The sequence below is a fragment of the Malania oleifera genome, chromosome 10 (genome assembly GCF_029873635.1).
Source record: "Malania oleifera isolate guangnan ecotype guangnan chromosome 10, ASM2987363v1, whole genome shotgun sequence".
Taxonomy (NCBI): Eukaryota; Viridiplantae; Streptophyta; class Magnoliopsida; order Santalales; family Ximeniaceae; genus Malania; species Malania oleifera.
This window is the reverse complement of record NC_080426.1, coordinates 44,115,933-44,187,567: the sequence shown is the minus strand read 5'-3', so window position 1 is coordinate 44,187,567 and position 71,635 is coordinate 44,115,933. Positions and strand designations below refer to the sequence as shown.

Here is a 71,635-nt window from a genome sequence, read left to right as displayed (position 1 = left end):
GGATTTTCAAAGAAGGTTTAGATTACGGTTTCTCATCGTCTAAATCTATTGATTTCAATAATCTATGCGTCGAAAGAAACTCATTACCAAGAAAAAATCCAACACCTAAATCAAACCCTTTGCATGCTAATAAAACTTGCCTATACTATGAAAGAAAGGGTCATGTACGCTTTACTTGTTCTTTTAGAGGAAAAAAAAAAAAAAAAAAAATGAAAGAAGTAGGTATGGGTGATCAAGAACATTAACCCCATAGGACCCAAGGAAAATTGGGTACCAAAACAAATCACCTAATTCTATTTGCAGGTTTTCTTGAAAACCTCTTTGATGAAGAATAAGTGGTTCCTTGACAGCAGGTGTTCAAGGCACATGATAGGAGACGCTAGTAAATTTACTTTTCTTTCCCACAAAAAGGAATGGCTTGTGACGTTCGGAGACAATGCCAAGGGAAGAATCATCGACAAAGGTAAAATAGGTAATTCATCTCTATCTATTGATAATGTTGCACTTGTAGATACACTTAAGCATAACTTGTTTAGTGTTAGTCAGCGATGCGACAAAGGACTAAATGTTTTATTTCAATCCACACAATGCTTATTAACTGACTTAAATGGAAATACTATCTTAGTAGGCAAACGAGAATCAAACATCTACACCATTGAATTTGATGATGTTGATTCTTGTGATGTTAGATGTTTGGCCGTAACAAGTGAAACTAGTTGGCTATGGCATAGGAGGTTAGGTCACGTTAGCATGGATCTCTTGCATAGATTATCCTCTAAAGAACTAGTGAATGGCTTACCTAAGGACAACTATATTAAAGACAAAGTTTGTGATGCTTGCCAATATGGAAAACAAAGTAAATCATCTTTCAAAACTAAGAAAATGATTTTCACATCAAGACCTTTAGAATTAATACACCTTGATCTATTTGGGTCAAATGATGTTGCAAGAAAAACCATAAAATTGTATGCATTTGTTATTGTTGATGATTTCTCAAGATTTTTATGGGTTATTTTACTTGCAAACAAAAGTGAGACTTGTAATGCTTTTATTCATTTTTGTGGAAAAGTTCAAAATGAAAAAGGAATGTCAATTATCCACATTAGGAGTGATATGGGAAGAGAATTTAGAAACAACGAACTTGAAGACTTTTGCAACAAAAATGGTTATTCACACAACTTCTCCACACCAAAAACCCCACAACAGAATGGAGTAGTTGAAAGAAAGAACCGAACGCTCTAGGAAATGGCTAGAACAATGCTAAATGAACACAAACTTCCAAAATATTTTTGGGCTGAAACCGTTAGTACTGCTTGCTATGTTAGTAATCCTGTGATTATTAGATCCAAAATAGGCAAAACCCCATATGAAATATGGAAGGGTAGAAACCCAAACATCTCACACTTTAAGGTCTTTGGATGCAAATGCTTCATTTTAAATGATAGAGTCCGCTTAGCAAAATTTGACTCAAAATCCGATGAAGGAATCTTTCTAGGCTATGCAATGAACAGTAAAATTTATAGAGTGTTTAATAAAAGAACCCAAACTGTTCAAAAGTCAACACATGTTGTTTTTTATGAAACTAACCCATATGCACCCAAAATAGCAGTTGACTTGGATGATCAAGTGGCTACCATGAGAGTTAAAATGGAACTTGAGCAACTTAAGATAAATAATGAACAAAATGAAAATTCCCAAGAAATAAAAAATGATCATCAAGAGTCATCACCTTAGGAAGAGTCTATGAACCTGAAGAAGAAAATCAGGAACTCCCTAGAGCTTGGAAATTTGCTAGAAACCACCCAGATGATCTCATCATAGGTAATCCATCCCAAGGAGTTAGTACGAGGTCTCACTTAAGAAGTGAGTGTAATCATATAGCCTTCATGTCTCAAATAGAGCCTAAAAACTTTGAGGAGGCTAAAAATAATGAGAATTGGATCATCGCCATGCAAGAAGAACTTGACCAATTTGAAAGAAACAGAGTATGGGATTTGGTTCCTAAACCCAAGATCACAACGATAATAGGCACTAAATGGGTGTTTAGGAATAAGAAAGATGAAGATGGTAGCATTGTGAGAAATAAAGTAAGGCTAGTTGCACAAGGGTATAATCAACAAGAAGGAATCGATTGCGATGAAACTTATGTCCCTGTGGCAAGAATTGAGGCTATTAGGATGTTGCTTGCTTTTGCATGCTTCAAAATTTTCAAATTATTTCAAATGGATGTCAAAAGTGCATTTTTGAATGGTTATATTAATAAAGAAGTATATGTTAGACAAGCCTCAGGTTTTGAGAGTCATACTCACCCCGAACATGTATCTAAACTTTCAAAAGCCCTATATGGACTTAAGCAAGCACCAAGAGTTTGGTATGAACGCTTAAGCAAGTTTCACTTGGAAGATGGCTTCACAAGAGGACAATTTGATACTACCTTGTTCTTGAAACATAAGGAAAATGATATGCTAGTCATACAGATTTACCTAGATGATATCATTTTTGGTGCTATGAATGAAATTATGTGTAAAGAATTTGCCTAAACTATGCATGAAACATTTGAGATGAGTATGATGGGGAAATTAATCTTCTTCCTTGGTTTGCAAATTAAAAAATTAAAAAATGGAATATTCATTAATCAAGCTAATTACGTAAAAGACATGCTCAGGAAATTTAAACTTGAAATAGGAAAAACCAAAACAACCCCTATGAGCATAACAACAAAGCTTGATAGTGATGAAAAAGGGAAGAATGTTGACCAAAAATTATATAGAGAAATGATTGGTAGTTTATTATACCTCACCTCTAGCAGGACAGACATTATGTTTAGTGTTTTCTTGTGTGCTAGATTCCAATCATATCCCAAAGAGTCATATCTCAATGTCGTTAAGAGAATATTTAGGTACCTAACAGGAACACATGACTTAGGACTCTTTTACCCTAAGAATGCTCCATTTGATCTCGTCTGCTATTCAGATGCTGACTATGGGGGTGCAAAACCGATAGAAAAAGTACTAGTGGAACGTGTCACTTTCTTGGACACTCTCGCTTCATGGTTTTGCAAGAAACAGGCCTTAGTTGCCCTTTCAACCACTGAGGCTGAATATATAGTAGCCGATAGTTGTTGTACTCAAGCGTTATATATGAAGCAACAACTTGAGAATTTCAATTTGGTAAAGGGAACACCAATTCATTGTGACAATACCAATACCATCAACATATCGGAAAACCCATGCCTACACTCTAGGACTAAGCATATTGAAATTCGGCACCATTTTATTTGAGACCATGTGCAAAGAGGGGACATTGAGCTAAAACCAAGAATCAACTAGCAGATATCTTAACGAAACCCCTAATAAGGAGAGGTTTTGCAAAACTAGGCATTAACTAGGCATGTGTGCTTCTCAAGACATCTCTTAAACTTGTGAGGATTTTTTAAGCTTATTGCAAGAAAGAAAATGGTTTGGTACATAACCAAACCATCAACGATTTTAGGGAACCTAGAAAAATCGTCGACGGTTTTAGGAAACCCAGAAAAACCATCGACGATTTATGTAACGCCCCGAACCCGAAACTAGGGTCCAGAGTGTTATTTAAAAATAATAAATTTCTAATACCAAATAATTATACAACGGAAGACCTCAATATTTATATACTAAAGTACTAAAAACCTTTTATTACAAGAATATCTCCAATAACAAATTTAAATACATTCTTAGAAATTCTAAGATAAACCATAAATAATAAATTTAATTATTAATCTAAACTACTATTTCTAACCCCACCCACGCTTCCGCTGCACTACTCTGATTCCTGTCTCTCTCCAAAGGGCATCTGAAAAATATTTGATAATGACGAGGTAAGACACTTCTTAGTAAGGATGGAATAAATTATTATGAGTGTGTGGCAGATGAATTTTAGTATATACAAAATATAATCATTGTTAAATGACAACAATTGTTAAAACACATATAGACTGTATTCACATATGCAACATTATTTTAAAAGCGAGAGTTCTGGAGGATTGGGAAAATTACACGTCCATACATGTAACGCTCATTTGCTCTAATACCTTATGTAACCTTGCCCATTTAGTTTGAGTGTGGTTACAACTAATACCTATCAAGGTTGTAACGACATTCTTCTCTTATCATATAATAACACATATTTAATAACATAGTCAACTCGAACCCGTGGGTAACGGTGACATTCCTGACATACACAGTGGAAATCTAAGCAGCAGTAAATGTAAATCACATTCTCATAACCACAAATACATAATGCCAGAGTTAACTATAATCCAAAACACTGTATTTATATATAATCTCAAAAAATACAAAAATAACTCTACGATCCCACATCAAAATCTCCTAATCCTAGTTCAAACTTACCCTCCTAACGATGGCCTCAATCCGCCAGTCCTTCTGGGTTTCCTAAAAATTATTTTAGTTCGGGGGTGAGACACTTCTTAGTAAAGGAAAATAAACTAAATACAGTTGTGTGGCAACATGAATATTTAGTACTATAATACATATACAGTACATTTCATAAGCTGAAAAACATTCATCATAACATACTGAATAATTGTATACTTTCATAGTTTCTAATAATTCATACTGATCATGAAATATATAATATAACTGTAATACTGAAAATCTACCCAAGATGTACAACTAGCTGATGTCATGTATTACCCTCCATGACGGGTTGTGTAGCCCGAAAGCTGGACCCGACAATGGTTGGCCGACCACTGCCGAGTCAAAAATGTCTGTAAGTATGATGGGCCCGCCACACCCTGGTCCGGACTTACAGGTGGACGTCTACAACTCTACACTGAAAGCCACATCGACTATCCATCTCCCACCCCCTTGCGGGGTGGTTAGCACAAGTCTGAACATAGATATCTTATCTGTATAGCAACGGTACCGTGCTCTTGTAGCTGAACTGAGCTATTATCCGAGTTCTGATAATACATAATACATGATAATATACAGTTTAATGTAAATAGATTGATAGCATGTTCTGTAATAACATAAAAACTTACAGCCTTGCGCCATTTACTTTCATATATGTGGTCTTGTGCCAAAATCATACATGCGGCCTTGCGCCGAAATCATATATCATACATGGCCTTGCACCAGCTATCAATCACGGCCTTGTGGCGAACATTTCATAAATATCATTCTGAATACATAATTCATTTATCATGTATTTTGAAACCATAATATGTTGCATTATCTCATAATCTGTAAAGACATGCTTTATTCGTAAAATTTCCATAACATAATACTTTTTAGGTAAAATAATATTCATGCCACACAATACTGAATAAATTGTACATTCCATTCTAAAAATCATATTTCCTAGCATATCATATTAATATATATATACATTTCAACATAATAATAGTATTTTCTCAAACATGCATTATTACCAATCTCTTCATATATATTATACATGTTTCCTGAAAATAAATTTGCTAATAAATAATAATAATATAATTTGCATGGAAAATAACTGCTTTAATTTATTCCCTTACCTAACACTAAGAAGAAACCCCCTAAAAATCAATTCATCCTACACCCACAGGGTTCCCCATTCAACACCCTGAATTCGAAAACTCTCAAAACTAAACTTCAGTATTTTTTTCGTGAATAACATTTCCTATAACTACGGTAAGACCAAATTTTGTATAAAAAGTCTTACCTTAACTCAGGGATGAATTTTAACTCAATCCCACCAACGATCCGCTCTGGTTGATTTGGAAAGAATTTCCCCCAGGAGTATCGAGGTGGCCTTAGATTGTCGATCTGGCAAACGACGGAGCCGAAATCGAAGAGAGAGGAGAGAGAAACCGCAAGGGAGGAGGGAGAAAGAGAGAGAGAGAGATTTCCGTCGATTTTTCTGCATAAAATCTGAGCTTTACACTATTTATAACATGGGCTTTGTCAACAAGTCACGTCACCTCATCGACGAGGTTAAGAGGAAATTCATCAACGAACTCTCCCCTTCATCGACAAAATTCAGAGGCCCAATTATCCTCTTGATATCTTCTCGTCGACGAAACACACCTTCGTCGAAGAGCTCATAATGAAACGTCGTCGACGAACGCAAAGCGTTCGTCAACGAAGCCTGCTGCCTCCTTCTGTTACTATTTCCCCTTTTTCCCCTTTATTTATTATTTAAACACCATTATTCTTCAAGTCGTTACATTCTCCCTTCCTTATAAAATTTCGTCCTCAAAAGTTACTATTCATACAACTCTGCTTCCTTTTAAAAGTAAAACGGTCTACTTATTTTATTACTTACCCTCACTTATAGCGAAGGAATACCGTGGTTACATTTCAAGTTTTGGGAGATTACATATACCAAAATAAAATTTCTCCAAAAACTAAAATATTACTTACTAACTAAATTATTTCTTGTACTTGCAAAAGAAACATTATTCAATCATTTATATTCTCTAGTTACGTCTGAACTTCTTGGAACAATTGTGGGTATTTCTATCTGATCTGTTCTTCAAGTTCCCAAGAAGCCTCTTCTATTACATGATTCCTCCATAGAACCTTTACCAAAGGAATCTTCTTATTATGTAGTTTGTGTTCTCTTCTGTCCAGAATCTGCACGGGTACCTCCTCATAGTCTAGTGAATCACTAATCTCTAATTCACCATAACTGATAATATGAGAAGGGTATGGGACGTATTTTCTCAACATAGAAATGTGGAATACGTCGTGAATTCTAGATAACATGGGCGGTAAGGCTAACCTGTAGGCAATCGGTCCCACTTTCTCTAGGATCTCAAATGGACTGATAAACCTAGGGTTAAGTTTACCCTTTCTTCCAAACCTCATAACTCCTTTTAACGAAGCTATTTTCAGAAATACATGATCCCCAATATTAAATTCTAATTTCCTACGGTGATTATCGACATAACTCTTCTATCGGCTTTGAGCTGCACTGATTCTATCTCTGATGAGCTGAACCTTATCGTACGCCGACTGCACAAGCTCTGGTCCCACAACTCGCCGCTTACCTATCTCATCCCAATACAAAGGAGATCGACATCTCCTACCGTATAAAGCCTTAAATAGTGTCATGCCAATGCTGGCCTAATAACTGTTATTATACGCAAATTCTACTAGTGGCATGAATTGAGTTCAACTACCCCCAAAATCTAATACACATGCTCGGAGCATATCTTCTAGTATTTGTATCGTCCTCTTAGTCTTCTTATCTGACTGAGGATGGAATGTCGTGCTAAACGATAGCTGAGACCCTAAAGCTTCCTGCAAGCTTCTCCAGAAACATGACGTGAAACGCGGGTCTCGGTCTAACACTATGGACACAGGCACTACGTAAGAATGAACTATCTCCTGAATATAAATCTCTGCCAAACGGTTAAGGGAATAGCTGATCTTGATAGGGAGGAAATAGGTAGTCTTGGTCAATCGATCTACTATCACCCAAATCGCATTTTGGACATGCGATGTCAACAGTAGCCCTGAGACAAAATCCATAGATATATGATCCCACTTCCACTATGGGATAAATAGCGGCTGCAACTGAGCCGTCGGTCTTTAGTGCTCAGCTTTTACATGCTGGCACATCAGACACTGTGCTACATACTTGGCAATTTCCTTCTTCATACTACTCCATCAATAGAACTCTCACAGATCCTTGTACATTTTCGTACTGCCGGGATGAACTGTATACAAAGACCTGTGAGTCTCCTCTAAAATAGTCTTCCTGATGTCAGCATCAACAAGAACACACAATTTGGAATGGAACCGTAAAGCTCCATCATCTGAAATGTAGAATTCCTCTCCCTGACTAGTCTGTATCCTAATCATCATCTCTGCTAATTCTGGGTCTTCCTTCTGAGCGGCTTTAATTTTTTCCTGCAGAGTAGGTTGTACCACTAAACTGGCGATACACACTGGAGAATCACTCTCTACCAATTCTATGCCAAGTCTCTCTAGATCCATCATGATCGGATACTAGATCTCTATAGCTGCTAACACTGGTTCCCCAGACTTTCTGTTTAGTGCATCAGCAACCATATTTGTTTTCTTTGGGTGGTAACTAATAGTACAATAAAAATATTTAATTAACTCTAATCACCTTCTCTGTCTCATATTCAGTTCCTTTTGAGTGAAGAAATACTTTAAACTCTTGTGGTCGGAGAATATCTTACACCGCTCGTCATACAAGTAATGCCTCCAAATCTTTAATGTGTGTGCCACTGCAGCCAGTTCAAGATCATGGGTAGGGTAGTTCTTCTCATACTCTTTCAACTGTCTGGACGCATATGCCACCACCTTGTCATGCTGTATCAATACACAGCCAAGTCCCTTCAAGGACGCATCACTGTAGATAGTATAACCCTCACCCCCTGACGGGATGATCAGTACTGGTGTTGTAACTAGCCTCTACTTCAATTCCTAGAAACTCTGCTCACAGCTGTCATCCTATTCAAATCTAGCATTCTTCCTCGTCAGTCGTGTCAGAGGCCCTAATAAAGCTGAGAACCCCTCGACAAAACGACGGTAGTAACTAGCTAATCCCAAGAAACTCCTAATTTCTTGGACATTCCTCGGTCTAGCCCAATTCACTACCGCCTTAATCTTACTAGGATCCACAGAAATTTAGTTTCCTAAGATAACATGCCCCAAAAACACAACTTTCTCGAGTCAGAAGTTGCATTTACTAAACTTAGCATACAGTTTCTTTTCCCTGAGCATCTGCAAGATCTGCCTCAAATGTATCTCGTGCTCCTCATGGCTCCTTGAATAGACCAGTACATCATCAATAAAAATCACAAAAAACTGATCTAAATATGGATGAAAAATCCTATTCATCAAATCCATAAATATTGCAGGAGCATTCGTCAGACCAAATGGCATAAAGGAACTCGTAATGCCCATACCTGGTCCTGAAAGCCATCTTCGATACATCTTCTGCTCTTACTTTTACTTGATGGTAATCTGATCTGAGGTCGATCTTAGAATACGCTTGTGTACCGTGGAGCTAGTCAAACAGATCATCTATACAGGGTAGAGGATACTTGTTCTTGATTGTCACTTTATTAATCTCCCTATAATCTATACACATCCTCATAGACCCGTCCTTTTTCTTCACAAATAGTATTGGAGTTCCCCACAGAGATACACTAGGTCGTATGAAGCCCTTATCAAGTAAATCCTACAACTGATTTTTAATTCTACCAACTCAGCTGGTGCCATTCGATGCGATGCTTTAGAGATCAGTGCTGTACCAGGAAGTAAATCAATAGGAAAATCTACCTCATTATCAGGTGGTAGACCTGGTAATTCATCTGAGAACACATCAGTAAACTCCTTTACTATTGGCGTACCGGTGAGCTTCACTTCGTTCCCTGTTGTTTCCTTCACGAAGGCCATAAATCCCTGACAACCACTTAGGAGGAGTCTCCTCGCCTGAATAGCTGAGATCATCTGAGGTAGAGATTGCACTCGTGATCCTGTAAATCTGAATTATGGTCTTCCTGGAGATCTAAATATCACTTCTCTCATACGACAATCTATACTGGCAAAGTTAGATGCTAGCCAATCCATGCCAAAAATGATATCAAACCCATGCATGTCCAGCACTACCAAATTGGCAAATAAAATCCTCCACTAAATATCAACTAGACAACCCCAGAGCATCCTACTACACCTCACCGCTGACCCCGATCGGCGTAGTCACTAATAATTCAATTTCTAGTAATTGTGTGGTTGTCCCACATAATTTAACACACTCCAAAGATGCAAACGAGTGCATAGCCCCTGAGTCAAAAAGTGCAATAACCTTAAATGAAAACATATTAACCGTACCTATCACCACGTCGTCGGCCGCCTCAGCATCACCTGGCGTCAAAGCGAAACCCTGGCTGGAACCATATTCCTCTGCTGGCCTCCACATGGCACCTAATAGCCTCCTCGAGCAGGTCTAAGAGCAAGAGCAGCACCAATTTGAGCCTGACAATCCCTCATCATATGCCCTCGCTCCCTACACCAGTAGCAGATACCTCACCCGGCACGACACTCCCCCAGGTGTCTCTTCCCACAAGTCAGGAAAGTTGGAAGTGGCTGCATACCCTGGAAACCGTGAGTCCCTGTCTCCTGCCACCGGTCTCTGTAGTAGCCACCTCTCTTCCACAAACCACGGCCGACTCCCTGCTGGGAACCCAGAAGGTGTGGATCTCTTCTTCTGCCTCTGCTCCTCAGCCTCTAACCGCTCCCCAACCTTTTCTATAGTAGTCCTATCTACCACCTCAGCAAAATCCTACAACTTCAATATTGATACCTACTTGTATATTTCCCTCCTCAGGACTCTTTCAAACTGTCGTACCTTTTTTGCCTCATCTAGAATAATGTACGGGGCAAAGCGAGATAGTTCAATGAACCTCGCCGCGTATTACTATACGGTCTGCTATCACTACTTCAGATTCAAGAACTCCTCTATCTTAGCTTCCCTATACAAGGTTGGAAAATACCTGTCGAAGAATGACTCCTTAACCCGCCCCCCATGTCATCTCCACCGGTACTGTCCTTTGCTGCTCTAAGAGTTTCACCGCCGTCCACCATCTCTCGGCCTCTCCAATCAATTTATATGTAGCAAATAGTATCCTCTGCTCCTCTAAACACTACAGCACTGCAAATACTTTTTCGATCTCATGTACCCAGTTTTCAGTGACTACAGGATCAGTTCCTCCTGAAAATGCCGAAGGATTCATCTTAATGAATTTCTCGATCGAACTACCGTAGCCTGCCGATGGACCACCCTGTTCCTTAGAATTCCTAGCTATTTCAATCATAACCTGTCATGCCATGCTGCGTAAGACTGCATCTGAATCACCGCCTGCATTGCCTGAGGGTCCAACGCCCTCATTTCCACTGGCATGGGCACTACTGCCACCAGGGTCCATCCTGAAAAAAAAAATAACTTAACTTAGAACCCCTATCACTATATCATATCATCCAACTAGTACAATACTTCCTTAATTAATTCATCACTCCTGATTTTAATTCAAGGTTCAATCCTGCAACCTAGATACTTAACCCGACGATAGTTTACCATGATTTACCTGAAATTGTCACCTCAGGGAAATCACACAAACCACCACGGAAGTCGTGCATCTAGACTACAAAATCAAACCTCAAATCCATTTATCTGATACTCTGATATTATTACTGTTGCATTCTAGAGTCTAAGGAACCTAGCATCCTAGGCTCTGATACCAAATTGTAACGATATGCTTCTCTTATCATATAATAACACATATTTAATAACATAGTCAACTCGAACCCGTGGGTAACGGTGACATTCCTGACATACACAGCGGAAATCTAAGCAGCAGTAAATGTAAATTAGATTCCCATAACCACAAATACATAATACCAGAGTTAACTATAATCCAAAACACTGTATTTATATATAATCTCGAAAAATACAAAAATAACTCTACGATCCCACTTCAAAATCTCCTAATCCTAGTTCAAACTTACCCTCCTAACGGGGTAGCACAACAGACTCAACGGCGGCCTCAATCCGCCAGTCCTTCTAGGTTTCCTGAAAATTGTTTAAGTTCAGGGGTGAGACACTTCTTAGTAAAGGAAAATAAACTAAATACAGTTGTGTGGCAACATGAATATTTAGTACTATAATACATATACAGTACATTTCATAAGCTGAAAAACATTCATCATAACATACTAAATAATTGTATACTTTCATAGTTTCTAATAATTCATACTGATCATGAAATATCTAATATAACTGTAATATTGAAAATCTACTCAAGATGTACAACTAGCTGATGTCATGTATTACCCCCCATGACGGGTTGTGTAGCCCGAAGGCGGGACCCGACAATGGTTGGCCGACCACTGCCGAGTCAAAAATGTCTGTAAGTACGATGGGCCCGCCACACCCTGGTCCGGACTTCCAGGTGGACGTCTACAATTCTACACTGAAAGCCACATCGACTATCCATCTCCCACCCCCTTGTGGGGTGGTTAGCACAAGTCTGAACATAGATATCTGATCTGTATAGCAACGGTACCGTGCTCTTGTAGCTGAACTGAGCTATCATCCGAGTTCTGATAATATATAATACATGATAATATACAGTTTAATGTAAATATATTGATAGCATGTTCTGTAATAACGTAAAAACTTACAGTCTTGCGCCATTTACTTTCATATATGTGGTCTTGTGTCAAAATCATACATGCGGCCTTGCGCCGAAATCATATATCATACATGGCCTTGCACCAACTATCAATCACGGCCTTGTGCCGAACATTTCATAAATATCATTCTGAATAAATAATTCATTTATCATGTATTTTGAAACCATAATATGTTGCATTATCTCATAATCTGTAAAGACATGCTTCATTCGTAAAATTTCTATAACATAATACTTTTCAGGTAAAATAATACTCATGCTACACAATGCTGAATAAACTGTACATTCCATTCTAAAAATCATATTTCCTAGCATATCATACTAATATATATACATTTCAATATAATAGCAGTATTTTCCCAAACATGCATTATTACCAATCTCTTCATATATATTATACATGCTTCTTGAAAATAAATTTGCTGATAAATAATAATAATATAATTCTCATGAAAAATAACTGTTTTAGTTTATTTCCTTACCTAACACTGAGAAAAAACCCCCTAAAAATCCACTCATCTTGCACCCACAGGGTTCCCCGTTCAACACCCTGAATTCGATAACTCCCAAAACTAAACTTCAGTATTTTTCCGTGAATAACATTTCCTATAACTACAGTAAGACCAAATTTTGTATAAAAAATCTTACCTCAACTCAGGGATGAATTTCAACTTAGTCCCACCAACGATTCGCTCCGGTAGATTTGGAGAGAACTTCCCCAGGAGCATCGTGGTGGCCTCAGATCATCAATCTCGCGAACGATGGAGCCTAAATCGAAGAGAGAGGAGAGAGAAACTGTAGGGAGGAGAGAGAGAGAGAGAGAGAGAGAGAGAGAGAGAGAGAGAGAGAGAGAGAGAGAGAGATTTTTGCCAATTTTTCTGCGTAAAATATGAGATTTACACTATTTATAACATGGGCTTCATCGACGAGCCATGTCACCTCGTCGATGAACTCTCCCCTTCGTCGACGAAATTCAAAGCCCCAATTATCCTCTCGGTATCTTCTCTTCGAAGAACACTTCACGTTCGTCGATAATGCCTGCTGCCTCCTTCTGTTACTGTTTCACATTTTCCCCCTTTCTTTATTATTTAAACACCATTATTTTTCGGGTTGTTACAAAGGCACTCGCCTTACTCAGCAAGCCCTCGGGCGATGCGTCTTAACTTGCCATAAACATTCATGCATTTAAATTCACATACATGTATTCACACACATTCAACATCAATCATACCGCAAAATCTGCATACACACACACCACAGCATAACCACATTTGCAATACATTTCATTCACATCCACACAAGATACTACATAAGTACTTCGTTTGTCATGGTTCTTAGGGCATCCCTCCTCATCGTTCTCAGCACGTACTTCACAACAAACATCCACAATTACAACACACAAGACCTTGTTCATAGTAAATTGATAAAACAAACTCATCATCCCACTGCCAACGTTTTACCTCATCTATATAAATGACCATATAACGACCTCCTCATATCACTACCAACATTATATCGAAATTTGCATTAACAACAACATAACACATCAATTAAATACATCACAACAATCACATTCAGTTTAATATATATAAAAAAAATTAATCTCATGTCACACGATTTGAGTATTACTCATACTTGAATAAACTACCTGTAGAAAATATAACATAATACCCAAAACCATTATTTTCATCTATTTAATCCATTCAAAAAATCCTTTACAACATACACATTTATATATATAATAACTCAAAACTATCACTTTTCATATGCCTGAATAATTCGGAAAAATCATATATTAAATCCCTACAATTTATTTAAATTCCAAAATATTCCTAAAAAAATCGATTTAATTAAATACTACAATTTAATAATCAAATATTACAATTTAATCAGTTAATTTTGAAAATAACAATTATTATAAAATCTCAAGGCTCACAAACTCCAATTTAATTAACTCAAAATAATAATAATAATAATAATAATAATAATAATAATAATAATAATAATAATAATAATAATAATCCAAAATCCAATTTCCATGTGCCAGAATTGTAATGACCCGAATAATAATGAGATTTAAATAATAAAAATGAAGGGAAATGGAAACCAGAAACAAAAAGAGATAGTTGACGACATTGCATTTTGGGGGATAACCATAATTTCAAGGAAATTGCCAGGACTCGTCGACGAATACAGGGCCTCATCGACGAGTGCATAAGAAAATTCATCGACAAAGCCCTGTGTTTGTCGATGAGAAAATACCGAGAGAAGTTCTGGGGCAGCCTGAATTTCGTCGACAAATACAGGATCTCGTCGACGAATTTAATGAAGGACTCGTCGACGAGGTGACGTGTTTCGTCAACAAAATCCCCTATTCTATAAATATGAAAATCCGAATTTTGACTTCCTAAAGAAGCTAAGTTTTCCCTCTCTCTTTCCTCTTCGGTTTTCTCTCTCTCTCTCTCTCTCTCTCTTCGATTTTGGGCTCATTTCTCACCGGATCGAAGATTTGAAGCTACCACGACGCTCTTGGCGAAGTTCTCTACGAGCTTGCCAGAGCGGATCGTTGGGAAAACGAAGTTGGAAATCATCCCTAAGTTGAGATAAGGCTTTTTAAGCCAAATTTGACTTTGTGGTAGTTATAGAAAATGTTGTACGTACAGAAATACTGAACTTTAATACTAGGAGTTTTCATTTTTAGGGTATTGGTCAGGAAATCCTACGGGAGTTAGATTAGATTGTTTTGGGGGCTTTCTCTGTAGTTAGGTAAGGGGATAAACTAAGCTAGTCTTTTTGAGAAAATGTATGTATATATGTATAACATCTGATTTCTGAAAAATAAATATGTTTATATGAATCTATGATATATGTTTTTGGGAAAATACTGTTGAAATAACGATATGTTGAATATGCGGAAAATCAGTTCAGTGTGGCATGAGTATAAATGTTGTGAAATATTATTTTCTGGGATGAGATTATGATATGGCTTTCATAATGGAAAAACCAGCGTATGGGCCGAGATTTTATATATGTGGTTGCCGGCGTACGGGCAGTGCTATGATGTGATTTTTCGGCGTACGAGCCGTGCTATGTTGTGATTTTCCAGCGTACGAGCCGTGCTATGTTGTGATTTGCCGGCATATGGGCCGTGCTATGTTGTGATTTGCCAGCGTACAGGCTGTTCTATGATGTGATTGTCAGCGTACGGGCTGTACTATGATAAAATGTGTAATACCGGCGTACGGGCCGATGATTTTCATGATATATGTATATATGCAAAATGATATGATTGATGTGGAAATAAGTGATATGAGATACCTATGTATCACGGTTTTAGTATATGTTATATGATATCAGAACCTGGTTGGCTTGGATTAGGCTAGCACTTGCACGGTACCATTGCTATGTGTCCATGGTCTTCGTGATCATGATATTTGTGTTAACGCCGCTGTACGGAGAGGTGTGAGATTGGATGGTCGATGTGGTTATTAAAAAGTGTGCTGTTATCGCCCCTGGTGTATGGACCAGGTCTGGCAGACCCATCGGACCTACAGACTACAGTTTGACTTGACAGTGGTCGGCCAACCATTGTCAGGTCCCGCCTTCGGGCCACATAACCCAGTCATGTGGGGGTAATACATGACAACAGCCAGCTAACCTACCAGGATGGTTTTTTATGTTATTATTATGATATGAGATGAGATATGCTTATGAAATACAGCATGTTCTGGCATGTTTTGATATACATATGTTTTCCCGGATTTGATAAACAGTATTGAATATGTTATATATGATATATGTAGAACACAGAATACTCATGTTGTCACACACTGGTATTAGTTTATTTCCCTTACTGAGAGGTGTCTTACCCTAAATCTTATAAACTTTTCAGGAGCCCCATATAGGAGAGCGGAAAAAGCCCCGCTGAGCTAGTGTTGTTTATTTGCCCTCTGCGAAGGGTAAGTTTTTGTAGGGACAGTTAGATTTTGTGAGAAATGTCCCTAAATATGATTTTTGCGATGTATATATATAAAGAAATACAGTGGTATAGTGACTCTGCAACGTCCCTCAATTTCTTAACATAAAATATCACATAATAAATAAAATGGGCAACCCGAACTCATGGGTAGCGGGGACACCTGTCAAACACAACGGAAAACCTAGCAGCAGTAAACATAAAATCTCAAACATCCAATCATAAAACATAATATCAGAGCATTCTATACATCCTCACATACATCAAAATACCTCTAGGGTCAAACACAAAATAACTCTGACCCTATTAAAAAATCTTACCCTTCTCACAAGGTAATCTCACTAGCTCAACGGCAACCCTGACCCACCGGTCTCTCAGGGGCTCCTGAAAAATTAATTAAGTTTGGGGGTGAGACACTTCTTAGTAAGGGAAAATAAACTAAATACAGCTGTGTGGCAACATGAATATTTATTGCATTTATACGTATACAGTACATTTCATAATTCTATAAACATCATCATATCGTACCGAGTAAACATATATTTTCACAACTGTTAATAAATCATAACATACATAAAATTATCTGTTATAACTGTAGTACTGAAAATAAACCCAGAATGACTAGTTAGCTGGTGTCATGTATTACCCCACATGATGGGTTGTGCAGCCCGAAGACGGGACCCGACAATGGTTGGCCGACCACTACAGAATCAAATATGTCTGTAAGTACGATGAGCCCGCCACACCCTGGTCCGGACTGCCAGGTGGACGTCTACACTCTACTGAAAGCCACATCGACTATCCATCTCCCATCCCCTCGTGAGACGGTAGCACTAATAAGGTCTCGTGCCAAAATTAACCCATAGCTACGGTACCGAGCTCCTGGTCTGAACTAAACTAACATCCTAGTTGTGAAAACATATAGTACATGATCATACGTAACGTCATTACGGCCTCGTGCCGAAAACATAGATACGGCCTCGCGCCAAAATCATACATATGGCCTCGCGCTAAAATCATAGTAAATATGGTCTCGCGCCAATAATATAAATACAGCCTCGTGCCGATAGCATAAATATGGCCTCGTGCCGATAACATAAATACATGACCTCGCGCTAATAACATAAATACGGCCTCGTGCTGATAACATAAATATATGGCCTCGCGCCAAAAACATAAATACGGCCTCGTGCCGATAACATAAATATATGGCCTCGCGCCAAAATTGTTTCAGGTATATATATACTGAAAATACATCATTTATCACATAATCGTCAAAACCATCACAACATAACTCATATTTTCATAATACCTGAAATCATGCTTTGTTCGTAAAATCTTTCACATCATAATACATTTCACGTAAAATAATATTCATGTCACACATATGCTGTTAAAAGTCATACTTCATATTCTAAAATCGTGAATTCCTTACATCTCATACATACATATATATATTTTAATCATCATAGCAGTATTTTCCCAATCATACATTTCATTCGTAATATACAATATAACATTTGCTTTTCTGAAAATAAATTTACTCATAATCAATAATAATGTGTATGGAAAATTACTGCTTTAGTTTATTCTCTTACCTGCCTACTGAGAAATTCCTTAGGACCTAAAATTTCACGCCCTTGGCGCCCAAAATTTAATTCCTGCAATTTACATTTTTCCCAAATTAATTAATCTATTTCTTCAAAATAATACTCATCTAACCTTCCCTAAGCTCTATATACCTCAAATTAATATTTAAACTATTATTTAATATCCCCACTTAATTTTCTGAATTTTGCCTACGAGTCCCAAAATTACACCCGCGGCGCTCACCCGGATCCTAAATTTCAGAAATCCTACTTCAGTCCTAGATGCTTAATATTTTAGCATTTCTAAATTAATGCTAATTAATTAAAAATAAGCCCCTTAATAATCGCCGCACCCCAAATTTGGGATTTTGGCCCGACACTTTCACGAGAATTCCGTCTCACTAGACTTATAAAGAATCATCTCTAGATTCTCGTGATGATGTCCGTTCGTCAATTGAACTTATATTTTGCAAGAAATTAAAAAAAAAAAAAAGGAGAAAATGGCTTACCCCAAGGAATACACCTACGCCGCTCCTACCACCGATCCGCTCTAGTAGAAATGACAGCAGCGACGAATGGAGTCCAGTGGTATCTTCGGATTTTCGATCTAGCGAAAATCTGTCACGAAATCGAGGAGAGAGGAAGAGAGAACGTAAGGAGAGAGAGAGCTGCATTGCAGCAAAAAGAAAAGTAAAGAAGAAGAAGAAGAAGAATAATAATAATAATAATAATAATAATAATAATAATAATAATAATAAATATACTTTGAATCTTTGAATCTCCTGAAGCTTGTTGAAGCTTTAGGAGAAGGATAATAATAATAATAATAATATTTAATTAATATTAATAATAATATTTTTTTAATAAAAAAATTAATTTTAATTAATTAATTTTTTTCTTTTTCTTTCTAAATTCGTTTAATTAATTAATTAATTAATATATTTATTTTTTTAATTAATTTTTTTAATTTTTATTTTTATTTTTATTTTTTTTTGAAATCATTCTATTAATCTTTTATATCTCTTTTTGGGATTTTTACAAATTCTGGTATATTGTAATGCATATTATGGTGAGATGTATATGATTATATGTTTTCTGCTACTTAGGCTTCTGCTATATATTCTGTTAAATTCTTGGTACCCATGGGTACAGGTGGATGGTGACCTGCTAAGTTGGGATGTATGACGTTGATATTATTATTAAAAAAAAATGTGAAAAATGAGCAGCTTGTGACAAGAATATTCATAAAAACGTATATATATTTCCTGCAGTCTCATATTACAATTTAATCGGTTAAATTATAAAATTTTTGACATAATTTATTCCCCTTACCTCACCCCAGGAGTGGTGTTTACGACGCTCCTACGACAAATTCACTTTGGTTAAAATGTTGATGGTTGAATTTGGAACCCAAAGGTATTTTTCGTTTTTCGATCGGCGCACATTTAGTCAAGAAAAACGAGAAGAGATGGAGAGGGGTTGAGGAGAGAGAAAGTAGAGAGAGTTGAGAGCATGAGAGGGGGGGCTTTGGATTGAATTTCAATCTTGAAGGATTTTTCGAATCCTCCAGGTTAACTTTATTTATATATATAAATATATATATATATATAATAATATTATTATATTATTATATTATATTATTTAATTAATAATTTTTAATTAATTAATTAATTTTTTATTTTAATTTTAACTTTTAATTTTAATTTTTATTTATTTATTAGGATCACACTTAGTCACATATTATTTTTTGGGTCGTTACATTCTCCCCTCCTTAAAAGAACTTCATCCTCGAAATTCGCTAACCGATCATTTTACATAACTCGAGAATTAACTAATCATCCTCATACTTCAAGTTTCAATATACTCCAATTTAAATATCAAACGTCCAACTCGACCACAAAATAACAATAACATATAACAAAAGCGAAAGAAAACCCACATATGTTAAACATTAAAATAGATACGACATGCTATACAATAAGTATAATAAAAAAAAACAATATAAATGTTAAATAATAATACCATATGATAATAATAACCCTATATACATTAACATAACAAAACATAAAATAATAGTGACGACATAAAATGGTAAACCGAAATATTGCATAACGAAATAGAATAATAACCCATAATATGTATATGATAGTGGAAACAATATAGAATGACAATAAATATATATACATAATAATAATAATACAAGTACCCCCTAATAATCACATAAAAATTCCACCTTTGAGAACACAGTGACTACGGCCGTGAGGAGCAGATGGCCGGAGATCCTGGAGACTTGTCACACGTGCTACTATCGCTGCTGTTGCTGATAGGTGAGGGTGGTGACACAGGAGGTGGAGGGCGGAAGACGTCGCGGCGGCAGGTGGTACAGTAGTAGGTGGGCGATGGTTCAGCAAATGGAACCCAGCAGTAGAGAGATCGCGCGGGGGGTAGGCGCAGGTGGGCGATGGCGACGTCGAGGGGCGAGGACAGCGGCGATGATGGTGGCGGGTTGGGCGGTTTGTGGCCGTGCGTGGCCAGAAAGGCAAGAGCAGTGGCGGCTGGCCGTGAACAGTGCTCGCCGTTATGGAGCAGGGAGCGGCGGCTGCGGCTGCCGTGGGTGGCTAAGACGTCGAGGGGCGAGGACGACGGCGATGATGGCGACGGGCTGGGTTGTTCTGCTGCTGTTGGCGTGGCCGTTCTGCTGTGCTGGTGAGGCAGGATCTGCAGAGTTGCGAATGGAGAGCGACGGTGCAGCTGCTGTATGATGGCAGCAGCGGCGTGGGCCGCGGCTCGCCTGCGTGGCGGTGTGGGTGACTGCGACTGGACTGCTGCTGCGTGGTGTCGTGGCCGTGAGCAGCAACGGCGAGTGAGAAAACGAGAGGCGAGGATGGGGATTCCAGGGGGCTGCTGCTATGGCTGGGAAAGAAAGAAAACGAGAGGGAGATTGCTGGTGAAGTGAGATGGGGAGGAGAATGAGAGAATATGGTCTCCGCCCCCCCGCGCCCGCGCCCACCCCCCCCCCCCCCCCCCCCCGCCCCCCCCCCCCAAGGGATATGGGGAATGGGTGCCTCCTTTTTATAAACTTTTCTTCCCAAACCCTAATAATAATAATAATAATAATATTTAAAAATAATAATAATAATAATAATAGTAGTAGAAAAAAATAATAGTAAAATAATAACAATAAAGTAATAATAATATTCAATAATAATAATAATAAATAGTAATAATCTTATAGCAAAAATAGGGTGTCTACACTAATAAATAGAATCATACTACGATTTGCTTGTGGTTGGACATTCTGAACTACTTGTGTTGGATTAAATGATTGGCATTGGGAAATTGCTGAAAAGTTGTGTATACTGAACTGCTTTAATCAATCAGGTTTTTATGGAAAATACTCTATTTATAAACGGTATGCTACTGAAATTTCGTTTGAATTTTCCAATATAAAATATGATATAATGATCATATAATGCATACATTAAAGGGGAGGAACTGTTATATTTCAAGCATGTATGCATATTTTGAGGAAGAGCATTTTTTTTTAGAAAAAATCTTCCAAAAGAACACCAATAGTTTGTCATCATCAAAAAGTGAGAGAATATTAGTCCTAGTTGCTAACGTTCTTCATTCCAGCTTGTTTTGATGATAACAACTCATTAGTGGTTCTTAGGTTAGCTAATATTTTTCCTCAAGTTCAATTTAGATAAACAGGTGGATACTAAAGCAAGCATAAGGATCAAGATGAACCTTGATGAAGCAATGAGCAAAAGCATACAGGAATACTCAAGGCACAACCAACCGAAGGCCATATAATGTTTTATATGTATAGTGAGTTGTGTGTGAGGTAGGATATTCCTGTAACTCTTCTGGCATGATGTTGGTAAGAATACTTAGCAAGAGTTGAGCAATTGCATCTGCATGATAGTTTTAGGATATCATTAACAAACTCAATAAGTTTTCAAACATGCTTTTACAAAATATCATATACCCTAACAAACTTTTATAAGGACGAGTTTTAAACAAGATTAGTATGTTAATAACTCACAAACTTGGTCCCTATTTTGTTTAAATAATGGATAAGCACCCGAACGAAATGGTTCAGATCAAGTGCTTAGATGGTTTTCTAAAAAGGGTCTGGCCTACAGAAAATTGTCGACGATTTGGGAAGAGCCCAGAAAAATCGTCAACGGTTTGAGCCAAAATGTGGTCATCCTACAGAAAACCGTCGATGGTGTTGCACGGAGGCAAATTGTAGTAAATGTGCTAAAACGGCTAGTTTTTTATTTGTTTTGCCTCATTAATTTTCCAACGGCTTGTTCATCTCCTTAGCCATAAATATAGTCCTTTAGCATTCATTGACAAAATTAATTGAGCATTGATTGTTTGTGAAGTTAGTTGAAGCATTCATAGTTGTTCATTCACTTGCTCAAGGCTCTCTTGCTACTTGTTCTTAGTTACACATCAGTTGCAACCGAGAGTAGTGTGAAGTTTATATTGTATCATCAGCTCAAGAAGGAACAACTTATTGTAATCCTTCCATTTATCATTGTTTGAATCTTGAAGGCATTTGGTGAGTTTTCGTTGAGTTAGTTCTTGGTGAACACCTAGGGTTGAAGCTCTTGGTGAGCAGTTGGGTTTTGTACTCGTGTTGTAAGGGCTTCTCCGCCTTGAAGGGGATTGCTTAGTGGATTTGGGAATCATTGAATTGGACTCAAGGCGTGGACGTAGGCTTGGTGTCAAACCACATTAACATCGTCGTGTTAATCTTCTCTTTCCGTTGTCTTTCTTACTTTACTTGCTTGTGTTTATTTCCTTTCAAATATATTGTGGTATATCACTCTTGCTTCTTACCAAGGAATTTCTGTGTTTGTAGAAAAATTGATTATTCACAAAGAACGTCTATTCACACCCCCCCCCCCTCTAAACACGCACCTGGACCAACATAATTGTATGTAATAATATTTCTAATCTTAATGAAGTTTAGATATAATATAATATACTGATATATTGTCATAATTTGGTTTTGAAATATTAAAATATAACTATTCACAATTTTTTTTATATTATATTATTTTTTAAATTATAAAATACAAACATAGATATGAGATGCTATCATGAGATTGAATAAAGTAATAAGGAAGATCTTTTAAAATATAGGATATGATATATTCGAAATGCTCTAATTAAAATTGTGTCAACCATTAAATTTTTAACATTCATATAACATTATATATACAAAGTTAATAAATACATATATATTTTTTATTTTTTATTTTTAAAAATCCCGATGTATGATTTCCATGAGTATATTTATTTGATTCAATATATAAAATCTAGTTAATAATATGTTTAATATATTGTTTTTATATCAATATCTATTACATTGAAATTTTGATCATGTACAATGAACATGCTTTAAAAAAAAAAAAATTGGGAAGCCTGTGTTAGGTTTGAACTAAATAATGAGAGATAACTCATTGTGGGATTTATGCTAATCAACGGCTCCAATTTTTTTAAAAAATAAATAATAGGGTTAATAAATTGTTTTTGGAATTATCAGATAAAAATATTGATTGAAAACAAAATTGCCATAAATGTTTGTGTAAAAGTAAAATATTGGGTTAATTTAACTTGGTTTTGTTTAAGTGTCATTTCTATAAATATGTGTTTTCAATGCATTTTAAATGCAACTTTGTCGATTATAAATATGCCTAATTAATATTTCAAATAAATTGAAATTAGATAGTATGAAAGGACTTAATTGCCCTTAAGTTGACAGATGAAAGTGCACTCGATAGTGAGTGAGTTACTGTTTTTGCTATTAAAAGAGGTAAGGATAGGCATAAAATAACGTAAAAGTAGATAGCAAGAAATGACTAAATAGCATTTAAAATAAGGAATGACAATGCATTTGGGTGAATTGACCAAAAAAAAAAATCATATAATCAACCCCACTTACTAGGCTAAGCTTAGTGTTATTGTTGTTGTTGTATGCATTGCAGCACCTCTTCTTGGTGCTAAGTAATGGTGGAAACTATAGACATTTGATTCACAAGTTATTTTAAATACATGTTATTTAACTAGTAGTTTGCCAACAACATTTATTGTTTATTTATTTTCAAGATTCTGGCTTTAAGAGGAAAAGTGTCAGGTTAAATGCCAACAATGGATCTCACAACTTGAAAATCTATAGTTGCTAGTTGTTTTGTTTATATTCAAATTTGAGTGTTAAATCCCAAGCATGATTATCATTTTATAGATCTAAGAAAAAATTTATTTTAAAAATGTTATAAAAGTATTAGATTTTCAAGCAACTTAAAAACCATGTTGAAATTCTAAATGTGGGCAAATATACAATAACACCTTTACAAACACTAGTTAAATGATCAAGATTCAATTCTCGAGGTTACGAGTTTCTATTTGAAATAATATTTTAATATTTAAGTGAAAAAAAATAGAGGAATAAGCCAATTATTTTGATGAACGAGCCAATTGTCACAGTAGTTATACTTCTTAAAATTTCAAAGTATTTCTTTTACAACAGTTTTGATAGAAAACTAAAGCTTGAGTTTTTAAATTTTAATAAAAGTATATTCAAATCAATTTGAAAGTTTTCTCTAAACCTAAAAGAGGTATTATGTCATGCGCTTATATATACAATTTTGTTTTTCGTAAGTCTTTACTATTTCCTAAGGGTCAATCTAAATGATAGGAAGCTTAATCAATGTTTCGGTGACTGTGTTGTTGTATATGGGGGGGAATTATCACCGGAGTAGAACGTGTTAGTTATAATATTAAGTCGGATCAACCAATTTGAATTGGCAATAGGACTAAATTAAACAAATTGTATGCGAAAATATACAAATATTTGCGTATTGATCCAAACCAATATGCATTGCGGGTGATCGCAAGATACCTATACGAGGGTTCAATGATACAATACTCTAAGAGGTTGTTCCCATAACAGATGACTACGGTCTGCGCATTGTGTTAGATGCACACTGCGCTGACACAACATATATAACTGTGCAGTTTTATGTGGAAACCATTCTTCAAATGGGTGTCACCGCGGATAAGCAGACAGAGATGTCTGCCGAACATGTGGTTGAAGTGGAGGAAGACACTCAACAAACATGTCATTATGAAATGACTGCGTTTGGTTGTATTGAACCATACACGAGTGTAGAGGTTGGTAGGATGCCTGCTATGGATTTCAATGAAAGTTTGGTATCGTCATTTGAGCCGCCGACGTATGAAAGACCTATTTTTCACACAAATAAATAGGGCAGTCGTGAAGAAGTTCCCGCTGAAGGTCTAGGATCGTTGTTCGCCATTGCAAACGTCACGTTAGATGAGGGGATGAATATTACGAACAATGTTAATTTAGAAGATGAAGAAACGTACGAGCAGGAAACCGTTGAAGGGTTAAATGAGCTCATTGATGATGTGAACCCACCCACCTCCCGTTGAAACGAATGATGCCATCTACAGCATTCAGTTTATGGACGAACTTCCAATGTACACTCAAATTGATGTAGATGTTGCAGATTTTTCACGTGAAGAGGAGCTTCCTATACAAGCAACTCATTGGGATGAATTGTCTGAGCTGGGTAAGGGGATGCTATTCGGGTCAAAGGATCAGTTGATAATGGCGGTGCAGATTTATCACGCTTGAACCCACCATGACTTCTACGTTGTGCAATCTAACCCAGTGTTATAGGTTGCTAAGTGTAAGAAGTTCGATTGCAGATAGAGAGTGCGTGTAATGTTTCGGAAGAAACACAGTTTATTTGAAATCACCCAATGCGGTGGTCCGCACATGTGTTTGAATGAACTTCTCTCATAGAACCATAACCAAATCACATCGTCCCTAATTGCTGGGGAGATAGTAAATATGATAAGGGGAGATGCGTCTACATCAATCACCATATTGAAAGAGTTCATAAATTGTCATTTCGGCTATTCGATCTGGTATAAAAAGGTCTATTGAGAAAATAGAAGGCAATTGCCCAAGTCTTCGGTGATTAGGAGACGTCATATCAAACTTTACCAAAGTGGATGGAAGCAATGTGCGCGTACAATCCTAATACTGTAGTGAAGAGGAGGTGGACTCCTATTCTAGGATGCGAAAACACCGCAACATTTGTATTTACATTTTGGTTGTTTGCAACATCCATTAAAGGTTTTCGTCATTTCCCTCTCGTTATATGTATAGATGGGACACACATGTACGATAAGTACAAAGGTAAACTCCTAATTGTGACGTGCTCAGATGCAAATAGGTAAATTTTTTCCTTTGCATTTACTATTGTCCAAGAGGAAAACATGGGCACATGAAATTGGTTTCTATGTTGCCTTCGTTCCATTACTGATAGGGACGACATTTGCCTGATATCAGATAGGCATCCAGGAATTCTTGCTGCAATGCAACGAAATCCTAATTGCCAAAGACCACGTGCCCACCCTCGATTCTGCCTTTGGCACGTGGTCAACAACTTTAATACTAAAGTACCAAGTGTCAATCTAAAGCGTATGGCAGAGCGAATGGGAAGGGAGGATCAAGTAAGAAAATTTGACAAATAGGTGGAGAAGATATTTGTTGAAGGTGGAGAACCAGCAAAGTCATTTTTCGACTAGATCCCTCCTCATATGTGGACTCAGTGCCACGACGGTGAACGAAGGTATGGGAACATAACCACTAACCTTGTGGAATGTTTTAATGTCGTCATGAAAGGAGCTCGTAGCCTCCCAATAATAGCCCTTGTGCAACTAACATTTTATCGTGTTGTACATTATTTCAATAGCCGAAGGGAGGCTGCTCATAAGGCAATAGCTAGAGGAAATGCATTTACTCTGCATATATTGCTAGCGATGGAAAGACGGAAGCTTAAGGCGACTAGAAATCGAGTCACGATGTTCAACCGGTCCACTGGAACCTTTAGCATCACAACCGCACAACAAGGGCCACATGTTCATGTGGAAAGTGGCAAGCTTTATACTTTCACTACTCCCACCTTCTCGCTACATGTGCTAAGACACGATTGAATGCTGTCAGGTATGTTGAGTCATGCTGCAGCACTGTCAAGCACTATGCGACATACACAACCTATTTTAATTCAATTAGGCATGAGGCGTATTGGTCAGCATCTTCATTGCCAACTTTGCATGCAAATCCTGCGTATGCTCAGCATAAAGGTCGGCTTAGGAGCTCACATCTATGTAATGAGATGGACACAAAGGAAGGTAGGAAGAAGAGCATGTGCAGTATATGTCATCAAAAAGGACATAATTGCACAAGATGTCCGAGAAAGACGCAACCTAGGGATGTAGCTAGCCCATCGCATTAACTTATTAGGCACGTATGGGAATGTTACTACGTTATATCATTTTATTTATATATTTACTGTATTTCACTTTGTGGAATTTGTAGGATCGATCCAGGGCCAACTGATCACTCTGTATTGATGCTAGGCAAAGAGCACCAGTTTAGCCAAGCGTGGGCTGAGGGTCACACCGATCCATTGTACTGTCGAGGAGGCACGCAGTACTTAGAGCGCATGTTCAAAGCAAACGACTACATCATTAGATGGATCCGCGAGGCGGGATTTTACGAGATTTACCATATTGGCCATATCCAGTTCGATTAAAGTTTGGTGACAACATTCGTAGAGCGATGGAGACTAGAGACACATACGTTCCACCTACCGCATGGTGAGGCGACTATTACACCTGAGGACATTGCGGTGTTGTTCGGATTGCCCATTGACAAAAGCCTCGTCACTAGAAATACCGTCAGACCAATAGATGGTCCTACAGACCCAGCCCTACTCGCATACCGATTAGTAACAACATCAGTTACAATGCAGTTGTACTCTAAGTACTACGAATACTAATTTGTAGTACTTACTGCTTGTTAGATTCGAATACGTACGTTTTCATTTTGTATAGATGGAGGGACAAGCTGAGGGCGCTGTCAATTGTGCAACATACATTGCCCTAGTACAAGTTCAAGTTGGACATGCACCGAGAGGATGAGGTACAGTTTGCTTAAAGTCTAGCAAATCATATTTTTTTACTATTAGATATGTATAGTTTGCTTAAATTTTACTTTTATTTAAGTGCAGTTCATATGGAGGCCCTACACTGATGACATTAGAGCTGACTTACCGACAAATTATGCAGTCGGGAGTGACTTGTGGGTAGCCCGAGTGCCGCTCATATGCTTTCATATTATCAAGTGGTATCTCCCAAACCGATTTTTGCAACAGTTTAGCTATTGCCAGGGCATTCCCGACCCTTCTCGGCATCATGGGTAGATGTACATTGGCACGATCTACATACCATTGATGGACGTCAAGGGGTGATGGACTGGACAACTTTTCACGAGATGTATGTGACTACATGGGAGCATTGGCGAGAGCATATCATCTCGGTCGAGTTGGAGGACGATCCTTTGCGTCCGGATGACCCATACTTTAACTAGTATAGGTCCATCACACGACGCTTCATGGACATGACCGCTTCTGTATATATAAGCCTCGTAAGAAACATTAACCCACATGTACTTTTTTTATATGAGCATTACGATGTGAATGTATTAAACAATTTTTTTCCTATACTGCAAGCTGACGTACTACATGAGGTAGATCTGATCTCTCCAGATCCTGCAGTACAGAGTTTACTTAGAGCTGGATTGGAGCTTGTCCATGAGGATGGACGACAGACCCATATACCTCGACTTGACCCGACTACACGAGAAGGTCGAGCAGCTCCAATACAAGGAGGACATGCTTCGTCTGCCTCCAGTCATCTATTGAGCCACTCTGGTGAGTCACTTGTTGTACAGAGTGAGTACATGTTTGGCTCATCATCACTTAAGCGTCTTCGCCAAGAGCTGATATTACGGGACCGTCTAGTAGACACCCCGTCCGACTCTACTGCCACCCCATCCATGTCATACATGTTGGACAACATTTTAGATGCAAAGTATGTGGATGCACCCATCATGCCACCTCATTCTCATCCAAATTCATTATATGAGTCATCTCCCCATCCGCTTCACATAGATGCTGATTATACAGTGCCTCTTGGCGGAGATGATAGACATACAGGACGACGATGGGACAGGACACCTGATGCAGATGACCAGGAAGGAGAGGGCAGATTAAGACGGTAGCCACCTCGACACTGGAGATGGCCTCCCTGCGACACTTGAGTAGCCTTATTCTTTTGATTTCATTTGTATAGCATCTATTATTTTTATATCATTTGTATAGTATCAATTATTTTTATTTCATTTGTATAGCATCATTGCATTATTTATGCATAATTGGAAATGTTTATTTATTTCCTCCAACATGTATATGTGAATGAAAGTTGTGTATGACAATTGTGAATGAAAGTTGTAAATAAACGTTGTGACCATATTGGTATTCCCGATTAAAATTGTTTTATTTGAACAAGTGCATGGATTTGAAGGGGTGCACTTAATGGATTTATTATGTTAATAAATGAATCTAACAAATATATTATGTTAATAACTTTTGAGGGCAAATAAGTTTGCAACCCTTGGCTCCAATTCTTGGAACTTAAAGTATAGGGTTAGGATTATATGTGTTAAATTGGAAATTTTGGGATAGAGAAAAGGGTAAAATACAAAGACCACAAAGGAGAGTAGAGTCTATTGATTTGAAAATTGACATCTTTATCACAACATCTATTTGGGCCTTTAAACGAGTCTATTAGCAAGCTTCTAAAAGCGTTTGATTAAAATCTATAAAGCTTAACGACCCAAATTAGAATTTATAAAGTAATGCTCAAAGGCCTAAATAAGCTTTGAAATACAAAGAAGCAAAGGGTACTAGTATACAAGTCGTTGCCAAAAGAGTTTATTTTACCTCAATGGTCTATTTTATTTGACATTTCAGAAACAAAAGGAGGTTTGAATGAAGTATTACCTTGTCAGCCACAATGCTTAGAGTAATTCAAAGTCACACCTATAGAATTTTATTTGACAAATTTCCTCAGTTTATGAACTCCTAGGTGGAAATTGCTTAGATGTACTTCTTTTTTGTGCTTTGAGTGTTTTGCCCCACGTTTAATTGTTTTGTGGCTTTTTAGAGTTGCTTTCTGTTTCGCTTGGTCGGTTGGCCCTGCGTATGCCCAATTTTGTCTTTGATTGATTGGTATTTGCTTGGAAGCTTTTGCTTCCTTTCTGAGGGTATCCCAACATATTGTACATATCCTTTTTGAGCTATGCAAATTACTTTAATTGCACAAAAAAAGAAAGAAAGAAAAAAAGGAGGAAAATGGATACTTTAATTTTGAAGGAGATAATTGTGGTTACTTGATTTTTTTAATCAATTAACTTTTTTATAAAAAAAAAAAAAAAAAATTATAGGCAGTATAAACCTCGCTAGATGGTCCAGCGAAATTAAAAGAAAACTCACTGGATCATCCAATGAGTTTTACTTGCCACACGTCAAGAGTAGGGAGGCATCCTCGTTTAAATCTCGCTGAATGGTCCAACGAGTTTTAGCTGCAACACGCCAACACATGAAAAGTCCTGACTGTTTAAAACTTGCTGAATAGTCTAGCGAGTTTTTTTTAAATCTTACTGGACTATCCATCGAGATTTGGGACGCTTTAAAATGAGAAAATTTATTCTAATCAAACTATTATTTAATATTTTATTTTTAAAAAAAAAAAAAAACCTCAAATAATTTGACCAAAATTTTTGGCTTGGGATTTGGCTTTCCATCAAATTGCAAAATCAACTAAATTAAGAATTTTCAGTGGCATGGTTAAATCGGCAGTTCAGTTATAGTTGGAATATTTTGTCGAAGTGATGGCTTGTATTAGGTTGCAAATTGGATTGAAAAATGTAAAAATTGATCCAAACATCCAAACCAGAATCAATAAACACAAACACGTGTGCGCGCGCGCACACACATATTTTATATATATATATATATATATATATATATATGTAAAAGCATGTATTGACAATAAATACGTTGTTAGTGAATATGTAAGAAACATAAGATTACTATGTAAAATTTTTTATAAGTATATCAAGACTCACTTCTGAAGTTCATGATTCTATGTTTTTTCTTAATCATTTTTTAAGGTAGTTCTTTCTACTATGATACTTCTATCTTAATTTTTACCTAACACCATTCCAAAACCAAGATTAATATTTTAAAATATTGTACTAGACTGTTAATGTAATGTGTTAATTATATATTTATTCTACAAAATTTCTTCTACGACAGTGCAAATTAATTAAAAACCACAAATTAATATCTAAACCTTTGATCAGTTAGCCGCGCGACTACAGTACATTATTCCTGCAAAACATTTCACAATAAAGTTGCTCACCCCCTACTCGAGACTAGATCACCCATTGTGGCTAATAGAAAAAATGCCTAAAAATATCATTTTGGGCCACGTCAATTCTAATCCCTCGAATAATTTATGACTTGCATTTTACCTTGCAATTTCAGGACAGACGAGATAAAAGAGGAAATCAGATAGAAGAATTGCAGGCAGAAAACAGGATAGAACGAATTCTGTCATTTTTTTCTCCATAAGATTCTCCACATATCAAACCCTAATTGTTCTGATTTGGACAATACAATTTACTAACACAAACTGACTGTTCTAATGAACTATTCTGAGTTCTAAACACCGAACCTCTAAAATATCCATTCAGTGGAATATGAAAAAGAATCGCCAAAAGAAAGGGAACAACATGAATGAAAGAATGACTATGTTTGACCTAATCACATCATTATCATGTGATCTATAACTTCTTTAGAACCATGTGGCCAGACTCATCCGTGTCAAAAAGCCGCTCTACTAATTCATCCCAACTTTCCCTGTTATTCTTGGAGGACAAGAATGAAACCTCCTGGCTTAATCTGTGGGAATGCTCCCCTACCTCCATTTCATGGAATGTCCCATACCGCGAAGGTGAGTAAGCAAGAGGAACAGCCAATGCAACAGCCCTCTGAAGAGCTGCAATGTACTCCTCATTATGGTCTCTGGCAAGAGACTTCTGTCGTTCCATCCTCTGCTTTGCGGGAATCTCCATAATCCGATCTCTCTCCAGCATTAACTGAACTCAGGATAAAAAGTAAATGCCTTTGATTCAGCAATAAGAATAGAGTTAAGCTCTCAGAACTTTCAGTCGTTAAAATTAAATGGGAATGATATTGCACTATTTTTTCTACCATATATGCTATTACATTAACAATGGGGCGGGGGGGGTGGGGGGGGTGGGGAAAATAAGATGATTGTGTTGAAATCTAGAGATCAAGCTTTGTTTCATTTAAGCGAGTGATAAAGGAAATCAACTCATATCATTCATCTATGGTCCCTCGAATTGTTACCTCAGTTTTGGGGACCACCTAAACAGAGTATTGCCATCCATAATTACTTACAACATATGCTTTAAGACAACAAGTCGAGAACCAAAAGCCAAAATTTGCAATGCACAAATCCAAGTCCTTCATTTCACTGCTGCAGGAAACGAGCAACTCTAAAGAATATGTTGTTTAAGTCCCACTTGCATGTGTTTAGGATTTGTAGGCTTAATATATGCATTTTTGTACTCCTTTTTTTTTTTTTTTTGTGTGTTTTCATTTGCAAGTCTTGGAATATAACAATTTTTTTTTTTGCAAAAAGTACTATTGCGTGATTTTTAGTCTAGCTTGGATTCACACCCAAAATTGTATTTCTTTAATGTATTATATTTGTGTGTGTGGTTTTTACTAGTTGTAGGGTGTGACTTAGAAATTTGTACATAAGAAATAAGTTTGGGAAAAAAAAAACACAAATTTATGGTCCCTCGAATTGTTACCTCAGTTTTGGGGACCACCTAAACAGAGTATTGCCATCCATAATTACTTACAACATATGCTCTAAGACAACAAGTCAAGAACCAAAAGCCAAAATTTGCAATGCACAAATCCAAGCCCTTCATTTCACTGCTGCAGGAAACGAGCAACTTTAAAGAATATGTTGTTTAAGTCCCACTTGCATGTGTTTAGGATTTGTAGGCTTAATATATGCATTTTTGTACTCTTTTTTTTTTTTGTGTGTTTTCATTTGCAAGTCTTGGAATATAACAATTTTTTTTTGCAAAAAGTACTATTGCGTGGTTTTTTGTCTAGCTTGGATTCACACCCAAAATTGTATTTCTTTAATGTATTATATTTGTGTGTGTGGTTTTTACTAGTTGTAGGGTGTGACTTAGAAATTTGTGCATAAGAAATAAGTTTGGGAAAAAAAAAACGCAAACGTGTACTTCGCCTGTGTAACACAAATTCTTTGTACACACGGCCAATCCCAAGCCCGGATAAAGGAGCAGGTTAGTATAAAAGGGAGAGGGTTATAATAAGTTAGAACAAGAAACTAAGATAAGATTAGCAAGTTGGAATATAGGGATTCTTATGGAAAAAGTTAAGGAAATAGTGGAAATAATATTTAGAAGGAAAATCAACTTAATCTGCCTTCAAGAGATGAAATGGAGGAGAGAAAGCTAGAGAAATTGAAAAATCGGGATTTAAGCTTTGGAACACCGGTAGAGAGAAACATAAAAAAGGAGTGGGTATTATTGTAAATAGAGACCTAAAAGATAATGTAGTAAATGTTCAAAAAATAGGGGATAGGATAATTAAAATCAGGACAGTTTTAGGTCTGGAAATAGTGAACGTCATTAGTGCGTATGCTCACCAAGTAAGCTTAGCAGAAAATTTGAAAAGACAATTTTGGGAAAATATGGATAGTATTTTACAAGGGATACCAATGTGTGAAAAGACAATCATAAGAGCTGATTTGAACGATTACACTAGGAAGGATAATATAGGATATGAGAGGATGCATAGAGGTCATGGAAATGGAGATAAAAATGAGATCGGTGATACAATCTTAGATTTTTCCATGACTAACGATTTGGTTATATTGAATACTTGTTTTATAAAAAAAGGAAAACACTTAATAACTTTCAAGAGTGGGTACAATAAAAGCCAAATAGATTTCTTCTTAACTAAGAATGGGGACCGTCTATCTTGTAAGGATTATAAAGTTATTTGAGGTGAAAGTTTGGCTACACAACATAGAGTCTTAGTATTAGATATGCATGTTAAAAAATGGAAGAGGATGAGTACTAGATGGCAGAACTTGAAGTGAGAATATAGTAAAATTCAAAGATAAAATGAACAAAGAGTGTGACTAGACAATAGGGGATAAGGTTGATGCAAATACTACTTGAAATAAAATGACAAATTTTATCATAAGGATAGCAAAAGAGGTTTTAGATGAGTCCAAAAGAAGATACTTGGGCAGTAAAGAAAGTTGGTGGTGGGATGACGAAGTCCAAAAAACCATTAAAACAAGAATAAATTGGTATAAAATATGGAAAAATTGTAGAAATACAGAAAATCTTAAAAAATATGAAGAAGTGAGAAAAAAAATGCAAAAAATACTATCAATGAAGCTAAACAAAGAGAGCTTATGACACTCAAAATAAGGAGAAAAATATATTTATACACTGGCTAGAACTAGAGAAAGAAAATATAGATATTTAGGTTATGTAAAATGTATAAAGGGCAAGAATGATAATGTCTTAATTAGAGATGAAGACATTAAATAGAGGTGGCAAAGAAAATTTGATAAGTTGTTTAATGAAAACCAAAATGAAAGATTGAACTTAGAAATGACAAATGAAGAGAAGATTAAAAATAGGAGATTTATTTGCAAAATTAGAATCCTTGAAGTTAAGATGGCATTAAAAAATATGATAAGTGGGAAATCTATAAGACCAGATAAAATACCAATTAAAGTTTGGAAATGTTTAGGAGATAAAGGAATTATTTGATTAACTAATCTATTTAATAATATTATAAAAACCAAAAAAATGGCAGAAGAACGGAGGAAAAGTATGTTAGTATATTTATATAAAAACAAAAGCAATATTCAAAACTAGAATAACTATCATAGAATTAACATTATGAGTCATACAATGAAATTATGGGAAAGGGTTATAGAAGGATTCATGTAGCCAACCCCACCTAGTGGGGCTTAAGGCTTGTTGTTGTAGTGTAAGTCCTACTTGGGTTTTTCACAACCACCACCCCCCCCCCCCCAAACACTGTTTTATCTCATTGCCCATTGGACGCAAAAAATTGCATCTCAGAAAAAAAAAACAAAAAAAAAAAACAATAACCTAGCATGGCAATGATGAGACAAGCAACTTCTCAAAAAGCAAGTCAAAGCACTTTCTCTTCTCAGTTTTACTAAAAATGGTCACTAGATGCTTACTCCGCTTGGCAAATGAGGAGTAAGCAACTCTTATTAATGAGAGTTAAAGAGCACCTCGTTGACCACCTTGTGACAAAACATCTATTCTCAATTACCATATTTGAATGCTATGCTGGATGGTCAAAATCTGTATTTGTCAAAAAATATTTAAAACAAACCTAATGTAAGGAAGATGAAAACTGTAATTCAAAAATTGATCCCCAACTACTGAACCTCATGGTCTCATACAAAAGACTACCAAGAAGAAGTTGAGAACTTACATCTAAAGCTCTTTGTGATTCTCTCTCTATCCAAATGATGGCATGGTCCGATGTTACATTGCAAGAAAGGACTACGTGGTCAAACCTCCCATCCACAGGTACCGCTGTCCTCACAACTGGAGGAAATCTACCTATCCTGCACTAGAAAACATGAGTCTGTTAAGCACCAGGCCAATTTAATGACAGCATTAGTGCATTAACATTAACTATAGAGAAATAAAATTTCAGGAAACTTAACAATCACTGAACAGATCAATGAATAGCATCCTTAAAACAAGAAGATGATTATAAAAGCCAGTCATGATATAATCACCACAATGATCTATCAAACACAGCACAGATGCCTCCCAAAGCCATCCCCTAGCTTTTTCAACTCTGGTTCCAATTTTATAGTTTCTTGCACCAGACGGAAAAAGCAGTCACATAGTGACTAAGGAGGACAGAAGCATAATAGTCCCAACTCCTGATAGTGTCAGTACTACGAAGTAGCCTGAAGTTTTTTCAGCCCAGCAATCAGTATCAGAAGAGGGTATTGAAGCAACTGTGAGCCCTCAAGAACAAATATCTTGTTTAATCATCAAAAGGATATTTTTTGTTTCCAAGGACAATACAAGTTGTTTTTGACACCTGCAGCCCCATAACGGCTCCATACAGATTGCGGTAAGGTCCAACTGCACTTGCAATCTACTACACATGCTAATTTGGCTATACTTTGCATAATTGAAGGGGCTCTTTCATGGGAGGATGGTATAAATGTCAAGCAGTTAAAGTACAAGTGTGAAGATTCATTCTTGAGAATGGCCACTTCAGGCAAAAATATTAGAGGTCAGAGGATCGCTTGGAGGGACTATAAAGGGCCATGGCATTTTTTTTCATCATTAATTGGCAACAGAATGCCTAAGGAACCTCTCCAATAGCAGAAACCTATTCCCCCAAGGCCCTCCACAATTAGGATTTGCAATTGCCTTACTCCTCAGGTCTAGGCTTACCAATATGAACATAATCTGGTAGGGTTTTCCTTCTTGCAACATAAACAATCAGGAAGAAAATTAATCATGGCAAAACCATACTCATTATGCATCTGACATACCTGAATGGCTTTCGCTCAACAATGTGATACAGGCGACCAGGTGCATATAGCCGTCTTGGATCTTTAAGCATCTTCTCCTCCAGTGTGCATGTATCCTTCAAGCACATCAGGCATAGTAAGCACGGCAAACTGTCCAAAGGAAGGAAAACCAGCTCAGAATCTTACCCCAGTAATTTTGGTGTAACCATAGAGTAGAATATAGAATTAGCAGAGACATCAACTGAAAATACAATGTAGAATGGTTCTTTTCTCTGAACTACTACCAGGACTTTCCTCAACTAGGCTATCCCCCTAAGTTGAGGAAATTTTCTAAATCCTAAAATAGGGCAAAGGTCACTAGTGAATCATAGTATGGAGCTGGGCAAAGGGATGCTGGTATGGCTCTCTATCACGAAGGAATCTGCCTATCGAACTGGCTAAGAGGATGCCTATGGGGCTGTGCCGCCACCTATGCCTTGGCTTCTGTGAACTATGTGCCTTACTCTGAAAAAGTGACTGCTTTTTACGCTCACATTCTCTTTTCTAGCTTTCGTACCTTTCCAACCCGTAGTTGGAAAAATTCCCTTTCTTTATATTAACCTTAAATTGAAAGCTTCTTACGGACAGGACACATTGGTGTGCTGAAGCTTCAGCTTCGAAAAGATAGACTCATTAAGACAGATGCATGAACTGACTCGAATTAACAAGGAAGAAAACCTTACGGTTGGGGTCATAGTGTTTATGAATAAAATCCACAGCATATCCAATATGAAGAAGATGCTAAGAGACTCAGTGACCTCAATTCATTTTCACAAAATACGCTGCCCAGGGATTGCTCAGCAGTGCTGAGATAGGGGTCAAATGGCCAGAGATTCAACCCCAAGCGCTTTATAAAAAAGAAAGGGGTGTCTTCGTCAACGCAGGTAGAATCTTTCCACCCAGCATCCATATGGTAAAATTTCTTCAGAAAACATTAGTAGATTTTCAAAGGATGAGAGGTAGACAGATGACGTGCAAAAATCCCATTGAATGTTATATTCCTGTGATGATTATACATACTTTATCAGTTGTATTTTTTAGCAGTGCAGGATCATGCTGATATACCTTACACAGTTCATGACCTAGCTCACATGAAGAAAAACTAATGGTAATTCATGAGTGGGTATTTTTCACCAAGTTAAAATATTGAAATTGCGACTAGAAAATCAGTTGCTTACAAATTTTCACTCATATAGTTCTTTTTCCCTCAATTTTCCTTCAAAAATAAGATGTTGAGTTTGGTTTAAAGAAAAATACATATTTTTGAAAAAGAAATTTGCAAAAAGGTATCTAAAGTCTTCAATTAAATTAATTTTCATGATGCCCAGTTGCCCACAGTTAAGTTAGACATCCCTGTGGATGCTCCTGCTTGTAGATATATCCAGGTTTTTCTTAACTTTCTAAGAACTACATCTTGAGACTTATTAAGGGCCAAAATTACCAACATACGCCTCATTATTTTGCTTTCTTTATTTCTTTCTCCTCCGGCATGCACTCATCTTCTTCTCCTCCACTTCTAGCTCTAAACCCCATGCACCCTCTCCTCCGCTCTCAACTGTGCAGCCGCATTATCCAACATCTAATTCCCCCTCACACTACTCTCTCCTTTTCTCATGAATTTCATCACTTTTCATCTCCCCATGAACTCAAGCAATGCACCACTATCATCCTCTTTCTCTCTCTCGCAATCTTCCAGGATTCCACCAAACCCACAAACCCACCTTCAAGCCTTGATCTTTCAACTGTAAACCCACTCCAAATCCCTCAAATCAACTCTCTGCCACACTCTCAAACAACAATGGCACCCAAAATGCAGTGAAAAGATTCAAAAGGAGAAACACGCACTAATAAATAGATTTGGTAATGCTCCAACCCTCAACAAATCAGCCAAAAGGGACAGACGAATAGAGGATTATTCTTCATCCTCTTTCATCCCCATGCAAGCAATTATGCAAAGAAAGCTAAGAGATCTGCCCATTCTTAGAAAATGCATGCCTCACCTTCCACAACACTTCTTCCACCCACTCAGCCTCATAAGTCTCGCATGCGTTAACAAACTCAATTTTTTTGGAAAAATATTTGTTCTTTAAAGTTTTATGGATCTATTTTCAAAATAAAAAATTGCTCTCTGAAATAAATATTGACCTTGGTTTCTTTGAAGGAGACCAATAATTTGGTCTTACCACCAGAGTTGGTGTTTAAGTGAAAAATATTATCCAAAAGGTCCAGAACTAATTAGAATATTCTACTATATGTTGTCACAAAACTCCCTGATTATTTCAGCTGTGAAGAGACTTGAAATTATACCGGCATCTGAGACAACAGGGAATTTTCCAAATATCCTTTTCACTAGTACTGCCTTTTGGGTAGCCTTTGATAGGACCGAGGACTTAAATTTCGATTTCGATGGAAATTTCAATGGTCTCAATTTACGGAAATTTCGATGGAAATTTCAATTTCGATGGAAATTTCGATTTAAAGAAATTACAGAAATTTATAGTAAATGATGGAAATTTCCAATAAAACTGTAGGAAATATTAGAATAGATGATTATGTTTAATATGGTATCAAACTACATTAAAAAAATGCATATATGACAAGCTTTTAGCGTGTAAGATATTAAACTGCATATCGCGAAACAAACTATGAAGTGAAGAACATTCAAATGATTATAAAGTTTTGAAGCTATTCTTTTAATGAACCAGATGACTATGGAGGAGTATGAACAACACATGTACACTTATACTCAATATGTTGAAAATTATAAGATATGGAGTGATTATTTTAAACAATATATGTCATCTCGAAATCCTAATGATAAAGATAGGAAAGATGACTTTGAGCCACCAAGAAAGTCCATGTGGTATTAGATCATTAAATGTATGATATTTATTGAAAATGTAGTTGTTTAAATGATAATTTGTTGCCTTAAATCATTAAAGGAATAGTTTCAAAACTTTATAATCATTTGAATGTTCTTCACTTCATAGTTTGTTTCGCGATATGCAGTTTAATATCCTACACACTAAAAACTCGTCATATATGCATTTCTTTTTTAATGTAATTTGATACCATATTAAGCATAATCATCTATTCTAATATTTCCTAAAATTTTATTGTAAATTTCCATCATTTACTATAAATTTCTGTAATTTCTTTAAATTGAAATTTCCATTGAAATTTCCGTAAATTGAGACCATCAAAATTTCCATCGAAATCGAAATTTAAGTCCTTGGTTGGAGGTGAGAGGGAAGGGAGGGGATATGAGAGACTTTCTTTGGTTGGCTATTGCGGGAGAGGAAGGACTGTGCAGTTTGCTAGGAAGTTGTTTGTAGATCTAAGAATGTGGGACAGCTTTGGTCTTTGGAAAATTGGATAACATTGCCTCAGTGGGTAAATGGCTATGGCAGCTTCCTTGGAGGTTAGGTCCCTTTGACATTTGAAAAAAAAAAAAGTTGATTAAAAGTGATTTTGTCTTGTAGAAAATGGATGGAATACTACTGCACAATCCTAGAAGGTAGACCATGGATTACTACCCAGAGAAACCCTGAGATAAGTCCTAGAAAACTAAAGAATAAAAAAAGATCATCATCAGGCGTTTAAAGAAAACAATAGTGTCTATGCACACTACATTTTAGCCACTGACCTATTCTCTTTTAAAAGGGCCTCATGGAATTGCAGCTATTTTAATCAATCCAATGGCCACAATAGTCATTTTTAATTAATATCTTCCCAGTTCCCAGACCCAGTGCATTCAAAAGCATTTAACCTCCTAAGGGCAGGTGTAGGCCTAGAGTTGGGGTTTGAAATTTCTCTATAAAAATATAATAATTACCAAAAAAAAAAAATCTGAAAGAAAGTTTAAAATATTATAAAAATAAAGTTATTAAAATAAGTATCTAAAGGTGGTAATTTCTCTTTCCCAACAATTTAACGATATGTTAAGCCTACAAAATATATAATAAAAAAAATTCTGAAAAAAAAAAAGGTTTAAAATATATCTATAACAAAAAATTAATAAAAGTATATAAAGGTAGTAATTTCTCTTTCAAACAATTTTTTTGACATTTTAAGCCTACTAGCCTTACAATGGTTATCACTTAAGTGCAGCTAACAAAAAATAAAAATGCTTTGACTAGGGAGTTTTTTGGCTCAGAGTTTGTTTTGCTCTCAGCACATGTTAGCAAGGTTGTGCTAAAGTGTGCATAATTCATTCGAATCGAGAAACGATTTTGTTCTGGCGTAATTTTTTATTTTGGTTTGCAATTGGTTGCTGGTTTTTCTTGATTTAAATGGTGATAACTAATCTTCTTGTTCAGCAATTGCGGTCAAATTCTCGTGAGGAATTTGCAGATGAATTCAAGAAATCGACTGGTTTGGATATGAATTCGCTGATAAACAAGAATTAAGAGGTGAAATCTAATGTTGCTGTAGCTTATTCAAGTTGGAGCAATTTGTTCAAAAAGGATTCAGTTCATGAACCAGAATTACAATTCTTGAACCTACTTTGGTAGATGGAAGATTGATTGAGGATCCTCTAGCGGAACTGTTCAATCTAGGTGCTGATAAGTGGAATGTCACCTTGATTGGTAATTCTATGGTAATCACCCCTATACTCTTGTTAACATGATTTGATTGAAAAAAAATTGGAGAAAAAAAAATTGAAGGAGTTGAGATTTTTTCACTTGCTTCTAGATGGTATATTGTTCGATTTGCTAAAAGGGATGATATGATGTGGATATTTGAAAACGGACCGTGGTTTATTGGTAATCACCCAAATTTTTTCTTTGAATAGATGCCTACTAATGAGTTATATGAACTGAAGCTGGATAAGCTTCCTATTTGTGTGAAATTCAGCCGAATCCCTTCTGTATACTGGAATCAATCTGGCTTAAGCCATATCATCAGCTCCATCGAAAAGCCTCCATGCTTAGATTCTATCACAAAACAAATGAGAAACCCGTCTTTTGCAAAGATTTGTATTGAAATTAACCTAATAAGGCTCTTGCATTTTATGTTGATGTTAAACTTCCTAATGATGAAATTTGAACTGTTGATATTGAGTATTCATGGAGGCCAACAAAATGTGCCAAGTATGCTAAATTTGGTCATAATGAGAAAAGCTGCAGCACAGAGAAAATTTGGATTCCTAAAGGGAATCAGGAGAATACTCAGAATGAGTTATGCTTAGAGAAGAACTCTGCTTCAAATGGAAATCAACAGTCTATGAGGATTGGTAAAAGGGGCACAGACTTTACTGCTGTGAAAAAGCCTGAGAGTTCCAAGATGAAGGAGATTGAAAGTAATCAGCCTGCTGTTAAATCCTCTGATCTCATTCAGGTTTCTAACAGTTTTCAAATCCTAGATCCTGGTATATCATCTGAGAAGGGTTATTCCTCTGCGGAAATTTCTGGTAAATCTAAAATAAAAAAGGATGGTTTTGATTTTCCTTCAGGGTCGATTATAAAAGAGGGAAAAGTTACTCAGAATAGTTTGCAAAGTCAAAAGATTTCTGAAACCTCTGTTGGTTCTGGTTCAAATAAACAGGTCATATTGGGAATAAAGGAAGGGGATAACAAAACTAAGAAGAAAGGAAGGCTCCTAAGAAGCAAATTCAGCTAAAAAATAACCTTATCTGTAAATGAGCTGTTCTATTGCCTGTTGGAATCTAAAGGGTTTGAATAGCCCTTTAAAAATTAAGGAAGTTAATGAGGTTTCTTTTAGAATATAAACTTCAGCTGTTTGGATTGCTTGAAACAAAAATCAAGTCCAAAAAGTTTAATTAAGTTACAAAGGCAATAAATCAAGACTGAGTCTTTATACACAATTATGATGTAAGTTCTCCTTCGGCTAGAGTTTGGATTAGCTTCAATCCTAATTTTTTTCAACTCACTGAAGTAAAGAAGCATGAACAGGTTATCAGTGTGTGCATGTAGTTTGAGAATGAAGCTAGTAGGTTTTCAGTTATCTATGGTTCTAATTTTCGGCATAAAAGGAAGGAATTATGGTGTCATCTGGAGAAGTTTTCTGCTGAAATCAGTAATTTCCTTGGATTGTAATGAGGGATTTTAATACAATTAACGATATGGCAGAAAGAAATTCTGAATTGTCTATTTGGAGTCTCAATGGTATGAAAGACCTTCAAATTTTTTGTTTAATTCTAATGTTGAGGATTTCCCTGTTGCAGGCCTATTTTTACTTGATCAAATAAAAGGGAGGATTGTTTTATTGCAAGGAAGCTACACGGGGTCTTATTTTCTTGAAAAAAAAAAAAATGAAATTTTTCATGCTGCAAGAGTTGAACTCTTATCCCCTGGCATTTCAGATCATGCTCCTGTTATTGTTAAGCTTAAACAGGTAGAGGAAGTCTTATACAAATCTACATTCAGATTTTTTGAATTGTTGGGTTAGTCATAAGAAGTTTCTTGAAACAGTGGCTATTCTTGGGATGTTATAGTTAATGGCACCCTAATGTTCTATCTCACAAAGAAATTAAAGTTGCTAAAAGTAAGACTAAGAATCTTTCTTAGAACTTATTTCAGCAAAATCAACAGCAGCATTAATGCTGGTAGAGATATCATCTTGCCTGCACAGGCTGATGTTTTAGCTGGTACTATAGATTCTGCTACTGCAAAAATGAAAATGGATGAGTCTTGGTTTTTTTATAAGGCTGAGGAGGATATTCTTCAACAAAAGTCTAGAGAGAATTGCCTTACTCTTGGAGATAAGCATAATAAATATTTCTCAGCTGTGGTTAATGATAGAAGAATAAAATCCCAGGTCAGGTACCTTGAGAATGCTAATGGTGAAAGATTATCAGAGGAAAGGATAGTTGCTGAATTGCTGCATTTTTCTGCAAAATTTTACTGGGAAGCCATGATAGTAATGTTAATCATTGCAATTGGGATTATCTCAGGGGAATTATTAATTTTTCTTGGAATTCAGACCACAAGGATCTTTTGGGGAACCTGTTACTAAGAGAGAAATCAGGGATGTTTTTTCTCATTTTCTGACGATAAAGCTCCGGATCCGGATGAATTTAATGGGAAAATTTTTAAAGCTTGTTGGCCCATCATTAGAAAGGATGTTACTACTGCTATCCTATCTTTCTTTGGAGACTGCAGATTGTTAAAGCAATTGAATGCTACATTCAAAGTGTTAGTTCCAAAAGTCAAGAATCCTTCTCAAGCAAAAGATTTTAGACCTATTGCTTGTTGCAATTTGTTTAATTAAAAGATAACTAAAATCTTGGCTAATATATTACAAAAGCGTATTGGTGACTTTGTGAATTTAATCAGGCAGCTTTTTATTAAGGACGGATCAATACATGATAACTACCTGGTGGCTCAATAACTTCTAAGCAGCCACCATCTCAATAAAAAGCCAGGTCGAATTGCTTTAAAGGTTGATCTTATGAAAGCCTTTGATTCTGTGCATTGGGTTTCTATTTTGAAGCTACTTGAGTGCATTGAGACTCCTAAAATATTTATTGAATGGATAAAGGCTTGCACTACTTCTCCCTGTTTTTCCATCTTGATTAATGGTAAACCTTAAGATTATCTTAAAGGAGCAATGGGTGTAGGCAAGGGGATCCTGTTTCTCTCTATTTGTTTGCCATGATTATGGAAATCTTATCCAGACTTTTGAAGCATGCTGAAAGTTGAGCAACTTTCTTATCATCCAAGATGCAGGAAAATTGGCTTGCTTAATCTATGCAATGCCGATGATTTACTAATCTTGACTATGGGTGATGTTAGCTCTGCCAAATGTATAAAGAATATTCTTCATGAACTTTATCAGATCACTGATCTTAAGTAAAGTGTCTCTAAATTTAAGTTTTTCTACTCTGGAATCAGTGAAAATGAGGCTAAAGCAATAGCTCATTTTTTGGCTTCTCTATGGATAAACTTCCAGTGAGATACCTTGGTTTACCCTTGGTTACTAAAAGGATTAGTAGAAATGATTGTGAAATTTTGATGGATAGAATTTCTAGTAAAATCTGCAAATGGACTTCTAAATTTCTTTCATATGCTGGGAGGTTACAGTCGATAAAACCTGTGCTTCTGAACACCCAAATTTATTGTTTGCTGCTTTTCATCTTCCAAATGAGGTGATTATTTTTGAAAAGAATGTTTAAAGCTTTCTAGTAAAGTCGAGTGGGAAGAAGTCTGTAAGCCAGTAGATGAGAGGGGCTTGCAGTTGAAGCTGGTGGCTGAATGTGGAAAAGTCTGTCTAATGAAGCATATTTGGAAAATTTGCATATCCAAGCAATTCTTTTGGGTTGTATGGGTACATGCTTATAATAAAGAGTTTTTGGGCAATTAAAGAGCTTCCTTATGACACTTGGATTGGGAAGAACCTTTTGAGACTCAGACACATGGTATACTCTTTGATAAAATATAAAATTAATTTTGGAGTTAATATCTGCATTTTATATGATAATTGGCACCTCATAGCCGTTTGTTTCAGAAATATGGGGCTCATCTTCAGCATGACCTGGATATACAAAAATTTGATAAGCTTGCTAAATTCTTGGTCAAGGAGATTTACAAGAACAGTTCAGGATATGGTCAGTGATATAAATTTCTGCCCTTCTATAAATGATGATGTTTAAATTGGAATTTAACTAAGAGGGAAGTTCACTGCTGCTTCAGTTTTTAAGCATATCAGGGGAAAGAAGCCCAAGGTTGATTGCACTCAGGTTATTTGGTTAAAGAAGGTAATTCCCAAACATGGGTTTATCTGTTGGCTTGCTTCTCTAAACAGATCGACAACTTTCGAAAAGCTTAGAAATTGGGGAAAAATAACTAACAGCAGCTGCAGGTTGTTTAATTCCGATCTGGAATCAAGGAATCATTCGTTTTTTGAGGGTTCTTACTCAAAAAGGATATTCTTTAAAGCATGTTCTGATCTTAATATTGGAGGTGCAGTAAACAGTTGGCAAGGAAATATTGAAAATATGAGAAATACGGGTAACTCTAAAGAAGATGAGATTAAGAAGATTACCTGGGCAGCTGCCATTTACTACATTTGGAGATTTCGAAATGAGATTTTATATCGTGATGCTGATCCTGATAGCAATGCTGTTGTGAAGTCTATTGTCAAAGATGTTAAACTGCGTGGCTCTAATTCTTCTAGTACCTGGGTGTATCTGAATTTCTCTTTCTGTTTTTGTATTGTTGTGGGAGTTCAGCTTCTGTTAGCTACTCCTTGCTCGTATTCCCCTTATTGGTAATATTTGATGCTTACTTCTTACCAAAAGAACAAAACAAGAAAATGCTTTTTTTTTAAACAGCGCAAAAAAGCTATAATGCGCATAATGTGTCCCCAAGGCATGCGCACAAATATTTTAGGCATATTCCTGCAGATACACTGCATTTTTTAAAATCTTTAGAGTGTATTGATGTGCTTTTGGATCACCTTGCGTCAATGTGTGCCCTAAGGCAAAGCATTTTACCTACTCAGCTCAGGAGTAAGCCTTGAGGCCTTGTGGAATTTGGGATTTGAGTTTCTTATATAGAATATTACTTAAAAAATTATGGAAAAAAAAAAGTTAAAAATATATCTATTACAATCAATTTATAAAAATAACTAAATAAGTATATGAAGGAAGTAATTTCTCTTTCACAAACCATTTTTGAGGCATTTTAAGCCTACTAACTGCCTTACCGTGGTTGTTTATCACTTAATTGCAGCTAACAAGAGAATGCATTTTTTAAACAGCGCAAAATGCGTATGTGATTTTTATAAAATGTGTAAAATGTGCATGATGCGTCCCCAAGGCATGTGCACAAAAATTTGAGGGATATGCCTGCAGATGCACTGCAATGTTCTTCTACACTCGATCTGCTTTTGGATCACCTTGCCTCAAGTGTGCCCTGCTTATGCCTTTTTTGATAACACAGGCCAGCCCCTTAACTTTGCAAGCAGAATTATCCACATAAGTAACTTCTTTTTTATGAACAATTGATATTTTGCTTCACATAACTTTATTCATACTAAAAAAGTTTTGTTTGAATGTTTGCAATTCAAATTCTGAAACTGCTATAATGTCATTGAATTTTTAAACAATCATAGTTTACTTTGAGGACAGTTTTTCTCCCCTTTTTTGTGAAACTGCTATTTGTTTAAACTCTTTGTTAATCAAATCATCTTGAAACTTTTGAATGCACAAAACTATTGAAAGCATTTCCTTTTTGATGGTGGAGTAATTGATTTGAGGACCTGACCAGGCTCCTGAGTGAAATCTAACCAGGGTTTCTTTTGAATTAATTCTTTGTTTAAGTATACCTCCAAATCCTTCATTAGAGGCGTCCGTTTCAACAATCATAAGGCTTCTGGGTCAGGAAGACTAAGGCATGGTAAGGTTTTGACAAGAGTTTTGACTTTAATAATAATTTGGGTACATTCTTCATTCCAATTTGGAGGATTTTTCTTAAGTCTTTTAAACAGTGGTTTGATTAAAATTCTAAGATTTGGGATAAAATCTGAAACGTAATTAAGGCATCCTAGAAATCTTTGTAATTGATTTTTATTGATAATCTCATTTGGGAACTTATCTGCAAATTCTAGGGATCTTTGGATTGGGGTAATTTTATTTTGATAAATTTGATGCTCAAGAAATCTAATATTAGTTTGAAATAATTTAATCTTGGGTTTAGAAACGACTAAACCGTTCTTTTTAACAATATTGTAGAAAGTATTAAGATGCTTAAAATGTTGACTAATTGACTCAGAGTATACGAGGACATCGTCGATGTATACAATAGTGAAGTTTGTGTAATTATTAAAAATTTCATTCATAATATTTTGGAATTCTGAAGGGGCATTCTTAAGTCCAAAAGGCATTACATTCCATTCGTAGTGTCCGAATGGTACTGTAAATGCTGTTTTGTACTTATCCTCTTCAGCAATTTGTATTTGCCAAAATCCTGACTTCATATCAAATTTTGAATATATTGAAGCAGTATTAAGTCTATTGAGTAAATCTCTTTTGTTAGGTATTGGATACCTAATCCATTGCAAGGCTTTATTTAAAGGTTTGTAATTAATAACAAGTCTTGGAGCTCCTCTTTCTATTTCAGCTTGATTCTGAACATAGAAAGCTGCACAACTCCAAGGAGATTTACTTTTCCTTATTAAATTTTTATTGAGTAATTCTTGAATTTCTTTCTTACAATACTCAAGTAATTCTTTATTCATTTGAATTGGTCTTGCTTTCGTGGGTATTTTTTCTTCATTAAATCCTTTAACGTAAGGTAGTTTGATTAAGTGTTTCTTTCTGTCCCAAAAAGCATTTGGGAGGTCAGAACAGACTTCTTTTTCAAGTCTTTCTTGAAATAAATTAATTTGTCTTTTGATTTCTGGGGATTGAATTTATTCTTCAATTTTTTTATGATAAATTTCTCTTGATAAAGACTTAATATGCTTTTGTTTATTTTGAATAAGATTTATTTTGCTTGTTCCTAAGTCTTTAAGTGTATTGATTTCTTTCTCATGCATTTTATCTATAAATTCAAACGTAATTTCTTGATTACAAATGGATGTGAAGATTCCTTTTTCATTTACTGAAAAAGGGTATATCATCGTAAAGAAAGGGGTTCCAAGAATAATTTCTTGTTGCATATTTTTGACAAGTACAAAAGTAGTTTTGAGGCAAATATTATCTTTACAAATGTGAGCATTAGAAATTTTGTATTGTATTTTGAGCGTAGAATTTGTTGCAATAAATAATTGAACTTTTGTTTTTTCATAATAACAAGTAGGAATAAGACCTTCTTGAATACAGTTAAGATCAGCTCCTGTATCAAGTAAGGCACAGCCTTTAAGAATAAAATCTTTGTTAATGACAATCTTAACATTAGAATACCATTTATGAATATTAACCTTTGATAAATAATTAAGAAATCCTTGATTAATCTGAAAATCATCTTCATCATCTGAGGTAATTTTTTCTTTTCCTTTATTATTAATTTTTTCAACTTTTGAGTTTAAAAGAAGCATTTCTTGCTTAAATTCTTCACCTTGTTCTTTTAACCTTTTTATTTCTTCTTTAGTTTGATTAACCTCTCTTTGTAAGTTTTGTATGGTTAAATTTTATTTTGGTAATTCTTTGGTTTTGAATCTGTCAAATATTTCTTCAAGGTTATATCCTTCATTTATTTTTGGAAGTTTATCCTTTTCTAGGTTTCTTTTTAATTTTTGTAGATACTTATTTTTAATTTTTGGTTCTTGAATATGCTCAATCATTTCTAGAATAATTTCATTGGTTTTTGAAATAACATTAACAGATTTTGAGCATTTATTGCAAGAACAAAATCCTAAGTCTTCTTGACAAGATTCTTCCGAAGAAGTATTAAGAGATTCAAAACTTGAAATAATTTCATTAATAAATTCCTTTTCAGAAGAACTGGAATAAGAGGTTTCTGATTCTTCTGAATCACTATTGATAATTAAATTTAACATTTGTCTTTTTAATCTTTTTCCTATGTTAAGTTCTTTTATTTCTTGTTTAACTCTACAATCTTTTGCATAATGTCCCTTTTTACCACACTTGAAACATGTTTTTTGATTCTTAAATTTTTGAGGTTTATCTTTCTTTTGAGGCTTTGAAGTTTCTTCAGCCCTTTTCTTTTTCTTCTTATAATATTTTTTATCGTAATTTTTATAATATTTCTTGGATGGTGGTGTAGGTTTGGTTATTGTATTAAACTTTCCTTGTTTTAGAAATCAAGCAAATATAAAGGGACCTGGTATTGAAAGAGTGCATCAAAGCTATTATATTTTTACCAGAAAAGCGACTTGAAAACATTTTCCAAAGCAGCAGTTGTCCGTGGTAAGAAATCATCCTGGTTCATCACAATAATTCATGTTAGAATGTGAGCACATTTATACATATGGCTATTGCAACAATGGAAGGAAAATATAGGATAGTAACCAATGGTTCATGGACGTTGTACGGATGATTAATTTGTATAAAATGGAAATAAAAATAAATAAATATTAATTATCAATGTCAATTTTAATGATAGGAAGGTATTCAATTTAACACAGTTACATACAGGAAAATCATCATTATGAAAAGATACATGTTTCATTACCAAGTAATAATTCTTTTCCAATTATTCACTTACTCATTCCAAATAACTGAAACAAAATATACCACATGATGGCAGCCTTGATTATTTATAATAGTGAAATCACCATGGTAAAAAACACACTGGAAGGACTGTAATAATCTTACCTGTAACACAACAGAATTGATTATATCCGCATATCTGACAGCCAAATTCAGTGATACGCATCTAGCTGGAGCCATCGCATAGCATCTAACCCTCTTCCTCTCAATGTTACCCAATTTATCCCGATTCTGAATTGCCGCCATTGCTAACAATGTTACCACCCCAGAGCCTAACGAATGCCCAGCAAATGTCAATGTATAGTTTGGATTTCTCTCAACCAGCTCCCGAAGAACCTTGCACTCTGCATCCAAAACCCATTCAGCTGCCTTCAATAGCCCATTGTGAACATACCCACCATCAAATGTTGTCTGCCCTAGTTTGTCATCAAGTAAAACTGCATAATCACTTTCCTTGGCAAGGTTAAGACCCCTAATAGCAAGGACTATATCTGCATTGTCATGATCAAGGTAGATCATATAAGGAGGAGCTTGTCCTTGGATTTCATCATAATTCTTGCGTAAGATCACCCAATCAAGGTTAATACCATATCCTTCAGGGGGAGCCCAAAGGGGATTTTGGAGGTCATCTTCATAGACAGATAGGATCAGGCGACATAGACGGGGTACAGGCTCAAATTCTTCAGCTGTGGCAAGACCCCAGTTCTCGCTCTCATGGCCTGCAGTATAGAGGCATTTCTTCCACACCCAGCGAGCACATGCCAAACAATATACACATTCAAGGATAGGTAGGCCACATACAACTGACATTGACACCTACAATCAAGCATGACACAGGAGACTGTAAACATGACTCAAAGAGCAAGAGAGAGCACAAAAGTAGTATAATTATAACACAAAAAGAAGTGTCAGCTGACAAAGATGGGAAGCATAGACATACGTTTTCAATATTATGCAAAACTCAAGTGTATGATATATGGACACCAGAACTTCATGTAAAATGCTTTAAATGAGTGGATCCATTGAAATTGAGATTGTTGTCAATGATAAAACAAAAACAGGTCACAGCAGTAGAAATATTTAACTGAAAAGTGAAAGCTTACCAATTGAAATAAAGGGGGGGCGAGAGGGGCGTGGGGGTGCAAAAAGACCCGCTATGGGAGTGAAAAAAGATAGAAATATCCATCTACAAACATATAGAGCCACATGATACCAGTTTCACTAAGTATAGACCAAACAGGAAATGGGGAATTTTTAATTTTGAAGGAGACCCAACTTCTGGAAATTTGAAACAAGAACTATACAGAGTTTCAACTGAAAGATAACAGCTTCAATCAACATTGATGAAACAAAGAGCCAAAAACTGCCAATTGAATGAGGCTCAAGCCCTGGAAATTTTAGACCAGAAACAGACTTGGGTTTACCCAATTAGAGTTTCTAAGAACAGAAATAGCAGAGATCATCATCTGCAGCTTGCATAAAAACAAGAACATCTACACATACCCAGAGAGAGAGAGAGAGAGGGCTTTAGTTTAATTTTAACTAATATTTGAAGAAAAAACAGTGGGCGATACCGGCTTCTGCTGAAGAAACTGATTTGCAGAAAACAAAAATAAATAAATAAATGAAATAAGGGAATGAATCAGTGTGTGAATGTAAACACAAAATAAAATTGGAAGTAAAAAGATGAGGAAGAAAGAACTCTCAGTCTCACCTGCTAGTCAAACCCATTCTTCCACAGAATCTCCTTCCGCCTACATTCCAGAAGCTTATGCAGTGTCCCTTCGCTTCCGCCCCTGCCGGCATGCCAGGAACGTACCGTCCTTTTCTTCCAGCCTTTGGGCCGACCCAGTTGGATCATACAGGCCCAACCTCCTCGCTTAGTGCATGGGTCTGCCGCCCAGAAGGAAAGGATTGGCCCAGAAGTTATGGGCCTCATAGAAGGCATCCTAAAAAGGGCGATGCCAATTGGTTTTTATGATTATATTGGATGAAATGAAAGTTAGTTTAAAGGGTCGCTAGTTAAAAATTAGGAAAATAAAAAGAATCAGAATTAAAATTAAAAATCAAAAACTAACAACGTGTTTAATTAATTTTTAAAATTAAATTAAATTAAAAAATTGATTGAAACAAATATTAGTTTTTGTTCTTGAATCAAATTACAATTAAAAATATTCTTTAAAACATAACAAAAATTATTACAATTATTTTTCATATTATTATATTTCAAACTCACATTTTAGTGTTATGAGATCAATACAATTGAAAATTAAAAAAAAAAACTAAACAACTTTTACTATTTTTTATAATTTTATGGATGTTTTTATTTCAATTGTATTTTAAATTTGTAAGGTAATTTATTTTAGTTTAACTAAAAATTATGTATAAAAATGAATAATTTAATTTCATAAAATTCAATTCCATATTTTCAATTATTTTAATAATAGGATGTTAAAACAATTGAAAACTATAAGATAAGGTGTTTAATATTTTAACAAAAAATAATTGAAAATTGTCAATAGATAGAAAACTAGCAAAATTAATGAAGGCTTTCTCATAATTTTTTTTTTTTTTTTTTTGTACAAACAAAAAAAAAATGGCACCAAACATGCCCTAACATTCCTTTTAATTTTCGTAAATGAAGCCCTATGGGGTAACCAATAACCTTGAAGAAGATACCAACAAAGTATCCCCAATCTTAAGTAATAATCATTGGAAAAATATTAGAATTAGGGAATCCTCATGCAAGCTTAACATACATGTGTGAGTACCAACTTGACTCAATAATTTAAATTATTAGTTTTTAAATCATATATATAAGTTACCCATTCTTTGCTTAATTTTGATGCGGGACTACTTTCACTCTCACAAGTGAATTTCCAACAAACTCCCCCTACAATTCAGTTTCTAGAACTTTTCCTTGAGTGAGATCCATCTATCCTTGGAAACTGGTTCAATTCTCTAACAATTGTTCAAGTAGATATCACCACGCCTTGCATACCTCAATTTGGCATTTCATGTCTTCAAACCAGTCTTACCTCTCACATTTTAAACACATTCAGATCTATCTACCTCACTAAAATGATCCTTATTGGCATCAACACACACTTGCTTGTCCAACTATTAGCACGTTAGGAGAATTTGGTCATACAACTTCTTCTTTTCTTTTTTTTTTGGTTCTTCTAAAGTTATAAATGATACCACTTGTTATAAATCAATAAGTTTCCATGTAAGTTTGATATACATGGGCGAGCACAAGCTTGACCCAATAGTTTAAACTATTTGGGTTTGAGCCTAACCAAGTACATAAGTAACTTATTCTTGGTTTAGATTATTAATTTGAGACAACTTTTGCTCTTACAAGTGAATTTCTAACAAAAAATAAAAAGGCCCTTCCTTACCATAAACACAATTGTTTTTATGTGGTTTGTAAGTTGGGATGAATTTCTATCACAAATTATGTGTCATTTTTGTACAAAATTTCTCATAATTAGACAAACAGTTGAATGATACATGGTGACTTACAAAGTCAACACAGAGTGAACAAAATTTATACTTCAAAAAAGAATTGTTCGGAAGAAAATGACATTACAAAAAAATCAAAGTCATGGTCTCTTAAGAAGCATCCCAACACTGTTTGGGAGTTTCATGTTAAAGTTGTCAACCTCGAATTTTGGGAGGGATGAAAAATGTAGAGACCCAAAGAATTATAGTAATTAATTAATAATAAATAAATAAGAGAAAAGGATTTTTCAAAAGGAATTTAGTAGGGTCTCATCAACGAACGCAGGGCACTCGTCGACAAGCAGCTTTCTTGGGCTCGTCAACGTGGACTCTTGTATCGTCAACGAGAACTTACCAAGGGGGGGTTTAGCAGCCTGAATTTTGTCGACGAGGGTTACGAGTTCGTCGACAAACTCTCTTCACATACTCATCAACAAGGTGAAGTGTCTCTTCGATGAATCTGCATTTTATAAATACACTAACCTCAGGATTTCAGCGTGAATTTTTCATGCAAAACTCTCTCTCTCTCTCTCTCTCTCTCTCTCTCTCTCTAAACCTTGTCTCTCTCTCATTCTCTCTAGATTTTCAGCTTCGTTATTCGCTGGTTCGACGATCGGAAGCCGCCACGCTACTCCTAGGAAGATTCTTTTCAAGTCTAGTGGAGTAGTTCGTTGGTTAGGCCAACTTAGGCACCATCCTAAAATCTGTGTAAGTTGATTATTTTAAATTTTATAAGGTGTTTGGTATTTCTGAACTGAGGAAAATGTTTTGGATAGAATAATACTGAAATTTTGTTAGGAAAAATGTAATTTCAGGATGTTGAACTAGGAACACCACAGGAGTAGGTTTGGTTATTTTTGTAGGCTTCTTAATAAGTCAGGTAAGGGGATAAATTAAATTAGCATTTTTTCATGAAATTATTTATTATTATACAGCATTTATTTTCATAAATATGTATGTTATAAAACTATATTTGGGAATACTGTTGTTGAATAGAAAAATTATTTTAACACATTTTATAAGAAAATATCATTTCAGAACAAATTATGAGTTTAAAAGGCTACTTACATTTGTGTGGCATGAGTATAATATTTCCATGAAAATTATATTATATTGAAATATTATGATTTTTTTAAGATAAGCATGTTATAGCAGTTTTCAAGAAAACCATAAAAACAATACATGAACTACAGTTTCACAAATATTATGTTGAGCAATGCAAGAATTTCATGTACAAGTATATTATGATAACCTGGCGCAAATGTTGTGATTTACATGTTATGATATGCTGGCGCAAATGCCGTGATTTTCACGTTATGATATGACGACGCAAATGTCGTAACTATGCATGTTATGTCAAGATTCAAGAAAATATTATCATGTCATGTTTTACTCTAAAGTATGAAATAGTTATGTTCAATATCATGAAATGTATTATATGTTATCAAAACCTGGATAGCTTAATTTAGTTTCACAAAGTACGGTACCGTAGTTATATGTTTACGATTATGAATATATTAGTGCTACCACACATATTATGTAAAGTGTGGGAGATGGTAGTCGATGTGACTTTATGGGAGTGTCGTAGTTCCCTTGGTAGTCTGGCACAGGTGGAACAAGCCCATCGTACTTACACAACTATGTTCGACTTAGCATGGTCGACCAGCCATTGCCAAGTCTCGCCTTTAGGCCGCACAATCCTGTCATGTGGGGGGCAAGACATAAAAACAACTAACTATCTATCCTGAGTAAAAATTCAAGTATGAGATGGTTATACAAGATGATTTTTTAGTATAGAAATTCAGTATGTTAAACAATGTTATGATAAATCATATTTTATTCAGATATGATACAACTGTTTATACCATTTATGAATTATGTACTGTTTACAAGTATATCACGAAAAATACTCATGTTGTCACACACTGATTTAGTTTATCTCCCTTACTGAGAGGTGGCTTACCCCAGCATTACAAACATTTCAGGAAATCCAGGTATGAGGGCGGATAAAGCCCCGCAGTAGTAGAAGTGGATCGAGCTACCCTATCAGTAGGGTGAGTGGTTAAGCTAGGGTCAAATGGGTTTTTGGATTGAGACCTAGGATTCTTTTTTGTCTTTTATGGATGATTGTATATGTATGACAGATTCAGTAGAATTTTGGTATGGTTTCTGGTGTTGTATGACATGTATGTAATTTTATGCTTTCCGCTGCTTAGGTGTCAGAGTTGTATGATAGGTATATCCCTGGTACCCATGGAACCAGGTTGATCATGACTTTGGTAGTTTAGCAGGTTATTAGAATTATTATAAATGTTATTATGTGGGAAAAAATAAATATATGGTAAAATAGGCAGATCATTACAGTTTGGTATCAGAGCCTAGGTTATTAGGTTCTGTAGACTTTAGAGTGCAGCGAAAATAATACCACAATATAGGAAAAAGGATTTGAGGTTTTGTTCTGCAGTTAGAGGCAAGACTTCCGTGGTGGTTTCTGTGTCTTTCTTAGGGTGACGATTTCAGGAAAGTCATAGTAAACTATTGTCGAGCTGTGTTTTTAAAGTGTATGACTAAATCTTAAATTAGGATAAGGATGTCAAGATAGAAGGGACACTAAGAGTCTTGGTTAGATACGTAAATTATAAGGGTAGGGTCCCTAAGTTATGTTTATTATCTTTTCAAGATGGATCCTGGGGGTGGCAGTGCTCATGCGAGCGATAGTGAGGGTGCAGGGCCCTCGAGGGGCTGATTCAAATGCGGTGTTGCACAATGTAGCTCAACAAGTCATAATTGAGATTGCACAGAGTACCAAAGAGCAGGGAGGCCCGTCTACAGGCCATGGGCGTACGATAGAGAAATTGACCAAGATAAATCCTCTGGCATTTTTAGCAGGAGCTGATCCTGCAGTCGCCAAAAACTAGATGCAGGAAATTAAGAAAGTTTTGGCGGTGCTGCACTACACGGAGGAGTAGAGAGTCTTATTTGCCACCTATAAGCTAACAGGAGAGGGCGAGAGATGGTGGACTGCGGTGAAACTATTGGAGGAATAAAGGGCAGTGCCTATATCTAGCCGTTTTAAAGATTTATTCTTCAATAGATACTTTCCAGCCACTATCAGGGAGGCCAAAGTGGAGGAGTTCCTGAATTTGAAGCAGGGACAGCAAACAATCCAGCAGTATGCGGCGAGGTTTATAAAGTTGTCCCGTTTTGCCCCGTACATCATACCAAATGAGGGAAAGAAGGTAAGACAATTTGAAAGGGGTCTAAGGTGAGAATTTATAAGCAGGTAGTAGTGTTGAAAGTGTAGGACTTTACTGAATTGGTAGACAGAGCAGTTGTGGCTAAGGCCGGTGGGCGGATGAGTGCAGAGGAGCAGGGATCTAGGCTTTCAGCAGAGATCTAGTCGAGGTCAGTGGAGGAGAGGAAATTATAGTAGAGAACAGAGGCAGGATACTGGGGGCTGTAAGGTTCATGGAGTGTAGACCTACCCTATATGTCAGACATATGGAAAGATACACTTTGGAGAGTGTTGAGTAGGGAGAGGTGTCTGCTATTGCTGCAATAGACCTAGACATTTGGTGCGAGATTGTCCTACACCACCTAGTGCCACTCTTGCTCCCAGACGTTAACGAGGAGGTTATCAAGCGCCCCGTGGAGGCCAGCAGAGGAATGTAGCTCTGACAAGGGTATATGCTTTGATGCCGGGAGATGTAGGGGCCGCAGACGACGTCGTGACAGGTACCCTTACTACTTTATCATATCAAGTTATTGTTTTATTTGATACAGGTACCACTCATTTGTGTTTGCGGGATATGTTAAATTATGTGGTGTTGAGACACAGTTATTAGATGTTGAATTATCAGTAGCAATGCCGACATGGTCAGTGGTGAGGTGTCGTACGGTGCTTAGGAGCTACCTAGTAGAAATTCAGGGGAGAGTATTACTAGATGACCTAGTTGTGCTAGATTTGCATAAATTCGATGTACTACTGGGTATGGACTGATTGGCTACTAACCATGCTAATATCGACTCTCATATGAAAGAGGTGATTTTCAAACCACCAGGAAAGCCAGAATTTAGATTTATGGGGTTGCGGGCACATTCCCCACCTTAGTTAATGTCAGCTATGCAGGCGAGAAGACTACTTCTAGACGGATGTCAGGGGTTCATGGCTTATATTAAGAAGGTGATAGAAAAAGAATTGAAGCTTGTTAGGACACCAGTGGTTAAGGAGTTTCCAGACATTTTTTCAAAAGAACTACCTGGATTGCCTCCCGATCGCGATGGGATGGTGCCCAAGTTGGCCTAACCAATGAACTACTCCAGCAAACTTGAAGAGAATCTTCCCAGGAGTAACATGGCGACTTCTGATCATTGACCGGCGAAGAATGAAGCCGAAAATCTAGAGAGAAGGAGAGAGAAAGAGTTTTGCATGAAAAATTCACGCTGAAATCCCAAGGTTAGTGTATTTATAAAATGCGGATTCGTCGACGAGACACGTCACCTCGTCGACGAGTCCGTGAAAGGAGTTCGTCGACGAACTAGTAACCCTCATCGATGAAATTTAGGTTGCTAAACCCCCCCTCGGTAAGTTTTCATCGACGAGACACGAATCCACGTCAACGAGCCCAATAAGGCTACTCGTCAATGAGCGCCCTGCATTCGTCAATGAGACCCTGCTGAATTCCTTTTGAAAAAACTTTTTCCCTCCTTTCTTTATTATTATTTAATTAATATAATTCTTCGGGTCTCTACATTCTCCCCTCCTTATAAAATTTCGTCCTCTAAATTGCTATCTAAACTATACACCATCCCTTGAGGAAAATGGGCTATTTATTTCATTACTTTTTTTTTAATTTTTATGAAAGGGTAAATGTATATTGATCAAAGGGATATGTACAGAAAAGACTAAAACATACACCGAGAGGGGTAGCCAAAGCTCCCAAACAAATACAAATAACATCAAAACTAGGAAAACAAAACCTAGCAACAAGTACAATTCAACCTGGGCATACCCAGGGCACAAGGCAATTACAATCAAAACTAGGCGTACCCAAAATACATAAGAAACTTAAGATCGGTAGGTCAAGATCTTAAGATCCAATCTTCCAAACCACAGGCAACATGCACGCCTGAAGCAACCACAATACCATGCAAGTGAGGGCAACACACGAACCCACCGCAACGGAAACCAAGACTGCTTCTGAAAACCAGAAGTGTGAATCTTTGACAAAAGTCAACCCACGGATGAAGAGAAATCCATCCAAAATAAAAAATGGGAGATGCAATTCCCGCAGATTCAACACGTGAAGCAGAAAATTGCAACCAGCACTTCCAACAATTCCTGCATGCTCACACGCCTACAACCCGACACATAGGCAATTCCACTTAAATGACAAACCGAATGGAGGGACATTTAAACCAACAGAAAGAACCCAAGGAACAAAAGAAAACACAATCACGCGGCCACTGATAGAAAAAGCAGACCCTAAGACTGGCAGGAATAAATGCTAGCTGACAAGAAAGTAAATGCACTCTGGCAGGAATAAATGCTAGCTGACTAAAAGCACAAAGAAGCGCCAAAGTGGCTGAAATTTCAAATTGAATTTCAAACCAATTTGAAATTCAGCAAGCAAGAGGGTCGTGGATAGGGTGACACGCGGATCAAAAACAGCATGAACAGTAGAATCACAAAGCACAAACTCCAATCGGGGACAGAAGGAGATGAACAGAACCTGCCCAACAAGAACAAGGCAATGAACAGATGGACAAAAGGAAAACAAACAAATTGAAACAAAGCACTGTAAACCAAATAAAACACAGTGAAACAAAGATCCCGACTAGAAGAAAACAGAACAAAACAACCAGAATGACAAAGCAAACTCATGAACTGGGAAAGGAACGACAAAAACTAGAACAAAGAAAAACAAAACAAAAATAACCTCCATTCAGACAAGTTGGGAAAGAAGACGCACGAAACACCTTTAAACCCATAAATTGTGACTTCTCTTCTGCAGGTCTAAATCAAAACTGATGTTAAACTTCCTAAATCAGACAACCCACCAGAATTCCAAATTCACAGGTCGATGGAAATCAGTTACAGACATCAGCATGGCAACAACGTTGAGTTGAAAGCCCTTCGGAGTAGTGAAACCTTCATCATCTCCAAGATGGACCTCCACGCCATCAGGGAACAATTCCCTATAGGGAAATAAGCGTCCAACACAAACAGCATCGCCCTATACATGCCTTGTTTCAACTGAGATCCACACAGCCTCCGCACAAGACTACGGTGGAAAAATCTTGACCCAAAGAGATATGAACTCATGGGCAGATCCAACTTGTGGTGGAGGAATACTGTGGTTACAATCAGGGTTCCGAGAGATTACAAATACATAAAAGAAAAATTCTCCCAAAATAAAATACTACATATTATCAGAAAGTTATTATATGTACTAACTAACCTGCACAAAAGAAACTTAACATACTTACCTGTTTTTTTTTCTCTGATTACCACTGGTCCTCACTAAATAAGTGCAAGTATTTCGGTCGTATTTCTTCCTCAAGCTCCCACGAAGCTTCTTCCATCGCATGATTCCTCCACAGGACTTTTACTAATGAGATTCTCTTATTACGCAATTCTTGTTCTTTCCTATCTAAGATCTATACTAATATCTCCTCATAAACCAGTAAATCTCTAAGTTATATCCCTGCATAACTGATCATGTGGGAGGGATCTAAGACGTATTCCTCAGCATAGAAACATAAAATACGTCGTATATTCTAAATAAAACTTGTGGTAAATCTAGCCGGTAGGCAATTGACCCTACTCTCTCAAGTATCTCAAATGGTCCAATAAACATAGGACTCAGCTTACCCTTCCTCCCAAACCTTATAGTTCCTTTCAGTGGCACTATTTTCAGAAATACATGGTCCCCAACTTCGAATTCCAACTTCCGGCGACAATTATCTACATAACTTTTCTGCTAACTCTAAGCTATACTGATTCTTTCTCAAATAAGCCAGACTTTATCGTACGTCTACTGCACTATTTCTGGTCCCAAAACTTGCCTCTCACCTACCTCATCCCAGTATAGAAGAGAACGACATCTCCTACCATATAGCGTCTCGAAAGGTGTCATGCCGATGTTGATCTGATAGCTGTTATTGTATGCAAACTCTACCAGCGGCATATACTGGGCCAACTACCCCCAAAATCCAGCACATATGCCCGCAGCATATCCTCTAATATCTAAATCATCCTCTTTGACTGCCCGTCCGTCTGAGGATGAAATGTCGTGCTGAATGGCAACTGAGACCCCAGACCCTCCTACAAGCTCCTCCAAAACCATGACGTGAAACATAGGTCTTGGTCTGATACTACAAATACTGACACACCATGTGATCGTACTATCTCTTGAATATATATTTCTGTCAGTCTATCCATGGAGTAGTTGACTTTGATAAGGATAAAGTGAGTGGTCTTCGTCAGTCGATCTATGACCACCCAAATAGCATTCTGTCCCTACCATACCAGCGATAAACCTATCACAAAATCTATAGAAATGTGATCCCATTTCTACTCCAGGATGTAAAGTGGTTGTAGTTGGCCCGCCGGCCTCTGGTGCTCAGCCTTTACCTACTGGCATGTCAAATACTGCTGCACAAATTCAAAAATTTCTCGCCGTTTCACCAAAAATACTCTCGCAGATCCCTATATGTTTTAGTGCTACCGGGATGTACCATGTACAGGGACCTATGAGCCTCCTCAAGGATCGACTTTCTAATATCCTCATTTGCAGGCACGCACAATCTGGTAAGGAACCTCAGAGCTCCGTCATCTGAAATACTGAACTCCTCTCCCTGTTCGTCCTACACTTTAACTATTAGCTCTGCTAATTCTACGTCATCCATTTGAGCAACTTTAATCCTTTCTTTTAGGGCAGGTTGCACCACTAGGTTGACAATAAATGTATGGTGATCACTTTCTACTAATTCCACGCCAAGCCTCTCCAAGTCCACCTGGATCGAACATTGAATTACTGCTGCTAACTGTGCTGTTTCCCCTAATTTTTGGCTTAGAGCATCAGCCGCCACATTACCTTTACTAGGATGGTAATTAATAGTACAATCATAATCCTTGATGAGCTCTAACCATCTTCTTTGCCGCATATTTCACTCCTTCTCCGTGAAAAAAGTACTTTAAACTTTTATGGTCTAAAAATATTTCACATCTCTATCCGTATAGATAATGCCTCTAAATTTTCAATGCATAAACCACTGCAGCCAATTCTAGATCATGAGTGGGATAATTCTTTTCATATTCTTTCAATTTTCTAGAGGCATATGCTACTACTCTGTCCTGCTACATTAATACACATTCAAGCCCCCTCAAAGATGCGTCACAGTAGATCACATAACCATCACCTCTTGATGGAATGGTCAATACTGGTGTTGTGAAGAGCCTCTGTTTCAATTCTTGGAAGCTCTGCTCACAACTGTCATCCCATTCAAACCTAACATTCTTTCTGGTTAGTCATCTTAGAGGCTCCGATAATGTTGAGAATCCTTTTATGATGGCGCAAATGTCGTAATTATGCATGTTATGTCAAGATTCAAGAAAATATTATCATGTCATGTTTTACTCTGAAATATGAAATTACTATGTTCAATATCATGAAATGTATTATATGTTATCAGAACTTGGATAGCTTAGTTTAGTTTCACAAAGCACAGTACCGTAACTATACATTCACGATTATGAATATGTTACTGCTACCATACATCTTATATAGAGTGTGGGAGATGACAGTCAATGTGGCTTTATGGGAGTGTCATAGTTCCCCTAGTAGTCCGGCACAAGTGGAACAGGCCCATCATACTTACACACCTATGTTTGACTTAGCATGGTCAGCCAGCCATTGCTAGGTCCCACCTTCGAACTGCACAACCCTGTCATGTGGGGGGCAAGACATGACAATAGTTAACTATCTATCTTGAGTAATAATTCAAGTATGATATGATTATACAAGATGATTTTTTAGTATAGAAATTTAGTATGTTAAACTATGTTATGATAATCATGTTTTATTCAGATATGATACAACTGTTTATACCAATTATGAATTATGTATTGTTTACAAGTATATCACGAAAAATACCCATGTTACCACATACTGATATTAGTTTATCTCCCTTACTGAGAGGTGTTTCACCCCAGCATTACAAACATTTCAAGAAATCCAGGTAGGATGGCGAATAGAGCCCGCTGCAGTAGAAGTGGATCGAGCTACCCTGTCAGTAGGGTAAGTGGTTGAGCTAGGTTCAGATGAGTTTTTGGATTGAGACCTAGGATTCTTTTTGGTCTTTTTTGGATGATTGTATGTGTATGATAGATTTAGTAGAAATCTGGTATGGTTTTTGATGTTGTATGACATGTATGTAATTTTATGTTTTCCGCTGCTTAGGTATTAGAATTGTATGACAGGTATATTCCTGGCACCCATAGGTCTAGGTTGATCATGACTTTTGGTAGTTTAGCAGGTTATTAAAATTATTATAAATGTTATTATGTGGGAAAAAATAAATATATGGTAAAATAGGCATGTCGTTACAAAAAAAGTATAAGATAGGAGATTAACTACCTCTGATTGTGTGGTCAAGATGAACCTACAATGAATTTTTTTTTTTTAAAAAAAAAAAAGTCAAAAGACATAAATGTGTAGACCGAATGACCATAATTGCAATTGCAATATAAGAACTTAAGAACAGATCTTCAAATAGCAGCCAAAAAATATGCGTAGCAAGCCTTGCTGTAAACATGGTCGGTTGTTCACAATATAGGGCCCTAGGTGAATGATTTAATTAGGGCCCTTAATATTTTGTTTTTCATATCCGGATTCATATTTTCTCGTTGACATAATTAAATTTCAAAATTAACACTAACTATAAATTAACATATTATGTAAACAAATAAAAATAAATTTAATAAATCTATAAAAGAAATAGATTGAAACAATATAACCTGATTATTATTATTATTACAAATCGGTCGGTGAGCGAGGCCTTAGAGATATTGTATTTTGCCGGATACAACGCAAAAATAGAAAAAAATTCAGAGTGAAAACAATAGAAAAATAATGCACAAACACTGAAATCAAAATTAGGGTTGATGAAAATTACAGAGAGTCAGAGGCTCGAAGACGATGAACACAAGAGTCGAAGCAAAAATCATAAAGAGACCGAGAGATGAGAGTGAGAGAAAGTGTGAGAGAGATAGAGAGATTTTTTGAGAGATGGAGAGACAGAGGGAAAGAGATGAGAGTAATAAAGAGTAACAGACATAATAGATGTAGTCAATTTCAACTTTTAAGAGTTATATCAAACAATCATAAGACATTAAGACTTGAAAAAGAAAGAATTAAATTGCATTTACTTTACATTTTAAAATACAATTTCATTTACTTGATAGTGGGAAAGTCAATGTATGGGAATAAAGCATCATAAATAATGTCAACATTATTACATTAAAAAAAATAAATTGGGAGCTCCAAAATTTTTGGGTTCCTAGGCAAACACCTCAACGGCCTTATGGTCAGGCCGACGCTGGCTATAAAGAAAGATATCGTTTGTATAAGTTAGGAATTTAAGTGATTTGCAGTTAGTTGTTTTCCACCTTTTAGCTTTTTGTACTTTATTGTAATTTGAATCAAACTTTTACTTTGTGACTTGAGTTGTCCAATTATAATTCAGATAATCATTCCATCCCACTATTGCTATCTTTCAATTGAAAGTACTAGCCTCAAACCAAAGCTTGTGTCATTTGACTTGAATAAGAAAGTCAAGAAAAGTAAATGCTAACAAAACTTAACAACTTGAAATTGACAATGTGTCTCACTTTGAGGAAGACCATGTGTATAAGTTTGAAATCTAAAAATTTTCATCAAATTTGTGTGTGTATGGTTGTAGACTGTAGGTCTTTTAAATTGAAACTTTTCAATAAATCATAAAGCATAGCAAATGCGTTAATTATGTTTTTTTATTGAAAATTTTCAATCAATGATAAAACATAGATAAATGTGTTAGTTTTCTCACTTAAAAATACAAAGAAGTTTATGGATTATTATTCCTTTTTTGGTTAGATCCCTAATATTGATTATTGGGTAATTAATCAACTCTCTAAACTTTGGTCATATTGCGCATTGCTAACTAAACTTTAGTTCATGGTATTTTATTTCTTGAACTTTCACAGAAAATTACAATGCCATTTTATAAGTGTTAATTAGACTCAATATCATTAGCTCGGGTGACTAGTTCATCTTCCTAAAACCATATTTTACCTTTGGAGGTTAAAGTTGTTATGCTACTAGAGAAAAGAACTTTGGTAACGCTAACCTGACACTACCAAAACTAGTGCAGATGTTATGAAAAGTTTCAGCAACAACATCCTCAACGTTGCAAATGCAGGTGTGACCATACGTTTTGGTAACGTTAGGAAACTCTTTAGTAACATTTACATGATGTTGCCATAGACCCACCATTTGGCAATGACAATGGAGCACACCAACACACTATTAACAACAATGAATATTAGTTATGGTAATGTCAACCTGAAGCTGCTAAAATTTATTTTTGATAATGTTTAGGTTTTGATGTTACCGAAAAAAATTCATTTTCAGTGACATTGGGTCATGATGTTGCCAAAAATAACTTTTAGCAATATCTTGTTGATGTTATCATAAATCTATTTAAATATTTATTTTAATTGTTAGGTATTGTAAAAAAAAAAAAATTGGCAATTGTCATAGGCTTGACATTGCCAAAAGTGTTGTTTCTATTTTAATTTTTTATTTCAAATTAATTTTACAAAATAGTAAATTAAATCTATTGCATTCCCAACAACTTCATTATTTGAAATCTATATTAAAATCCAAAATGTCAAATAAAATATTTTAATTACAAATTAACCATTCATACACTAAATGATATCATCCACAATCATTATTTATTTGCTTAGTTAAGACCACAAAACTAGTCAATGACTAACTAAAACATTGTCTCTAAAAAAACAAAATGCATTTAATTTCTTTCCTGCTTTAGTTGCAGTTCAAGGGAAGCATTCTCTTGTTCTTAAGAAAAAGGATATAGACAGACAGACACACACACACACACACACAAATAAACCATTATATTCAAGGTGAAAAAAAATAGTTTCAACCTTTTTATTTATAAGAAACATATACTTGCACTCTCATTGATGTTTGTCTTGCAGATTCATGCTCCTGCATAAATCAATATCTACTAACATTCAAAGTTTAAAATTGAAATAAATCCAATTCGTGTAACTAAGCTCTGAGTAGACACTTTCATTTAGTCCAGCAAAAACAAAAAACAAACAAGAACAATGGGTATGATCACAACCTTAACAACATGAAGTCCATGTTAGAAATTTTACACAAGAAAGAATTTTCAGCATATTTTGTGAACCGTAATCAAGCAAGAACATATATATATATATATAAGATGAAGTGAGAGATACTTTGTGTCATTTCTGCTGCAACGATTGAGCTTGAATTTTAGTATCTCTTCTACTCTTCTATTCATATTGATCAAGTTCTAATAATGTAGAAATTACTTGATCCTCTCTCCCCTTACTAATTCTTATGTTTGGATTAGTGATGTAAATTCTTCCAAAACTTGATTGAGTGGTGAGAAGGACCAAGAGTCCTTTATATAACAATCCATAAGTAACTTAATCCATTTCCTCCAAAGTGAATATGCATTGATTAAATATGATACATTAATTAAGGATATTCATGACTTTGACCAATATATCTCCATTATTTCAATGTATCTTATTTGGGACACTTTTCATTAACCATTATATAATACATGACTTTGGTCATTATATCTTATATCAATAAATTAGACTTTGGTCAATGTACCCTTATATATCCATTGATAAGTTAAGAAAAAATATAATACCTAGTAAACTATTTATATGTAGGCGCACACACCATGTTATCATGAAGATCACTAAATCACTCTCACACACACATACACGCGCGCGCACACACACACTTTTTTTTTTTTTTTTTCCAAAGAAGGGCGACACCTCCATTTATTTATTGATAAACCCTCGCTTTTGGCGGAAAAATACCGTGATTACAAGACAAGTAATGGGAGATTACAATAGAAAAATTAAAAAAAAAAACTTTAAAGGCATCCCAAAAAACAACCCCAACATCTAGCCAAAATTGGTCTACAAGTCCAAACAAAACAAAATAAGGACCTACAAACCAATGAAATACCCCACGCAACAAAACAAACAAAAGAACATATAAGCATAAACCAATACCAACAAGAAATCAGCTAAACATATCGAATATAAGTCGTGTCCATCTTCTCCAGATTATAAAAACCATTGATAACTCTAGGAAATTGACTACTATTTGTAAACAAATTATTCCTCCCCATAGCACCTTGTCGAGCCAAAGCATCTGTCACTTTGTTCCCTTCTCTATACCAATGATTTATCGAAAAGTCTACTCCCTCCAATAAACCAATAAGCTGCTCCCAAAAATCCCACAAATACCTTAAGGAGCACTTACTGGATCTTATCCAATTTATTACAATATTTGAATCACATTCAATATCAATACTGGTATGACCCAAATGTTTGTAAATCTTTATTCCCTCCAACACAACTCTCAACTCAGTTTCATTATTTGAACAAGAACCAAAATATTTTGAAAAACTAAAAACAAAAGAACTTGTATGGTCTTTAATGATGCCACCACCACCCGCCGGCCCTAGGTTCCCCAAGCTGCTCCCGTCCAAATTTAGTTTCAACCTCCCTTACCTCAATTTTAGTCATCTCACACATTACATAGTTTTAATTCTTTTATTCACAATTTGTACTTCCAGATTCTGCAATATCTGAACATCAGCATCCTGTAACTGAGTCATTCCTGTCATGTTCTTGCTCAAAACCTCCACCCAATACTTAATGGACAGCCACACATCTGCACTACTTTCCAATTTCCCCTCCATTCTAGCCGTACATCTCCTTCTCCACAGTCTCCAAACTACTAAATAAGGAATCAAACCCATCAATGATCCCAATTGAAAGTATCTGGAAGCTCTATTAAACTACATTTGGACTCTTTTTTTCCAACTTTGTTGCCTAAGGAAATGTACACCTACCTCCACCGAAACCTTCCTCCATATATCAGCAGCAAGGTCTCTCTTATTTAACACATGCTCCATATCTTCTAGTTGTCTCATCTCACAACAATTACATGCCGAAGCAAGTGATACCCCCACCCTTCTCACCTTTTCATCAACGCTTAAGCACTCAAATGCGGCCTTCCACATAGAGATAGCAATTTTCTTTGGTAACCATTTATTCCAAACTCACTTTACCCAATCAAATTTTGGAACTTTAACTCTAATAACATCCCATGCAGACTTTGTATTAAAGCAACCATCCTTATCCGGGAGCCATAACAATATGTCCAAAGATTTTCTAAGTTTTCCCACTTTTTCCATTACTTCTTCCATTTTATTAAACCCCATAATCCTCTGCAAATTTTCCACATTCCACACATTATTGATAACCAAATCTTTTAATCTGATATGTGAATGTGCACCATCTGAACAATTTGAAAACAAAGGTCTCGAATCTAGGAACTTATCATACCACAATTTTACATCTTCTTCTTTAACCTTCCACTTAGATTTACTTAATAGCTCAGACATACCCTGCAAAACTATTAATAATTGAATTAATAATTTAATAATAGCAGAGTAAATATTTTCTATGATCATTGTTGATAGATGAATTAATTTATGAGATAATAAATAAAATGATTAATTCTTTTTGAAACCTTTTCATAAAATTATAATCAATTTTTGTAACCATTTTTAATAATTGAATTAATATTTTATATTTAATTGACTTTCAAATAGTCACCAAATTTGTTGGCAATCAAATTGACCACTTGAGTCTAGGGTTGGCATTAATATTAATTATTAAATTAATAAATTTTGTAATAATACTAATCAAGATTCTTTTGGTTAAATGAACAGGGCTTGAGTCTTGGTGCTATTGTTTCCCATTTGAGATTATATCTTGACATTTAAGTGGAGAAGGGTAGAATTGCAGACCATTATTTCGATAGATTAGTTGAGCGTCTGAAGGGCCTTAAACACGATCATTTAAAAAATTTTTAATTTACATAATAATGAATCAAAATTATAACAATATTTTTTTTATTTATATAATCCAAATAAACAAATATTATGAGCTCTAGATGGTTAGCTTAAGTGGCCTTGGGTAAATAGGAGGTTTGGAATTTGATTTTACATTGGAGATAATTCTCTACTAACTTAGACACATTTGGACACAAACCTTGCATCTAGTTTGGTGTCCCCGGGGGAATTCGAAGGATTGATCTACAGTTTGGGTTCAGAGTTACTAGAAAAAAATATTATGAATGTCATACGATAATCATTTATGAAATATAAATTACTATTTTTAAAATATAAAACATTAAAATGCAACAAACCCCTTTATACTAAAAGTTAATTGCAACTAAAATAACTACCATATAACTAACTATCTTAAAACATTTACAATACTGATCAATAGTAAGCATTCACGGAATCAGCGGTAACTGTGGATGATGAAAATTTACTTTGTGAGCTAACGGGGATCGTGAATTGTGAGAGTTTTCTCTGTAAATTAGTGGAAACCGTGAATAGTGAGAGTTTTCTGTAAGCCAGCGGGGACCATGAATAGTTATGAAGATATGTCCCGGGGATTTGATTGGCTAAACGTCCAACTGATGCACAGAAATCGTGTCCGCATTTCGGACTTTGCCCTGATCAGCGAGACCAGGGGGCGGAGGGTGCTAATCCGTAAGTTTGGTACCGCACCAGAGGGTCTGAAGGGCTCGTTGGTGGCTGAAGTTCCAATATAATAAAAAATAAATAAAAAAATAGTAAGCATTCTATTAAAAAAATACCCATATGGATAAAGTTGTTCGTTAGAAGATCATAAAAAGAAACAAATTGGTGCTGAAAATATATATTCTCCAATTTTATCATTTCTTGTGTCTAGGCCTGGCAAAACGGGCGGGCGAGCCGGGTTTGGGCGGGTCACTAACGGGCCGAATCATAAATAAGTCAATGTTAAATGGATCACATACATGCCAACCCTAACCCGCCCATTTAATAAATGGGCGGGTAACATGTCACCCGTTTAAAAATATATATATTTTTTTTATTTTAAAATTTTTTTAATTTTTTATATAAAATGACATTTTTTTTAAAAAAAACTGCATTTTATTTATTAATTTCTAAATGAAAAGAACATAAAATGTAAAAAACAATACATCCCTTTAATGAATACAATTTTTTTTTAAATGTAAAATTAAAAAAAACACACACACCTTTAAAAATATTAAATATGCATAATACATGCATAAAATATTTATATATAAATCTAAATTTAAATGAGTCCCATAATATTTACATATAGAGCGAAATGTAAAATATTTAATAAGTTCATTCATCATTCATATTTTTTTAATTCATGCATTATGCATAACACATGAATCAAATATTCAAGTCCCACAATCAAAACATAATCTTAAAAAATATAACAGTTAAATATTTAGAAACAAAACCAAATTTAAATGAGTTCCATAAAAATTCACAAGATTACAATTTTCAAAAGATAATAAAAAAACTTAATTAGCCATGATTGTTTGTAGAAGCTTCTCCCAAATCATTAAAAAAGATTTTTAAATTTGACTTCTAATTGTTTAGCTTCTTCTCTTTCTTCACTTGGATCCACTGCAATAACAAAATAAATAGATAACAAATAAGAAATAATAACAATTGACAAAAGATATGAAAGTAAATAAAATGTAAGTATTGAAATTATTGAAATAATATCGGAAAAACTCAAAAAAAAAAAAATGCATACTTGCGTAACCAAACAACCAATTTCGAGTTGTTATCAATGCTCCTGCATTTTTCGGCAAAAGTGATCTTCGATATTTGTTAAGAACCTGGGCTCCAATGCTGAATGCAGATTCTGATGCAACGCTTGTGATAGGAATAGTAAGTATATCACGCGCCATAAGAGATAAATCAGGATATCGAAATCGATTATCTTTCCAATACCGCAATATATCCACTTCAGCATGTTCCACACAATTTAGCCTAGGCTTTTCCAAATATAAATCTAATTGAGATTTTTCTGTAGTAGCACAATATTGGCTTTCATAAAATTCAAATTCCTGTCATATATTAGAATAGAAAAACAAACAATATAAATATAACAGCTAAAAATAATATATAAAATAAGAAATGAAAAATTACAAAATATAAATGAAATTACTGAAAGCTCATCTCTAATGAGATTGTCACTACCACCAGTACCCCCAGTAGAAGGAGCAGTAGATTCCAAAGAAGATTTTGATTTGTTTGCATAATCTTGGAATAAAGAGTACAACTTTTGACGAAGGAGATTTAGCTTTTGCCGAGAAGTAGATGAATCAATCTTTGAGTAACAAAACTCGACAAATTGAAGCTTGTAACGAGGATCAAGAACAATTGCAAATGCCAAAACAACACTATAACACTTCCAATATTTATCGAACTTCTCTTTCATTTTTGCAGCCATACAATAACAATGCAGTCCGGATTTTCCATTGTTTCAAGTAAATGCAATTGAATTTTCCATATATTTGAAAAATACAAATTAGATGTAGGATAATCCGAACCCGAGAAGAGTTTTGTCATGTCGTAAAATGGCTTCAAGAAATTGCAAATGACCTCAGCTCTATTTTACTCTTCATTTGATGGACAATACTTATAATTTGCATCAAGTAAAGCATGATGAATTAAAGCCCGTCGATATATGAGTGCACTTTCTATCATCGTGAAAGTTGAATTCCACCTAGTTGGTACATCCAAGCGCAAACTGATTGAAGCAAGTATACCAACTTGTTTAATGCACTCATCAAACTTAAGTTTTCTGCCTTCTGAACCCTTAATGTACTTGACACTTTCTCTAATGTTATACACAACACGTTCAATCACTTTTAACCCTTCTTGAACAATGAGATTCCAAATATGAGTACAACACCTTACATGAAAATATTCACCGCCACTTACTAAAGGTGCTTGCAAAGACAATTGACTTGAAAGAATATCTTGCATACTATCATTAGCAGTTGCATTATCCAATGTGATGGAAAATATCTTCCTATCAATACCCCATTCCTTCAATACACTAAATATTTTTTCTGACAAAGCAACTCCTGAATGTGGGGGTGGCATGTGAGAAAAGTTAATAATCTTACTATGCAATACCCAATTTTCATCCACAAAATGAACTGTAATGCATAAATATCCTTCAATTGTAGGAGAAGACCAACAATCAGAAGTCAAACACACTCTACTAAAAGCACTCTATAGTGTAAGTTTAAGTTTTTCCTTCTCCCTTT

General features: G+C 35.8%; 1 protein-coding gene across 4 annotated transcripts; it reads right to left on the bottom strand.

Annotated features, from left to right (window-relative positions):
* Positions 1–31,342: 31,342 nt before the first annotated feature.
* Positions 31,343–51,519, bottom strand: LOC131166353 (uncharacterized). 4 transcript variants are annotated; one of them, XM_058124821.1, is made up of 6 exons: positions 51,328–51,519; positions 49,719–50,429; positions 49,265–49,323; positions 36,458–36,586; positions 35,368–35,503; positions 31,343–31,901 (listed from the first exon to the last, which is right to left on the bottom strand). In XM_058124821.1, exons 2-6 carry the CDS (start codon positions 50,421–50,423, stop codon positions 31,587–31,589), a joined length of 1,344 nt encoding a protein of 447 aa, XP_057980804.1. In that variant the 5' UTR covers positions 50,424–50,429; positions 51,328–51,519; the 3' UTR covers positions 31,343–31,586. The 4 variants fall into 4 exon arrangements, with proteins under 4 accessions (XP_057980804.1, XP_057980805.1, XP_057980806.1 ...); XM_058124822.1 differs by lacking the exon at positions 51,328–51,519 and adding an exon at positions 50,717–51,286; XM_058124823.1 differs by lacking the exon at positions 36,458–36,586.
* Between the last annotated feature and the right edge of the window lie 20,116 nt (positions 51,520–71,635).

Coding starts and splice junctions, on each gene's coding strand:
- LOC131166353 (XM_058124821.1), bottom strand. CDS start 50,423: ATGTCAGTTGTATGTGGCCTACCTATCCTTGAATGTGTATATTGTTTG. Junction 35,504..36,457: donor GTTGAGCGAAAGCCATTCAG/GTATGTCAGATG, acceptor TTTCTAGTGCAG/GATAGGTAGATTTCCTCCAG. Junction 31,902..35,367: donor AATCACAAAGAGCTTTAGAT/GTAAGTTCTCAA, acceptor TCCTGAGTTCAG/TTAATGCTGGAGAGAGATCG.